The sequence below is a fragment of the Liolophura sinensis genome, chromosome 1, assembly GCF_032854445.1.
Source record: "Liolophura sinensis isolate JHLJ2023 chromosome 1, CUHK_Ljap_v2, whole genome shotgun sequence".
In the NCBI taxonomy this organism is placed as follows: domain Eukaryota; kingdom Metazoa; phylum Mollusca; class Polyplacophora; order Chitonida; family Chitonidae; genus Liolophura; species Liolophura sinensis.
This window is the reverse complement of record NC_088295.1, coordinates 74,583,052-74,643,999: the sequence shown is the minus strand read 5'-3', so window position 1 is coordinate 74,643,999 and position 60,948 is coordinate 74,583,052. Positions and strand designations below refer to the sequence as shown.

At 38.9% G+C, this 60,948-nt stretch overlaps 1 protein-coding gene across 1 annotated transcript; it reads left to right on the top strand.

The window, feature by feature from the left end:
- Positions 1-6,028: 6,028 nt before the first annotated feature.
- LOC135473842 (uncharacterized) lies at positions 6,029-10,671 on the top strand. The gene has a single exon (XM_064753759.1). The coding sequence runs from the start codon at positions 6,672-6,674 to the stop codon at positions 7,776-7,778; it is 1,107 nt and encodes a 368-aa protein (XP_064609829.1). The 5' UTR covers positions 6,029-6,671; the 3' UTR covers positions 7,779-10,671.
- Positions 10,672-60,948: the final 50,277 nt, after the last annotated feature.

The window sequence follows — 60,948 nt, the reverse complement described above, 5'->3', positions numbered from 1 at the left end:
TCTTTTTGTGCTTTATATGTATTTTTACCTTGAGAAGTTACTCTTTTTGTGAAACACTCTGCTATGTAGCCTTACCCCAAATTTAGACAGCGTGCTTGTTTTACCGGCCCGAAAACAACCAACTAAACAGCTGTTCGCACACAATGGGTTTAACACAGCGAATTAATTCGGCGGTTTGTTTTTTAAAAAAAGTCGCAGTGAACCTGGGATTTACAGAAGTTACACATGTCAGCCGAGTTCCCTACAAACTGTGAGTGGTCACAGCGCATGTCAACACACCCTGTCATGAAATTCCCAGTGATTAATGCAACATGTCAACGAATTAATGAATCGTGCCTTGTTTTACCCGAGCGGAATTATTTATGAAAAGAAAACAGAAATACAGAGCGAGAGTAAACCCATAGTGTTGTGAGCTATTTTATTTGTGGTCGGGGCAAACCAAACTGTAATTGTCCCTCATAAATATAGATCCAGTATAACATGCCTAACTGTTTGGTTTTCCCCCTCTTTTACACTATACCAGAATTGTTACGGCAACTTTTTCCACAGTTTCCTATTCACATGCATATGTGCATACTCATTCTTTCTTAAAACTTAAATGTTATATATACTTTTAATAATATCAAATGCAACATTTTGGCGGTGACGGACGAGAGAAAGCATTTATGTCAGGTTAGCACTTTTTAAAGTGTTAGAAACTTAAAAAATGCCCCGAAATGTAATTGAACACTGGTTTAGGTCAAACGAAAGTTTTTAGCTGTTGTGTTCCGTATTAGATATTATGAAAATCTGTTATAATGTTATACACCATTATTCATTGCATTTTAAAATGTTGCCCCCACATTTTATATATAGCATTTAACACATTAAATGTTGACTATTTAACAATTGCGTATTAAGAGAGTAATTTTGGCAACTAGGGAACATGCGTTTAGTCGACATCAGTTTTCTTAGCTTTCCATCAGCTCGTACAACACATGAAAGATCTCTGAAAACGGACTGTATACCTTCTTCTTCCTTTTTTTAAATCCTGGTTTTCACTGTGTCTTTTAGGGCACACATACACTTACAACGTACACACGTTCTGTGGAACGTCAATCATATTAGAGGACACCATCTTGGACGCATTAATCCCTCAGATGAATTTTTTCTGAGTAGAATCGCACGTTGTTTCGGAGTAGGCGTAATATGTAATGGCAAATATAATATACAATAGCCTAATGGTGGTGTTTGTTCACAATTTTGTTTTTTGCACTCATACATTTATTTACAGAAAGTATCTTCATAAGCCACAGATCCCTTAGTTATAAAGACTTCATCTTGGGATCATTTCACAAACAGCATCTAAAAGAAAGGTTGTTTGTCTTGATGCATTGCTGAAAATTTAGCAGGCATGTGCTCAGTGTACCGGAAATAACCTTGAGCACATATGTTACGGCCTATTACCTAAACGTTATGAGCGTTAGATTCACTTCGCTGTCCTGCCCTGTTGGCTACGCATAATTCAATTGTGGAAGCTAAGATGAAATGTTGTATTCGCTTGACTGCGCTGACGTTGTGCACTTTTCGAGTAACACGGGTCATTTTCTCAACACTGATTAGCCTTGAGCAGTGAGCAAATCTTAACAACGACGCTAGGCTTTCGGGGACAAACCGCTGCATAGTAGGCGTAACAATCGAAATCAGATACGAATCTACCCCATCATGTGCTGACAGCCTTCTGAATTCCAGCTGACAGATGAGCGTTTAAATGCACGATGGGTGCAGTGGATGTCTAGTCATGTCGTTCTTTCTACAGTCTGCTTTTGTTACGCCATTAAGATTTGAGAAATCTCTGAATGTTCACTTGCCTCAGTCACCTAATTTGTCTACCTTACGCGCAGAGTGAACATGCAGTTAGCATCATGTGAGCAAATTTGCAATGATGTGTGAATAAATAAAAGGCGTATAGATTTGTTTTTAGCTGAGACAAACAGCTGTATATATCGCTTTGTCGGGTAGATCAATGTCGGTCAGATTTCTGAAATCCTAACTTTTAACATGGAGTCATTTACATAACGATGGTTCTGGGTTCAAGACAACACTAACTTATTGTGGGATTTCTCGGCTGTATTGTGAATTATTTATTTCTCAGTTTTGGCCACTGGACAGAGGTGCGCTCTCTTAAGTGGCTGGTTTCTACAGCACTGTCCATGATACCTGAAAGCGGCTGTGCGCTTAGATATAGCTAATGCTAGTCGATGCTTGATAGCATACAATTAAGTTGATTTCAGCCGAAACTACTTTGCGGTTGTAGTTTTTCTTTTGATTCATAACTACCCTCTTTTAATTTTGTCAAACAGTGGCAGATGTGCGATTTACCTTACATAGGGCCTACATGCCCGCAGCTCATCGCTAGTAACTTAAACTGAAGCGCATTGGTTCGAGTCCACTTCATCTATGAGTCGTGCACCTTGTATAGGTGGTTGTTTCATTACTTGGGTTAATTGTGCATGTCGAGGCCTAGACCTATACTTGACAGTCTGCTATTCTTTCTCGGAGACCCCTCACGTTTTTGTCTTTATAAAGTCGAAATGTAAACAAAATTGTAATGTCATTATTAAGGAACAATCACAAAGTTGTTACCTCCGTCAACGAAAAGGTAGTGGAACATAACTCACAAGGTTCAGGCCTACACCTAAACAGTCTGGTGTACAAGTACAACACATATTATTATTCGCTTCATAAGTCGTTTTTATTTTTTGTCACAGATTCATATATATATATATATATATATATATATATATATATATATATTCCTGAATAAAATGCAAATGTGACATTACTACGAATGTTGCCAGGTTTTCATGACAAAACTATGTGCAGCAAAACACATTAGTCATACAAGGGTTGATAAATGTACACGCCTGCATAGTAAAGTACATACCCATATATGCATAATGAGCTTCAGCAGCATTTTAAGTAAGTTACCCACGAGCTGTTTTCGAGTATCTCACCACCTGTACTTCCTTATAGCAATATCATAAAGTATACATTGTCATCACGGCCGTCTCACTGACATTCTGACTCATACTATATTGATTTATTCGAAGGGGCCTGCGCTAGCGCGGCGTAATGACCCAGGGGCCTCTCACCAATGCGGTCGCTGTGAGTTCAAGTCCTTCTCATGCTGGTTTCCTTTCCGGCTATACGTGGGAAGGTCTGCCACAAACCTGCGGATGGTTGTGGGTTTACCCCGGGCTGTGCCCGATTTCCTCCAACCATAATGCTGGCCGCCGTCGTATAAGTGAAATATTCTTGAGTACGGCGTAAAACACCAATCAAATAAATAAACATTTATTCGGTTGGTGTTTGACGCCGTATTCGAGAATTTGTCATTTATACGGCGGTGGTCCACACACAATAAACAGCATCCTCTATTTAGAGTTGTGCACTATAGCAGTCTACAGAACATAGTTATAGGGGTATTTGGCTTTTTCTATTTTGACTAGAGTATGTAGTATAAATTAGGCAGGGTTTCTAACCTGCTCTTCTAGTAGGATGATAGTCATTGTCTATGTCGAAGCATTCCCATTCCGTAGTCAGCCGATGGGATATGCTCTGAAACCTGTTTGCTGGACTTCTAGAAACTTATAACTATAGCCTTTTCTCACCTGATTTCGTGCACTGATTTCGGTGCTGTAGTATGTCTAGTGAAGCAAGAAAGTTTCACCTGCATTTTAAACTTCGCTTGCTAAGCACTGGTTGACGGATTGACATTTGTTAGTAACAGGCGAAGGTAACTTGTTTACCCGGACTACTCCGGTTTCCAAACACTTTTAAACCTTTTCACGGTAATGTTAGTGGAAAATTCTTGTGTACGTAATTAAACGCCAAACAAATCAATCTTTGAATTCATTTTAAACGCAAGCGATATTTATATGTACTTAGGTCTGCTATAGGTATATAATAATTTATTTTGCTGATGGTTTCGCCGTGCTCAAGGACTTCACCTGTACGACAACAGCCACATTTATGAGTGGATAAAACCGGGCTGCCATGTAAACGGCCACCTTTTCACCAGATATGCCTGCAAATTCCCTGGCAATAACGAGAGCTGGATTCGAGTCTACGAGCCCATGCCATAGGTTGCGGTAGGAAGAAAACTGTCAGAGACCTGACATACACTATATTGTGTGTAGATATAGTATGTTTATTTGACACCGTTTTACATAATCGCAGGCAAAGTTCTTATGGTGGATTAGATACATAAAAAATGATACTGTCTGTCACACTAATCCATGGTAGTTGTGAGCTGATCTACACACCGGTACCACGTTGACGCACACGCTCTGAACAGATGTTCCGATTTGAGATACGACCTGGACTGGAGGCAATACTATCTCGACTTGGCTCAGTTCAAGATGACATTAGTAGATATACAATTTTTGTACTGATTCTAAATATTGTGACCTAGTTTTGTTGAATTTAGCGATAGACGATATTGTTTCGGTTTTTTTCATGATCTTGCAGGCTGTAGTATATATGCCCTCACCAAATGACTCAACTGGTGAATTATACAATAGGTAAATCATAGCAAAGGTTGATCTTACTCTCGTTTCATGGGTGAGGAATAAAATTTTATGCACCGTTATGCCTGTTTAAATGATTAATCGTTGCGGATTACATCGCTATTATTACAACTTTTTGAATTTAACATTTGTGAAATTTTTGAAAGAAAAAAAAATGAAGCCCAGGCGGTGTGGGCTCAGAAGCAGGCGACAGAATTTTTCGAGTCTATCGCCTCAAAAGCTAGTTCTGTATAAAGTTTGGTTTGTGTTCAATGATGAACATTTTAAATATCGTATACTTGAAGACAGTTTTATAGGCTGCATTTTACATATTAAATCAGAAATTAATATATGTAAATGTTATTGATTGACACTTATTACCTTGTTATTGGTCATGACGGCATTGTGACTGGTAAAAACACGATTCTCCGTGACCAACTGTATATCCGTTTAAATTCAGCGTGATATATATATATATATATATATATATATATATATATATATATATATATATATATATATGTATATATGATGTGCATATGTTGATGTGCTACAGAGCTTGATAAAGCCTGAGTAACGGCTCTACATATTTGCCATGCATTGCCCAGTGCTAGTATTAATTTCAACGCACCCTTGACTCAGGAATAAATTCACATGAAAGCAAATCCTAAATAGAGATCGGTTCGACATTTGTTTGAAATTTTGTAATATTTCTTTCACAAATGGAAGAAAAGCGTGGGCAGATGATATAAGACACGACACGCAACACTGAACACATTGCAATACCACGTCAATCCCAGGTTTTTGTGGGCTAGAGATTTGGTTCAGTGACACGTGTTACTAGAGAAAATGTTTACCAAGGTAATAAAGACATTCCGGTGTGGATGTGTCAACCATTGGTCGGTCAGACATCGGCCTCTTCTTCTTCAGTCGTATAAATATATCTATTTGTGCATGCGCTAAAAGCTCTCTCTGTCAATGCGCCCATTCATACTGTGAGCCGGTGTATACATCCATGGTTGTGTCAAATCAGATAACATCACAGAGAATCGATTTTGGTGAAACGAGCATGGAATAATATAGTAAACGGTGAACTTCTGTATAAATAATTCAAAGGGAAAAACACCGGCGGGCAGCTGTTATAGTAACAGCGAGGGGGACAGGATGATTACAGTTATTATTATTATTATTTTTTTGCTCCCTCACTCTGTCCTTGTGGGTGACAGTGAGTGAAGGCGTAGACCTTCTTACTGCTGCATTCTGCAGATTGTGATTCCACTGGGTCTATTCATACCGTGCCACCCATCCCCTATTACACGGTATTATATACCCGGGGACGTTTACCTTCAGTTACCCCCTCGCTTTGAATAAGGTGTGGCTTTGTGTGACGTTGCAAGGCGATATCTGCCAAATATGGAAGTGACTGACATTATAACCGACATTCCTGGCGAGAGCCTCACAAAGTGGTTCGTCTGAAGGACAACTCGGAGGGTTTAGTTATCAGAGAAGACCGGAGAGTACGGTAGGACATCAGCAAATCTTCCATAGCCTTTTAGCTCAGTTCACTCCGGCGTGCGCACCGCACTTTTTTCCCCTTATTGTCTATTTATAGCGGTGCTCACGCAGTGACGACGATTTCCCTTATACCTGCTGGCTAGCCTCAGCCCGTTGGAGTTAGTTCTGTGTTACCTGTGTGACAGGTAAAGGTGTTTTAGGCAAACGGAGGTTAATAGACTTGTGGTGGAAGGGGAGGTACCAAGAGAACGGCGCGGAGACAGGCCTGCTTGGTAATACACACTGAGAAGCAGCTGGTGAGTGCTAACTGGACTCATGTTATATAGCCTACCTGGCTGTGTTACCTGTTTGGGTTAACCTATCATTACTACCGGACTACCAGAGAGCACATGGACTAGTTTACCTGAACAGGTACAGCACGACACTCAGGACAGGTAAAAGCACGGCTGAGCGGCTTACCGTATTAAGATCCACAGTCCAGCTCAAATCAAGTTCATGAGTGGTTGTTAAACAGAAGTGCCTTTGACTGAACAAGTTCGATGTGAGGACAAAAAAGCAGGGCAAATCAGTTGTTAGTCTGAACAGCAAATTGACTAGTGCTTCAAAATGGCAGCCGTGGAAAACGATCAGCCCACCAATGACAAATTGAACGATTCAAATTACAGCGCGGAAAATGCCTCGATTAACAGTGAAGGCGACGCGGAAGACATCATTGAGAGACTTCACGACGTGACTGCGTTGACCATTCCCGATCGGGATATACCCTCTTCAATAGAAGACTCGGATAGCACCCGGTCTACAGAGGCAGCCGAGACGGGATCCGTCGGGGCGGTGTCCAGTACTCCGTCGGATACGAAGAACGGTACCAGCGAAGACGGCGAATCTAGTCAGCACGAGGACGGTGTCAGCAATGGTGTCCCTGAGTCCAACTCGGACGCTACCAGCACGACTTCTTCAGATCATAAAGGTGAGAACAGAACAATGAACGATGACGAAAATCGAACAAGCACCAAAGAAAATACCAAGAAAAAAGGTACGAATCCAGTCAAAGGTTTATTGCGAAAGTTCACTAAGTCTACCAATAAATCCTCCAGTTCTCGGTCAAAGGGCTCGTCAGCCAAAGACAAGCTTAAGCCGGACCCAGATCTGTCCGAGGTGACAATAGATAAACTACCACAATGCTTTATTGTCAAATACCTGGGGAAAAGGGAATGTGACGGTCTGTGGGGGATTAAACATGTTCGGAAACCTGTGGATGAAATGGTGAAGAAAGTGACTAAACAGCTGGAGACCGGCGACAAACCTGTCGAACTACCTCTGATGTATTTAGTGGTGTCCCCCAAGGGTCTAGAGCTACGGGAACACAAGAACAATAGAGTCAAGGACGATTCAATGCCGCAAGCAGGTACGTTTCCAATCGACTTTATTTCCTACGGTGTCCAAGATTTGAAATTCTGGAGAGTGTTTACCTTCATCGTTGTTCAAGAACTGTCGGCGAGATCCAAGAAAATGGATTGTCATGCTTTTATCTGTGATTCCTCGTTATCGGCTCGGAAAGTTGCCGTTTCTCTGGCGTTTGCGTTCAGGGTCAATATGCGGAAACTACAGCAGGAAGGTAAAGAGCATCGGTTCCAGGTGGATTTACGACCACCCGATGAGCTGGCGAATAAGTACGCGGCCCAGGAGGGTGAACCCGAGGCTGCAGAATGCTGAGGGGATTACTTAACTCCACAGGAAGTCTCTTGTATCTTCCAAAGACCTGGTGGCAAGCTGATAGACTTTACAGCCCACGTCTAAAATAATAACACCATCTGTGGTTCTCAGCCGTCTGCAGATACCTTGCCACCTCGAAGCTTTAGTGGCCCATCGGAAGGCCTGTCGTGTCCTTCCGAGTCGTGCGATTTTCTCTAAGCACGAGGATCGATACCCCTGACTTGACGACAATCAGCTTAATCTTTCCAGATATTGAAATTCTCCATTATCCTTCAAGACTTCCTGAAAGTTTCTTTGAACTGATTTCAAGCGGCTTCTATATTATGACAGATTTAATGTTTGGATACGTCTTCATGAATAAACTTTTGACTGGAACTTCTAAAGATTAACAAGACACTATCTTTAGGCAGGTGTTGTGCCCAAAGTGTTTTCACGTCAAAAGATAGACTCTTCCAATTTATGCTATTCCTAGTGGATTTTTGGTGCAACCCGGGTAACACCGATGATAAACGTTAAACTTGGATATGCACTTTGCCCCTGTAAGGATTTGTGATGATTTAAAATGTGAGACACGTGTAACTGTGACGAGAACTGGACAATCTGTAACAACTGTGTATATATGGCTGTTGTTCAGATGCCTTCCATTTCCTAATAACGTCCATTTGTATATTCTACTAAATTGCTGTGGATCTCTGTTTCACACCTGATTGGATGATTCATTTAAGCGTTTATTTAACTTTGTATATGATCTCGCGCAGTTAAGGTGTCGGATATGGATATGCATTGCATTCTACTGATATATAAATTATTTACAACTGGGAAATATTCTGTGGCTGAGTCCATCTTTATCTCTATCCTGCTTTGTGATATCCCGCCTGAGACGGTGATTGGTTATGCGCTCAGTGTGGTGGCAAATTGATCAGCTCACCGAGCTAAAAGATACAAACGTTGAGAAGTAGTAAAGAGAAGTAGTGCAGAGAAGTACTTGCGTATTATACGCGTATGCGAATTGTCTCAGTGCAGACACATGATATATTTCAATGTGTAATAGAGATGGTTAATGCAATGAGAATTTGAGCACGTGAAATGTGAATAACATTACTGCATGGAAATGCTAATCAATATTACTGGTGTTGAAGATCTATTGTCACTGTACCGATACTCTACTTATCATGATATTTGTTTAACCAATCAGTGTTCGTGTTTTGTAAACAGTACACCTCACCTAAGCAAATACCTGCTACGAAATCATTCCAAAAACACTCCTTTTCCATTTCTACTGGGCTGAGATGTGCTAACGAATGTAACAACACCCCTGGGAGAATACGGATGTAATGCGCATTTTAACCCGGTTCAGTAAATCAATACTGTTATTAACTTGAATGTAAACGCAAACGATTACTCCCAGTTTCGGTATGAACAATACGGGATATGTATCAACAGAGTCTGTTATGTTTACATTCTACAGCTTGCTAGCTTCCGGCAACTGGCCACGGACAAGATGTCATTATAATACAGGACGTACAAAGATGCCGATCTAGTCTTTCAAGTGAATTGATGCGTGTAGAACTTATTTTTTGACACTATATTTAGTTCTGCGACAGTTTTGTGTCGTCGCTCGGGGTTAAATGGAGATGGTTGCAAAAAGGAACACTATAAGCTTCTGTTCTGTAGTTACAGTGAACCCGAGAATGTAAACATTTGTACGCCTACGTATTTATGTGTTTTTGGCTCCATAATCAACAGTGGAATACGTGCCAACATGCTTAATACTATTAATATACCGCTTATTTATATCGTATTTGAAATGACGTAAGTTATTACACCTATCCCGCTGAGAGTGTTAACAGCATGTTAATATCGTGTTAAAGGCGTATATAAATCAAAAGATTTGGCGTCCAGGGCTTAACGGTGGCTTATCCTGAGGTACATGTACCTAGGCATATTTCAACATTTATGGTACAGTAAATCTGGTACAATAAACCTCAAGGACACATTTTTATTTACGGGAAATATATTTATGAGCACATGTGAGGATGATTGAAATAAAGACGATTGATCATCTTTCTGAGAGTGCACGTATACTGATTTAGTTAATTAGTGATATTTTACGGATGTGGTTTACAGTTATGTAAACAGCAGTTGTAGCAACTCGCTGTTTTCGTTGATGGTGGTACCTTTAGCATATATAGTACTTTTGTGTCTGAAGGGATTTCATGCATCGTCATTCAAACGTAGAGCGGGAAATTCCAAACCGTAACGGCGTGAAAATCTTTGGATCTTGTTGTCACCTTAATTTGTAATCAACAGAATAGCCTGTGTTGAATAAATTGCTTTCATGCGGAGATTGATTGATTGGTGTTTAACGTGGTATACTCAGGTATTTTTCATTTTATACCACGGCAATCAGGTTTATGGGTGGAGGAAACGGGAGTGCCAGGAGAAAACCCCTGTCTTCACAAGGCACATGGTAAATTGCCTGACTTAAAACCGTAGCCGAAACAGCGAGAGCTGGATTGGAACATTTGGCCTCATTGTCCAAGGGACTGACAGTCACAGCAAAACAGTATTGTAACCATCTGAGCCTGGGGGCAGGTTTTATGTCGAGAATGAATGCTTTTGACTTCATGCAACAACTGTCATATTGTATACATATACTGGGGAGTTCATGAAGAAAACAGCCACGCATAACAATAATTCTTAACTCATTTGAATAAATCAAATTCATGTCTTGAACTGAAATCGAGAGACAGAGAGTACTATTATAGTGGGATTGTGTTAAGACATGAATACATGGGTGTGTCACCACTGACATAAACTGCTGGCATATATATAGTTCTACATGCAGATGTCTACATTTTGTTTCTTACACGTGTCCCAATTATAGATTGTATCGGAGATTTCACATTATTATTATTATTATTATTATTATTATCTGCTATCTGATGCAGACGTGTGCAGAGGGAATGTTTCCTCACCTGAACTCCATGTATCACCGTCTGATCAGACATTGTACTGACTAAGGCGTGATTTAAACCGTAGGCATCTTTATTCTTCTCTAACACTTTGTTAATAATTGTAATATGAACACAAACGAAAATGGATTCTTTTACTGACAGGAAATTATATACAAAAGTTTAAAGAAATCTACCAGAAACATACGCAAAAAAGCAAAAAGAAACCATATGTAACTTCATCGATTCTGTAAAACTGTTTCTAAAATATCATAGTCTATTCCGCGGATCTCATGTCCACAGAAGATATCTGTTGTGTAAAATTTCTTTCCGCACTAACCTGATGTTTACAGAGGATATCCATGGTGATGTGGGAGGCACTTCATGTACACTTTTACCATGTACATTCTTCATGTACACCTTAACCACTGGCAAATATTTTTTATGCCAAGGCTTTTAGAAAACTACGAACGAGCATAAGTATAGATTGTTGGAGATACGATTTTTGTACAAGAAGTGTGTAATCTGTAATTGGATACCGATCTGATATTAGGGTGTGTATGTGAAAGAAAAGACATCACGAATCTGGCCATTATATTGTCTGGTGTATATTTTCACCCTGAAAGAAGATTGGTACCTGATCGACGGACATGATATATTTATTGCACTATTGTTCAGCGCCAAGTATATCTGCAGACATGTATCTGTACAGGTCTCTGATTTTGTATGCTATACTATAATAGGCCTGTCTTGTGACATAACATGACCTTGCATACCTCACATGCAACAATCATGGGCCTAGCCTAATATATATGCGCGCCGAGTGAGCAGCAAGCCATTTGAATCAAACAACGGCTTACTTCAGCGCTATGTTTCACAATTACAGTTCAAGTGCCCCAATAATATTGTGTCAGAAGAACCGGCCAAATTGATTAATTTGACTTGTGTTTTACCTGTGTTCAGAGTTTTTCATTTGTAAGGCGGTTAGAGAAAAACAGGCAGGATCCCCTCCTGCGTTTTCATGTGAATGCCAAACACGCTGACTAACAGCGGCAGCACGCAACAGGGTTAAAGGCTAAGCGTACACCGAGAGAACCCATTAAACTACTCGGCCAGCCATGACACTCATAAAATAGAAAGTCAACGATATGAATAAAACAAAATGGAATTCTTTGACAGCGAAGACTATAACGTACCGGTAGCAAATAAACGGTATGAAGAAGACAAATGGGGAGACACTGAAGGTCCAAATGTCAGATAGCAGAGTTTAAGCTGCTAACTTAACCTAGAGTTTGTCATACCTGTGAACGCCCTGTGGCTTTCAGTAGGTTAGTAACCTGCATACGTAACATGGTTTGTCAGGGTTGATTGTATGAGTTTGACATTTACCTGTCTGTTCTGACGTGGTTCTTTGTATATGTCAGCCCGATAACTCAGATGTGACTGAATCCAAAAAAGGACGACTTTCTTGTGTTATTTATCTTCACCCAATATTCAGCGACGAATCAATTTATAGCTGTGACAAGCAGATTTGTAAGTCAGCCTGTCTGTTTGTTTTACTGTCGGATGTATGATTTATGACATCCTATTATTTAACATGATCGATCCACTGCTCGAGCAGGACGCGTATTAAACGACATGGTCGAATCTGTACTTGTGTAATTAACGATGTCTCAAATTGCAAGATATGTTTTTTGTTCCAAGAGCTGTTTGAGCTGAAAGCTGAATTCTGTCATTGTGTAAAGCAGTGAGCGGTGAAGTAGCATTCACATTTGTGGTAACCTATATATACTACCTGTATCCGAATGTCTATATAACTGACAAATAAGATTAGAGGTTTTCAGGTAACTCGGACAAACAAAAAGACAAAACCAGAGTAAAGACCTGTAATAGAATGTCGTACCACAAGCTTTTAACTATTCTTTACATGACTCCTCAAAATAGAATTATTGTTAAAAAAATCCTCTCTGATGCATACCCGCTTTTTCTGCTAATCTCCGGTGTCATAAACGTTTGACACCCGCACAGTTCATTTTATATAGCACATAAAACACTTAAATCAACCCGATTTTTGTTATCGTCATATATGAGTGGACTGGAATGCCGCGTTGCTGTCAAGGATAACGGTTTATGGGATTGTCCAAAGATAACGGTTAACAAGAGACATGTCCAACTAGGACGATCTTATTCTGTGTGTTGACTTAGACTTGTTGAAGACTAACGGCGTATAGTTTAGAGGTATGTAGGTTACCGTCTCTCGTGCCACTGTTGACGGAAATAAAAAAGGATTTGTGAAGGTGCATTTAGCTTTACTTAACACGTTTTTTTCGCCCTGAGGGTGTTTTGGATTATAAATTTAACTTTCGAAACAACATAATGTACCGGTAGGCTTCCAAGTTATTAGACATCCAGGGGCTAAGATAAATAGTTATATAAATATACAAGTTTTCCAGTCAACTAGTCTTACAATTTCTAGGTAATAAAGTTGGCTATTTGATCGACTTGTAACATTGTTTAAATAAAAGAGATGTATACTCTCTCCATAGTTATCACCAGTATTCTAAATCGGCTTCCTAATACTGTACTATACTGTACTATACTACATCCGCCCAGTAATTTGAAAATCTGAGTGACAGCATGATAGGCCAAATACTAGTCCGGCGGGTATATTGTGACTGGGTGGGGCTTCATTTTCTAGTGACTTTGACCCAAAGCTGAGAAGTAAAAATCTATTCATGCAATTCCTGATATCGCTAAGATTTTCTGTAAACGAAACTTTAGATAAAGTATAGGAACTACACAAATGACATTACGTTTATTGCGTGCCAGACTCGTAGTCGTACTTAATGTTCTTTCAATAGACTTCGTTATCGCTAAAATATGGAACTGCAGAAATCAAAGTATGTTTACGTAATCGCACATAGCCCTGGGACATTGACGGTGTGCAGGGTCATTGGCAGTGTGCGGCGTCATTGGCAGTGTGCGGGGGGCATTGGCAGTGTGCGGCGTCATTGGCAGTGTGCGGGAGTCATTGGCATTGTGTTGAATTATTACTGTTGTTCCTCTCGAATCACTGGCATTGTCCCGGGCCACTAGCATTTTCCTGAATGATTGTCATTGCCTATTTCGGATCATTGGCATTGTTCCGGTTAAGAGAGGCATAATACAGTTCCTTGGATTCGTGTGCAAACTTGGCTTGGTGTTCATATGGAAGGATGACAAGCATATTCATGTAAATTCATGTAAATGTACGAGTGAACACTACATTCAGAGCACCTTGTCTGGTGGACACTTTAGCCACAGTCTCCGATCTGATACGCTTAACCGTTGGGTTGAACGCCATGTTCATGCATATATACATATTGTTGCACAAATCTCTTCTACCATAAACCGGCCCCGATGGGTTGGTAGAGCGACCGCTTCGGGAGCGGTAGATCCAGTGTCAATCCTTGGTCGTGTCACACCTAAGACTTTAAAAGAGGAAGTTGTAACTTGACGTTCAGCATGAAGGAGACAATGCAACGTCTGGCTGACCCGTATCAGTACAATGGCTCGGGAGGGGCGCCTTACTTGCCTTCTGTAAGGCGTCTCAGTGAAGCAGCACCAGATAAAAGAGCGGTGGAAATCAGTCCTGCAACAAGGAGGCCCATTACATGCGCTCTAAGGATTCCTTCGTTGCCATATGACTAAAAATTTGTTAAATAGGACGTTAAACTCCAAACACTCACTCACTCACTCTTTTACCATATCCGCCACCAGTCACAACATCTGATAAACAGCAAGCTAAATGTTCATTTAGTTGTAAATGACAATTGCGAAGGTGATGACCTTCAAACACCGAGGTTGTGTGTTAGGTGTCAGCCTGGTGTATAAAAGCCACAACAAATGGCGATTAATTAGTGTTTAATCATGGCTAGTCATGCTGATTAACACAGGTAATGATCCATTCAACCCAGGCTGTCTTGACAAATCGGTTGTTATCTAAACAGTTTTGTGATATTTGACTACACAATCGGTGAATTGTTAGTGTTATATTTGGGCCTTGTTTGTGGGCGTGCTAATGAAGTCTATCAGTATACGTGATCAACAAGATTCACTCAGTTTGTGAGGTGAAATTGATGGGACGAGATGGTTTTATCCAGACCCAATCAAGGACCAAAAACATGTACCTAAGATCGATTACCAAAGAAAACCTCATATACCTCTTTTACATTTTAATTGGCGTGTAAATCTCGATATGCAATGCTTTATACATCTCTAATATTAACCCTCGAGTAATTGAGTGCATGATCTTGCATGTACATTGGACAGTGGCCTTTTTGCGCAGTTTACCGGTCGTTGAAGGCCACTTTGTCTTGCAACAACATGGTGTGCATATATATATGTCACATGTTTGTCCGTAACTTGGCAAAGGTCTGGAATTTTCCACCACTCACATGGGAATTTTTTAAGTATTTCATCAGGTGACTGCTCCGCTATACAGCAGGGAATGCAACGGTCTTTAATACATAGAAACTGCCATAAAACTGTGATAAAAAACAAAAAAGCTGAAAGTTGTTTAAAAGGCATAGGGAAGTTTACAGAATAACATGACAAGGTATCTATATGGATAAAAACATCTGATTTATTTTTATCCACATTTCGATGTACGATGTATGAAATAAACGGAATAAACCCAGGCACCAACTAAATACATTTTAGAGACAAATACAAACAATTAATACAAAGTATTAATTGTGGTTCTGAATCTTTGCCCAAAAGACATCAGTCAATACCTTCAATGGAAACCCCCAAACACCCTCATAAGATCAATGGAACTCCCAGAATGAGACACAATGAGTAACTTTAGCATCAAAGACGAAATTTTGAGCCGTATACAGTAATTTGCAATTCGAATTTTTAACAAGACGCCGACCATTAAATTTACAGAAACATGTCTATGATAAATTTTCTTGTTTTATCTCTCCTGCACGTTTTGCACTGAAAGGAAAATAAAACAGAAGGTGGAATGTCTTCATTTGGGTTATCCTTGGGCAAATGAATAAAGCATGCTATAACAGTTTAATATTCGTCATAAAACAGCGGTATAATGTCCACAAACCGGTAAACGAGTTACCACGCTTAACAGAGAAAACATCTGTTCAAACGACAGATGGATGTCTGGGAGGTATTTAAAATGAATAAAAAATAAGGATAAGAATAATGCTCTCTATTATTCTCAATGCTTTTTCATGTTAAGTGAATCTTTGTATCCATTATTCATACTGTGGGAAGCAATCGAATGACGAAGATCTCATTTGCATATATAATAGTCATGGTTAGCCTATTGTGAATGATTTCCAATGTCTTAATTGTATAGGCCTATTAAGATAGCATAAATCAGACAGCTTTATGAACTACGATTAGTGTCGACGGACAACCTCATTTCTTAATAAGATGCGTGGAGATTATTCTTACAAGTATTGTACTATGGCGGATGAATGAATTACTTCGTATGTCTCTACAAACTGATGGCAAGTCTATAGCCCGCTTATGGAATGTGGTCCAGAATCGCTTTAAAGCAAGTTTTTTTTCCGAAGTGGAAAACAAACACATTGTCGGCACAAAAGCACTTTGTAATTCTATCTGTTGTGTAATGCTTTATCTTAGATTTATGAGTCAATTTAAGTTACGTTTTGTCACTTTTAGACAGTGATGGGGAAGATATATAAAAAAAACTTGTTTTGAGACCTGTTCCGACGCTTTTGTATATATATATATATATATATATATTTATACATGTAGATGTAGTTGCAATTCAAAAGGCAAAATATCCACATTGTAATTAGAGCAAGATTTAATCATTTCTTTTTTCATTATTGAGGACATTGTATATACACTCAAAACCATAACCATGAGTTTATTGTAGGTACACATGTTTTAGGAACCATTCATTTAGGTATAATATACTTTATACTTCATCTAAACGTCAGCGATGACGAAGGATACTGCGTGTGTTATCAAGAGCAAACATAGGCCATGGTCAAATACATGCATATTCACCTTACAATGCCAAGATTGTTGGAATATAATTATGAGGTGGGAAGGAGGTTGGGACGGGGGGGGGGGGGGGTCAAAATTCGCTAGCACGTTGCCTATTATTTATAACACGTATAGTTGATTTCAAGACGACTACATGTCAGTGAGGTTTGTCAGTACATAAACTTGTGTATATATATCTTTCTACCATAGGCTTGGGTGTACAAATCATGAAGTGCATGAACTTTCATCAGCGCGAAATGATATTGAAAGTAAAAATCTATACATAGATCGACTGGAACCGGTTTGGTATACAGAAAAAGTAAACTACTTTACTGTGCGAATAACACAAATATAGAAGTAATTGCAAAAATACCCCTAGGTGACATTATTTAGGTGGCTTTACCTGTACGTGTAGAGTGTTGCTGACAAAAAGAGGGCATAACGCTAACACTAATGGTGCGAGTCTTATGAATTGATCGCTCTTTCGATATCACAGTAGCTTTTCAAAACTGGCCATCAGTTTTACTGTGAAGGGCTTAGGGGAGATCAGTTAATTTCTCTGACGTAGAAAGAGCTACATAATAATCAATACTTGAGGTACGAATATTCATATTTGGTAACCCTCCAGTGTAGGTCATGACCTGTAGCCTACCGATTGGTGTTAATAGTCTGGGAATGTGAAAACGCACCCAGTCTGACTCCAGTGGGGCAATGTTTTAATTTTTCTGACTATAACGGCTAAGAAGGAGGTTTGAGTTCTTTGAGAGTTTGAAACAGGTACTGGGTGAATATTAACATAGTATTAGCAATAATACCAGGGCACGCGGTCAAAAAGCGTAATGAAGTATATACCCTGTATTAAACAGTGCAATTAGTCAAGTGTCAGACCGTTGAAGCGAAGAACTAGACTCCATGCGTTATCCGGGTCTATGCCGATCTCAAGAGCTTGGTCTGCAGGAGAGATCCTCTGAGGGGACAACGACTGCACGGAACCACGGAATTTGTTTACCTTGATTGGTGATAAAAGCCGTGCTCAGTAATATTTCAATTATCTGTTTTTTTTTGTCAGGTTTATTGGTGGGAAGAAACTGGGGAGCCCGAAGTGAAAAACTCTCATCATGTGCCTGACAAACCTCAGGTTTTAAAACGGCAGCCGAATAGGCCACAACCGGGTTCGAGCCTTCAGCTCCACTGACCATGCAGAAGCCAGTGCATTGGATGAGCTGATAAGAAAACGTTCATTCCATGACTCAAAGAGGGCTACCGACTCAGAGAAAGTATTTTTCTTCCTGTAGGGTGGTGCAGTATTTTATTATTTGATAGTTGTTATTGTTATTTGATACTGAAAACATTTTATTAATACACAGTGGTGATCATTTGTACTGGTAGGGGAAGGTGGGGCAACCATTCACCTGTGGAAGTTTACTGCAAACTTTCCCACATGTGACGAACTCATTGATACGTCATATTCCTGGAAGACTATTGCTCTTTACTGAACATAAGATTTATTCAGTTATTTGATTAATGTATTACGTCTAACTCAAGAATATTTAACTTTTACGACGGCGGACAGCAATATGGTGGGAGGACAGAGCCCGCGGAAAATACGCAGGTTGTCGGTAGACCTTCCCATGAAGAAACCAGCAAGAGCTGGACTTGAACTCACAGCGACCGCATTGGCTCCCGCGTCACTGCGCCGCGCTAGCTTGCTAACCATCTGGGCCACGGAGGTCCCCCGAATAAAGGACCAAGGACCTACGAGCAGTGCATGGGAGTATGCAGGGGAAACTACACTGGGACACCTATACTGCTCCCCTTTTTGCACTCATCAGAATTGTGTAATTGGTTTTAATGTCTAATTCTGAATACGGCTTTCATATGCTTGTATTTTCTGAATACAAATGCCCAAGGACAACCTATCAACATTGGAATGTTGATTTTAATGACATGCAAAATTATTTGAAATGTTAAAAATTCACAGACTTGTCTTAGGGCTAAGAACATAGTAGTATTCCGTCTATTTAGTATGTCCATCAGTCATTACACTTAGGTCGTTAAAACATGCTCACAAACACATCTAATTACATGGCCAGTACATAAAGTCACTCTACTGCTTCTAATCATCACAAGAAAGCCAATTACTGTGTACATATGCAGACATGCTTATTATGAGGATGTGATGTAGATGGTAAACCGTGTGATGGCTGCAGAAAATTCAACTCTCTACATGTGTCAGTATACAGTACATGATAGACAGATTCCTATCTGCATGATGCTGTGGGTATTGCAGCAAGTTCGTGTTGACATTTCTCGAAAATTGGGATTGTGTAAATGTGAATGGATACTAAATACTTATAGGATGTCCACAACGTGTCGTGATTGTCGTGAAAACTCACAAATATCGTGCAGTTCATTTTACATGGCATGTATATAAATCTGGTTGGCTTGCATTTCGAAATTTTCATTAGAATTTGTTAGTCAGTTTTCCAAACATTTGGCTGATTAAATTACAACCAAATTTTGTTCGTAAAATTATTAAATTTTAAAAGGTGTATACATAGAGAGTTTAGTTACAGGGATGTGCATAAGAACATTTTGCGTCATGTTTGCACATATAGGACATACAACGGTTTCAGGATTGTTGTTCTGCTTTAAATCATGAACCCACTTTTCATGAAACTTGATATGCTCAGGACATTGCATAATTCAGTAGTGTTTGGCTCCTGTCCTCAGAAAATTTCGTGGAACCAAGCTGTCATATTTGGACGATGATAAGAACTAATATAAAGGATCTTTTTTGTGTGTAATGCATGTTGACATTTTTCAGTCGTTTTCCAGGTGTAGCTGAGCAAAGTAAGTGAACACCAACTGTAGGGTTTAAAATGCGGTGTGCTCTGCATGCATGCAGAGAGGTTACAAAGCCGTCTTCATATCCTGTCAAACTAATGGAATTAGCTGTGCAGTTAGGCTCATTGATATCAGGGACATTCCAGCAAGCCAATGTTCCGATGTAGGTTAATGATATTACGTGACGTAATCACAATCACACCTACGGCACTGTTGAATATGAAAACAAAATATTCAGGATATATGTAATAAGTTTGTGAATGGAGTGACAGCTGCATATGTATACGATATATTATTTATATACCACAGAATACCGATACACGCATCTTCAGAGAGCTTCTGTATACTTGTGAATCTAGAAATAAAAAGAGGCTTCGATTCAGAAGTGCGTTTTGATTAATGTTAGACATTACATTTCTGATGTAGAGGAACTGACTGAGTAATAAAGGCAGTAGTAATAAAAAGTGGAAATATGAATAAAATAAAGTCCGCTACAAAATTGCAGAAACACTCGATTTGCACAAAAAAATATGCTTGGCCCGGTGCATAGGAAAAAAGTTCCAATCTAGAGTTAGCAGCTACATCATATGGGCGGGAGTGCAATTTAATAAAAAGGTTTGCTATTTAACAAGACGGCTATTCTGTGTATCCTATCCTCCAAATTGGCTGGATTAGGTCTTGTGAAAAAAAAGGCGGGTAAATCTCGATAGCCATCTGTACTCTGCAGGATTTTTAGCCATTCAGACATTATCATTCGCTTTGCTGCAATGCGTCGTTAGTGTAATCCGGAAGTGACGAACCGACAAACAATCCTTTAATGATAAACAGGTCACAGAAAATTTAAAAAGATTCATACACTAAAATATTTATACCGTATTTTATCCAGAACTTGGCATATTACTAGCCTCCTCATTTTGCTTGGGTATTATACCTTTGAGGTGTGTCTGGATGATATCATACAGGAAAAGTTTTAGCACCACCAGCAGTATGGTACATGCATACCATTTATTTACCACTAAAATGCCGGGTTTTCTCCAATGTTTTAAGAGCAAAATAGTTAAGGCTTTTTGATCCTGCCGATATAGAGTCGGTTGACAGACCCCTAAGAACAAGATTGATTTCTGCGTTATAATCAATATTACTCCTTCCTGTCTGTATCGATCTCTTGAATATGCCGTAACTGTATAGTAATGGACAAAAGGCGGGGAGTTAAAAACAGAGGACGAACCATGCATGTTACATAACAGAAGGGCAAGGGCGGAATGGGAATGCAGTAGAGTGGTTATTGTCCCGGGAGGGTGAAGGCACACAGACTCAGTTGAGAGCCGATAGCCTGGGTTTGTTTGTCCTCTTATTTGCTGAACGTGATAAGGGTAAGAGTGGCTAATTACACGACTTGTCAAATGTTCTTGTGGGGGTAGTGAAGGCAGTAGTATCCCAGAAACAATCTACAGGAAAACAAACGGTTGAAGTCTCCGAGCTCGTGGTCTTAGTGTTAAAAATGTATTTTCGATGGTGTGTCAGTATATCAAAAAGAAAAAACAAAATAAACAAAAAAAAAACAAAAAAAAAAACAAAACAAAAAAAAAAAAAACAACAACAAAAAAACCCCAAAAAACCCCCAAAAAACAAAGAATACTGATTATATCTAGGCACGGAATGGAAATAACGTTTTGGGTTGAAAAGTAAATTTAAGATAAAATAAAGACGAAAATAAAGTAAGTGTCAATGAAAAGACCACTATTACGTATATCTGAAGCAACATTTATGTAAAAGACGTTTTACAGTGAATTATTATGCATACAAACGATTCCATTCTATGACGCATGCGCTTTATGGCCCATATTCATAATGGTGGATAACAGTGATGACGCACCAATTTTTTAGAACCTTTAGAAGAAATGATTTTGAAGTTTATGCTCGTGCTAAATGTACTCATGCACACAAGTCATTGAAGCAATGGCAAAAGTGGTCCGTAAATACCACATTTGATTTGCATTAATTGCATTTGATTGCATTAAACCAGATAAAAAAATATTCTACAATGACAGATGTAAAGATATATTTTTTATTCTTAATTTTGTTAAGGCCTCAGCCCGTTTGATTTTTTGTTTTCTTCCACTTTAAGTATTTACATGCACATGTAGAGTATTCATCTGTTTTCTTCCTTTCTGTGAGTAGGGCAAATCTTTCCGCTTCAAGGTGACTTTGTTTATCATCTACATGTACTATGATTACCAACATCTGAAATGTTCTGATCAGTTTTTACTTCCCTTTACCGATAATATTTACCTTGACGATAGCCTAAACCTAACACGTTAGTACTTTCTTGTTGACATTTCGATACGTATCTTTCTTTAATCTCCTCAAAACACCATACACAACTTAATAAAGTAATTTACATATTGCATAAAGATCAGGAAATGATGAAGCGTAACAGTTTTATAGCACTGCTACTATGGTTATAGGAATAGAGATATGTAACAGGCTTCACAAAATAAATCACGGTTTACAGACATGCAAATAGAATTATTCTCCGCTTTTAAGACAGAAAGATCAAATGGCTAGGATTGAGATTCTTGGTCAAACAAATTATTCTGTCAGCATTTTACTAGGAGGTTGATGTCTTCAGTCTGGCAGTAGTCAAATCAGCCTTTCAGTGGATTGGTGACCACGAGCTGTTTAATGTACGTACGTGTATATAAACAATCGTGACCGATTCCAACACATTTGTGAAGCTTTCTTTGCGTAACATTTGAAACTTCGTTGCTGAGAACTCACAACTATAATCATAGGTCAGCTTGGGTTTTGGAGACAGGTATACATAGACTTGGGAAATATTGTGAGTTACTTCTGCGTGAAAAGCCAGGGACCTTTCTATAAACAACACTGTGAAGGAATATGACACCGTAACACATTCTCCTTCTGATCTCACGGATTATAGGCCTTCATGTATATACCTGACTGTTGTCTGAGTAAACAATGTGGAAGCTCTGCCTTGGCTGTTCAGGCACGTATACATAAGGCTACTCCCTTACCATAACAGAACAGTACATTTTTGTTGTTTGAGAAATTCCTGACTGGATAACGCGAATTTGATATTCTGGCACACAGACAACTTACTTTCTTGACAAGGCAGGAAAGATCTGTTCTAAACAATACAGGTACTAGGACAGTTTGCAGTTTTAATTATTTTTTTGTTGTATAGCATATTAATCTATTAAACTCAAATGCTGAATCACCTGTTAACCTCCTTCAGCACCACACTAGTTTTTTTGGTAAATCTTTATCGGCGAGTAGTTAAGAAACTATGCCATTGGTTTATTAGACAGTTTTTTGTTTATCTGTATCTGAATGAATGAATACATCGGCAATATCACAGATATGCTTCTTGTGGCGATTAAAGATTTCATGAGGGGTTCAAGTTGCACCTCACTGGTTTATTGGTTTAATTTATTACTGATTAAAATAATCTTAAATCGTTATGTACCTGACAAAGTCTCTAGATCAAATTCGCAATCAAACAAATGGGAGCTGCACTGGTTAAGTTTTTGATGAAATGGGAGCTGCACTACTCCTTTTGACGAAAAACTCTGTAGACGACCCACAGAGCGATTGTTGTTCGTGATGTCAACATTCACACTAGGAACGACAACTCTGGATGTTCACACTTTCTTCTTCCCGATTTACCTCCCATACATTACTGCGAGGTATTACCATGTGTAGATTTGAAACATTCTCAATATTTGTTCTCTGAAAATCAGTGGTGTTTATGGTTGCTGTAATTTGATTTCCTGGGAACGACTGAAACTGTCCTGGATCACTATATAATGCCCAAGAGAAAGTAACAAAAAATTATAAATTAAACACAAGATATTTCTTTCATAAAAATAACATTTATTTTCCATTACACCAACAAGTAAAGAGCTCAAACATTTTTGTGGTATAATTCACTGGAGTAAATTGAAGTAGATTCGTGTCCGTAACAAGAATAACTTTGAGTGGTTTCCCCCTTAAGACAGATAAGAAAAATAAGTACTATTAGAGCTCTGCTGATATTTAATATAACTTGAAAACATTTTAACCAGCTATCCATCCAAGGCACAGATTCTTTCACACACACACACACACACACACACACACACACACACACACACACACACACACTCTCAGTGACTCTGAAATCGTTAAACTTAAGCGTTTGTCAAACACACACCCAGCCATCCAATACATTTGCACGAACGCCCCTCTTCCCTCCCCAACCACACACATCTTCATCACTCAACCCATTCAGCAAGTTTACAGAAACACACACTCATTCATCAAACACATTCACACAAGCACGCACACGCGCACACACACAACTTTGCAGCACATTCACATAAGCGCGCTCACACGCGCACACAAATCCAAATTCTGCGAGAGATGGGAGCATTTGGTGATACTCTGGTTGCTGTTCGCCAGTAAAACTGACTTTTTCATTACTTTCTAGGACACGGACACAAACCACTACACTATCCACACATTCACATGCCCCTAACATTAAGGGCTCTTATTCATTCATATATCCACACACCCTTAACCCGCCCACATATTCACACAAGTATCCTCCCGTCCACTTCACTTCCACAAACACATCAAATAAATCACACAAACACATCAATCACACACGCCGACAAATAAATCGCACACATCAACTGCAAACACACAGACTTATCAGTTACATGCATACATTTTTCGCACACACATATATAAATTATTCATACACATAAATGACACATGCACATATCAATCATATATATAGATACATATCATTTGAACACATTACTCACATACATGTCAATCGCATACACACGCGCACACACACAAAGGTAACTGTCATTATCTAATCTTTCAGGACGCAGCAGAACAGCTTCCTGGAAACACTGGCCAGCCTTTTCTTCATGGAGAGCTTCAGTTTTGTGTCTGTCAACAGTAAGTGGTGACTTATATGGTTAATACTAACAGAGAGAAGACACCAAAGCTAATTTCTTAAGGGCACAATGCGTTCTTCAGAGAACATATACAGTTTTGCGAGCTTCTATACAACAGAAAGGCAAACTGAATGTATTTACCAGTGGCTGCCTGTTTGTCACGGGAATCCCGTCTGTGATCCGATTCGTTCTCTGTTATGCTGTTCTGAAATACAAAAAAAACCCCAATATTTATTTAACAAGTGTAAATTTAGCACGTTTAAAGAATGTTAAGGACGTTTGTTGACCTAGAACGTTCCGTAGTCTTAAACGAAGGAGGTCATTGGTTGAAATCTAACTGCTAATGATTCTGTTACGACTTCAGTGTAAGAGATTCATCAGGTAAATTTGAAGCGGCAGTGTTAATATCACATTTTTTTTTACCAGTTCGTGCTAGAAATCAAGGCAGTTTTAATTTCATTACGCCAGGTTATTTTCTAAACTACCTCACATTAAATTAGTTTTGTCGTAGATATCTAGGCAGCTCCTAAAATCTTCATCTGTCAGAAATTGTATTTCTGTGATAAATTCAACCTCAGCTATTCATGGTGCCTGTATACATGAACACAACCTCTCAACAACTATCTGTATACATATATGTATGTGTACCTCAAGGGGTCGAAGCCCGTTTACTGCAAAATCTTGTTCGAGGCTGTAGCTAGAGTCCTTGATGTATGATTTACCGAATTTATTCACGGTCTTTATGGTGAAGGTCTTCGTCGCATTATCAATGAAGTCGACTGAAATAAAAGACAGTAGAGTCACATGAATGGTTGCGAGGTAGAAATTCTTATATATAGTTCGTAAAGCTCGGTTGTGAAATATTGCATACTGTGATGGAATCTAGAGTAAGATGATATCTAAACAGGAACCACAGCAGTGTGCAGAGTGCTTTTTTTGGAATGTAAACCCACGAGTCTAACTGTTGGAAGAACACCGTAATCATGCAAGAGGGCAGTTCTCTGTACTTGTTGATGCTAACACAACGACGTTTATGGTGGATACACGATTGACAGTGGAGAGTTTAAGCCAAGAGAAACTACATTAAGCACTTTACAAAAGTTGCTGGACATTCTATTAACATTTTGCCAACATGCAGCGTGCCTACTTTTCAGTGTGTCGTGAGCCAGCAAGGGTGTGGGTATGGCGTACATCTGCCAGAAAAATTGTTTCCACTTTTCGACATTGACGGTCATTCTCTCTCTGTGTGTCTAAAATTTGAAATGATAACAATTTCATATTCTCTGGAAATATTGAAAGGAAACGTTGTAATCATAGTTATATGGAATTATATGAAAACAAAGCTGAAGTATACAGTTTTAACTTGATTCTTATTGAGTGCTTTGAATATGTCACATCTTTAACTCATCACAAGTAGACTGGCATGAGTGAAAGAATTATTCAAGTGATTTTATTTACAGATGCTTCTGTGTTTCTATTTTCAGTTCCAGTACTGTTCTTGAACATCAAAGTGCCAAGTAATATGCTTACGGAATGTGTACAAAGACGAGCATTTACGAAGAGGAAAATAATACTTTCTATTATAATAACAATATGGGCTCATAGACCTTTCGCCTCAAAGAAACGAAGAATATCTTACCTGAAAACTCTTGAGTCCCATTTTCACCCTGGGTACGACATCCCAGTCGTGCGAAGTAAGGACAGGGTTTTCTGAAATATATAAATACTTACAATACATTCACTGTATCTACAACATATAAATAGGCAATAAAATAAAATAGATTGATGGCATATAGTTTTTAAAACAATTCGCAGTGTTAGAATTGACATAAGTTGTAATCTCTATGGAAAGCAACTACATTTTACCCAAACCAGTGCAAATGGCTAGGCTAGGTAAGGTTGAAATGCCTGACGACGTTCAAGCAGTGGCACACAAAGACTAAATGTTTATCTCCATTGTCTCAGTTATTCGTGCATCGATATGACAATGCATGATCATTACGACTTACGTTGCAGATGGCATGGAAGGCAGTTAGCTGACCAGTCACCGTTGCCCGATGCATTGCTCTGCATTACACCCTGTAGAGAATATTATATTAATAGTGCAATATTATAGTGCATTACAAACATTAGTGATTATAATAAGTACCGACTCTTAAAATCCTCTGGCTTTTACTGAGAGTGCTGCCAGTTGGTAGTCTCGGTACTGCTACAGGTTATACCACTGCCACGACCACTACTTCTACTACTTTAGATACTAATGCTAATGCTACTAGTCTACTACTACACCTGCCATTAAAACTGCCATCACTACCACTACTTTTATAACTACTATCTCCACTTCTATAACTACTACCGTTGGCTTCCTCTTCGGCCGTATGTGGGAAGGTCTGTCAGCAACCTTCGGATGGTAGTGGGTTTCCCCCCGAGCTCTGCCCGGTTTCCACCCACCATAATACTGGCTGCCGTCATATAAGTGAAACATTCTTGAGTACGGCGTAAAACACCAATCAAATAAAATAAATAAATGTAAATACTACCACTACTACTTTCACGACTACCACTACTTCTATAATTACAAACCACTACTTCTACAACTACTCCCACTGCTTCTATAACTACTACCTCCACTTCTATAACTACTACCACTACTACTTTCACTACCACCTCCGTTCTACTACAACAGTTCTTACTAGTACCACTAGTATCACGATTACAACCACTGCTGCAACGAATACTGAAATTACTACCACGACACATACATTTACCTCTCCTATTTTTATCATAAGCACCGTCTCCGATACAACTACTACCGAACTACCGAACTACCAAACATGCATATAAAACAGATTTATTAGTAAATGTGTTCATGAAAATTTGATATTACCTGCATGGGCAAGATAGGAAAGTAGCCGGCCTTCTGTGGGCAAAATGGGGTCAAGAGATCTAAAAATCGTAACAAAGAAAAAGCATTTAGAAAACTTGTTTGTGGATTATAAATTCCTCAGCTCTCATATGGCTTGGTTTATGTTTCTGTCACTTTCATTAACAAAGCTGTCACTTACGAGTTTTCACCAGTTACAAAAATAATGGTGTACTATTATATTCAGCACAAATCTAATTAAAATATGCTTAGCTGGTTCTTCGGCTAGCTTAAAGTAGTTTTTAGATAAAACAAATAATTTGTACCTGCATGGTCTTTATTAACAGGATGAAGACAATGAAATATCTTTCTTGGCCAAAACTCCTGCTGATAGGCCTGTAAACAGGTCAAACATAAGAGATTATCTGACATGAGCTGAGTAAATCATGAACATCGACCCAACTTAAACAAATACGCTTCATAAATTATTGCGTCACAGCTTTAAGGTTGTGCAAATCTATATCTATCGTTCGAGTCTAGTGATAATGTTGAAAGCTTTACCTTCAGTCACATGTATATCTATTTGGAATATGTAATATACACATTCTGTTAATTATGATATATTTTGTTGATTTTCAGTTACTGACATCAGTGAAAGGTCGAATATTTTAACAAAAACTGTGGAACATAGTTCGAATAAAGGCAAATAATTTATAACTTACAGGCACAATGTTGCTGTTGATGTCCGCACGATAAAGGCTTGTGGGCAACAAACCGATGTGGTTGTACAACCGGCCCATAAACTGAAAGGGCGGCATGGGCCTTTCCGCCATGACTCCAGATAGATGAGTCACCTCAGTACTACTGTACCGTCTGTACGCATTGACAGGCTGATGGGAGAAATGGCATTACAAATAAATTTAGTAGTAATTAATGGTAACTCGGTTAATAGCGGGATACAGAATTATTTGAATGCGATATATATATATATATATATATATATTTTTTTTATATATTTATATATATATATATATATATATATATATACAACCTACCTTGGCAGTGATATCCCTGTCTCCCTTTACTAGCCTGTCATATCGGACATCATATGTCCCCTTGTACACTGGGTAAGACAAAAATTATAAAATACACATGCAAGAAGTAGCTTCATTTGAATGGGAAGACATAAAATTATAAAATGAATTTTTAAATCTTTTGGCTAATGAAAACAGTAGGCCTATACAAATTCTATGTACGTATGTGCAACGCAGGCTAATATTAATTCATGCAATTGCTTTGCTTTTTGACTGGATTGGTCATTTTTAGTTTAGCGCCATAGTCAAGAACTATTCACTTTTACAACGACTGTCAAGCTTCTGGATGGTGAAAATCGGACAGATCCAAGAGGAAACTCTTGGAAACTCTTGCTGATGCCAGCGAAAAATGAATTCAAGACTGCAGCCTCAGTGGTTAGAGGCCCGATAGGTTGAGGTGAAATCAATACCTCAATCGACGGCAAAATAGATGAATTATGAAATCACAAACAACTAAATCGAGTAAAGCGGTTAAAAGATATAAATATTGTAGGCGACAGACTTACGATCAACTCTGTCTTTTCCATCGTCACTTTGACCTGCTGAATCTGTCAACATTTTGTCTGAAATCAAAACATTACATGCAAGGGGCTAAATATATACATGTACTCTATAAGATTCTAAGCTTCTTCTAACCTTAGTGGATCTGGTAAATGATGTAACTTCAAGGTCAATCTCAGTTAGTATTGTGTGGCAATACAATATTCATATATGTATTTTTCGACGCAGGTCCAAACTGCAATATATATGTATCGTTGCGTGTGAAAAGAATGTATTGACACGCATAATTATAAACAGAACTGTGCAGTTGACAAATATTGGCACGCGTTTGGAAATGCGCGGTCACTGCTTAATCTGCCCCATAGTCTCTTAAAAAGCTTAACCCAAAGACTTTTCACCAAAGTATCAATGTAATTTATACAAGCTGCGATTTTAAAGTCGCCATAGGCTTATATCACTGAAATTTCAAATAACGACTCACCCTCTGTACCGATGTCTTCGCTCAAAGGCTTGTCTTCAGTCTGACGTTACCAATGGCGACATAATAAATCTGACGTCATCGATTATGTTGCCTTATGAAATGTGCGACGTCACAATAACCTGCACCCTTGGAACAACGTACCACGTCGGTTCTCTTCGGTAAAGTTCGAGAAATGCTGAAGAGCTACGAGTGAGTCTTGCAAAGAGATTCATGTGCAAAGCATGTGGTTTTAGATTTTTGTAAAAAGAATTGTAAACATGCAGTGTATTTAAAACCTTGAAAAAAGTATATATTTAAAGGGCAGAAATAGTCTTGATTGGATATTTATTCGAAAACATTTCAGTAACTATGCATATATTTGCGGCAAACATGAGCCCTCATTCTTTTACCTTATCCCCATGTGCAAAATTAAACTTTTAACGAAGAAATTATTCTCCAGGCTATGGAAGAGTAGAGATTAACTCTAATACTATGCTATGTACTAATTTAATTTTTGACCTGGGTAGCAAATCCCATAATCACTGTTACAAGGGTCTGACCGTCCAAATTTAGCTAAACTTTGGACAGGCCCTTATGTTTCCATGTAAAGTTTTCAGCATGGATCTTTTACAATGAAGCATTTAAATTTTGGAGGTACATGTTTGCTAAGCATCTGATTACACAAAATCTGAGATCTGTTTTATATTCTTCCCAGTTAATCTTCAGAAATAAAGATATTCTTCTTTTCACTTGCTTAATTGGCTCTATCCATTCTAATTCATGACAACACTTATTTAATGCAAGACGGCCTCTATCTTTACTCACACATACACAAAAGAAAAGGACACAAAAGATTCGAACTCTTTCTCTAGATGCAACCTGTTCTTCACGCTGACTTGTGTAGTCCTGACGTCGTGTACTATGAAGAATACCTATACCAGTCTGTTGCACGAATTTTAAACTTGCCAAAATAAGACAAAACAGATCACATTATAAAGTTTATGTTTTACATATGAAGACAATCTTTAACCAAAACGAAACTTTGACAGTACGTAAATTACACACATGAAAGTTTCAGATATTTTTCCGGTTAACGTTGACCTTCATATTGTAAAGTAAAAAGTGCCTCGTTTGGCGTAATACATGTATTATTAAGCAACCATCTATTTTATGGTTATATAACTTTCAGGAGTCTTTCGACCATGTTTTATATTTCTAATTTGGAAATTTACACACTTGTACTTTTTTTATCGTACCTCTCTGGAGCCGATTTTCCGTCTTACCGCGCCAGGCCCTTTATTCAACTCGTGATGCAATTTTCATTTGTTCATCGCCAAAAATCGCAACAAATGAAAATTACAAAATGCACCCGTTTCATATATTTGATATAATGGGTCACTCATTGTATATCATCTAATTATAAGATGGTTTAGATATCTGAGACTTGAGTTACGGAGCCTTGGCAGCCAATCACATAATATGTGTAGGCTATCATGCGCATGCATTTCACGTTCTTACTAAATGTCAGCTATTAATATAGCGAGATCAATATAACTGCTGGTAGTATAATTTCCACACATGTAGATCCTAGCTATATGTCAATACATATCACATACACTTTCATGAAGGCTTACTCGGTTTTGGTATTCCATTGTCAGTTAGATTTATAGCATTAAATCTCCTCCCGTCTTCGGATCGACTTACATCCGAAGATGTCTTTTTCTCAAAGGCTGTGTTATCAGTTCATCCGACGTTTCTAATCAAGGGCCAAGCTGAGGGTGCATTCCATTCGTCGATCTGACCGCCACTGGTGGCAGATTCAGTGGCCAATGGAGGATACAGTGTGACGTCCCAGTATTGCGGAAGTCGAATGAAGTTCCGTCAGTTATGACGTTACAATACACCGACTCCACCCAAGTCAGCACCATGGCCGCAAGGGAGCCATTGGTCTCCTCCAGTGGTCAATGGAACGACGCACCAGTGATCACTGCCCCCTCCAGTGGCCACATGGGAACGAATGGAACGCACCCCAGGTGTGTGGGTAGAACTTTTCGTGACGTCATAAATAAAGTGACGTAAAACAGACGATTAGTAGCAAGTTTGTGACGAACTTTTACAAACGTTTCCCAAATGCATACCATTTTCATGGAAGAGAAATCTCCAGTGAACGCTAGGCCAAGTCAAGGTCTGAACACACACCTAGCTCGTGCGTGTGTCGATCCTAGGGCCACTAAACACTAGATCACGGTTTGTTTGACGCAACAGATATTGAATTCTGAATAACTGACTAATAAGAAAAAATCTATTAATGACAAGTTTTATCTGTGCGTATAATCTGATAGATGGTTTTGATACAATTTTCGCATGTGTAAATCATGGAGGATGTTGTTATGCCTGGTTGCCATGTTAAGGGGAGATAGTCTGCAGTTCAACGTTTATGTTCACAGTTATCTCCCATAGTGTTACCTGTGCTTGCACACACGCACGATACATAGATGCATAGGTTGTCTGCAGCTCAGTCTATTCATCGACGAACATGCGGGCATTATCCTAAGCTGACAAAGCAAACTGAAACGCTGTGGAAAATTTTTATCATTTTGTTTTTACATGAGATACGTGTAGACATTAGCTCTATTTGTCAGTGAATACAATGTCCTCGCATCTTTGGATGTCTCCATATATGCTATAGTAAGCACAATTGTCAGCTTTGCATAGCTCTTCACCAGAAGAGCCCCAATTTATATTTTACCCTGTTCGAAAAAGGCCGATAAGCCTACTTGGTGTTATAATAAATGGGTGTTATAATTAAACATCAAGTACAGTTAATACCAAATACAGCAATATAACAATTTAGGGCCTTTTGGTTAAAATTTATTTCACTGGAATTTTACGCTGTACGATACTCAAGAATATTTCACTTATATGACGGCGGCCATGGTGGGAGAAAAGATTTATATACCCCAAAAATCGTGCCTCGGTGCCTTTTACAAATATTTCACAAAGCTTACATACGTGTAGCCAGAATGATTTATTCATTTATTTGATTGTTGTTTTTACACCGTACTCAAGAATATTTCAATTATACCACGGCGGCCAGCATTATGGTGGGTGGAAACCGGGCACAGCCTTGGGGAAACCCACGACCATCCGCAGGTTGCTGGAGGACCTTCCCACGGCCAGAGAGGTAGCCAGCATGAGCTGGACTTGAACTCACAGCGACCGCATTGGCGAGAGACTCCTGAGTCATTACGCTACGCTAGCGCGCTAACCAACTGAGCCATGGAGGCCCCTAGCTAGAATGAAGTTGCCTCTACAATGAAAGCTTCTTCTAAACCCCTTTTTTAAATGCTTGCTTAAAATCTGAACTGAATGAAAAAAATCGGTCACTAGGGACCACGCCTGAAGATTACCATAAACCGGATTAATTTCATCGTATTAATGTATCATAGCTTAGGTATGACTTATCAGTTTATGGACTTCACCTCTATAACACATATTTATCTACATTTATAGCCTACGCTGTGTATATATATTTGGGTTAGCTTGCCAGCGAAGCGTATTGACTCAGGTGCCTCTCACCAATGAGGTCGCTGTGAGTTCATATCCAGCTCATGATGGTTTCCTCTCGGTTCTTACGTGAGAAGGTCTATCAGCAACCTTCGGATGGTCGTGGGTCCCCCCCCTGCTTCTCCCCTTTTCCTCCCTCCATGACGTTGACCGCTGTCGTATAAGTGAAACATTCTTGAGGGCGTTGTAAACACCAATCAAATAAATAAATAAATAAATAAATAAATAAATAAATAAATAACTTCCCGGGGTTTCTGTTTACGCCAATACTCCTATAAAAAACTAGTGTTAACGAAATACAACATTGGTGAAATAAATGAAATGAAATCAAATAGACATGTTTTGTAATTAAAAAATGGTCTGCCTTGAACTCGCAACATTATCCTCATGATATCTTATTATGCGGGCACAAAGTCCATTGGGAATGTAAGGAGAAAAGGAGAAAACCCCGCTAAAACGGCCTTGAGCTATCATCAGTTATGGCAATAGGCAAATATCGACGGCTTATTAGTCATTGTTGGGATTCTCACAGTTGCCTGTGGGCCCCCTCGGCTGCTATACAGCTGAGTATCCCCTATGGACTATTCGCATCTGTCTGTGTAGGTGTACTTCGGTCTTCAGCAAATTCTATTCTCTTGACGCTTTTGGAAACCTAAACGTATTATGCGTGATACTTTGTGATCAGCCAATCAGGCCTCACTGACTTAGAGTCTGACCAATCAAACAGGGAGGACGATTCTCGAAACCATGGTGAGTCATCTTGCAAGATGAATGACTCCTTGTGACACGTGACAAATCTAGTATTAAGTCTATTGAAGATTAACCCAAATTTTTCACATATAAACTATATGAATCCTCTAGAGAAATTTATGTCTCAGGGTATTTATATTAAATAGATTTCAGGCCGTGGGTCAACTGTACTTTATAATCCAAATCATCCTTTATCTGCCTTAGGGGTATAGGCCAATACTGAAAAAAACATAGGCTTTTTCTCTGATTACATTTCTCTGATTACATTTTTTTCATTCTGGAGGATATTTTGGGTTCTATTCATCTTCTAATCCCAAATGTTCAACTGGGAGAACTTTGGTTTCTGCTCACTGTATAGATGGGTACGCTAATGCATGTTCACGGCGTACTTATTTATTTATTTGATTAATTGGTGTTTTCTTAGTGGTTTTTTTTTAGTGGTAGGAAACCGGGCAGAGCCAGAGGGAAACCCACGACCATCTGTATTTATATATTCTCAGTTAGGTAGGCCTAGAATACCTACAGTGTTTGTGGAGAGCCTGTTTACCGAATGGTCTACATGGTTGACGTATTGCTGGTGGTTATAGGTGCCCAACTTAGAGGTTCGATTCTCCGAATGTGTCTCATCAGCCTGTCATCCACAGAAACTGTGCTTAAAAGTTTTAAAACTTTTCAGTAAAACAACGGAATTCTTCAAACGGATGACCTGATGCCCTGCCTTTGAAACCGATGCCCTGATGCCCTGCCCTTCAAACCATAAGCAAACTCAGTTGTCGTAATCACACCAAGTTCCATGAGGTCATTCTAAGAGCAGCTGTTTTAACGAAGCGTGTCTTAGCTTAACGCTTAGTGGCGATGAGCTTGCAGTCCCTATGACACAGGGGATGCGGGTTCAAATTCAATCTTGGATAGGCAGTTTATGGGTTTCCTCGTTCTCACATGCAGCTTTTGTGACCTTGGTGACAGTAAGGCATCGGTGACGTTCGTTTTACCGTTTGCACAGTCCAACGGCAAAACACCAAGTTCGTCAATAACTTGCCAAAGGTCGATGGTTTACCCGTGCACTCCAGTTACCTCCATTTATAAAATTGACCGCCAACGTATAAGTGAAAATTCTTGAGTATGGCGGTAAACAGCAATCAAATATATCATCATGAAGACTGACCACTAGTACGCTGTAGACATTATGAAATTCTGATAAACCCTATTTCATGAAAATCTACTTTCAGGCCATTGTACTCGCGACCCCAGTAGTCCATCGCCTCTTGTAGCATTTCTGTTCAAAGCATTCGTTAAAGGACAGCCTGAGACTCCATGGTGGCAAAAGGATCTCAGCATGACCGTACGCTATGAATTCATTGGCAGTCACATGTTTTAAGGCACACATATATAGACTGGTTTTATATGTGTTTATCTTCAAGCCCATTATCACAGTCAGATATCTGGAGTTAGTTGTGATTTCTTAAATAGGTCGGGTTAATCAGTTTTTTTAATTAAGCTGACGGAATTTTCCCGTTGTACGCTGTAGTTACACTGTTTTACGCCTTGTGGGTGTATACATTCTTATGCCAACAGTGGGCCTACATGGTATTCTACAAACCTGGATTAGGTAATCATACAGCGAATTCTTTTATAGGATGGTGCAGATTGCGCATGTCCGTGGACAGGTACATACCAAAATCTCTTGACTGAACTCATGATGGAATCATGAAACTAAGCTAGCCCGTTCGCCTTTAAGGTGAAAATGATGACAGTTTTGCTATAGATAACTCATTGCACTATATATTGCAGGTTTCCTTTCACCATAATGCTGGCCGCTGTCGTATAAGTGAAATATTCTTGAGTACGGCGTAAAACACCCTTCAAATAAATGAATGAATGAATGAATATATATATATATATATATATATATATATATATATATATATATATATATATATATATATATATATATATATATATATAAAGCACCCTGAATGTGTCTTAGGGTACCGGTTTTATCGAAGGTCTTTATTATGCTTGATACTTTTTGTATGCAATGTAGATTCCAACTGAAAAGCACTGAAAAGTAAATTGTCAGACTCCCAAGATGAGAAAGGTCTCCATTAGTTTTCCATTGCCACAGAAGACAGAAGACAAAGCCTTAGGGTGGGGTCAATCACGTGGTAGGAAAGCGGGCTTAGCAGGATTATCGCAAACAGTGTCTGTACACAGAAAGCCTATCAGTGTCTGTACAGAGTAAATGCGTACAGAAAGCCTATCAGCCACTGTGCAGAGTAAATGGGATATAATTACCAACTGATAGCGGGATCCACAGCTGTACTAGAGTTCATGTATATACGTATACAGGACCAGACTAAAAATGGATGCCGCCCAAATAGGGCTCCCATCCCTTGGAAGCTTCCAACAAGTATCGGCCAAGCGAACATTGCTTGGCATCCTGCAGGGGTCTGATAAAACGGCGTTAATGTGGTGCTTTTTGAACTGTAGTAATAAATTGTAGGATTCATCAAAGCCGTAACATGTAAGCCGACATGGATGCACTGTGAGATAAGTGCTATTGATCGCACCCTTTGTATGGTACGCTGAGAGATGCTCAATCTGATTGTATGTGGGTTTACAGAGTAAAACGTTATACCTGTCTTTAATAAAGGAAAACCACGAGGTTGAAGCTAAATGATTATATAATTTCCATACCTATCTGGGAATAACATATAAACAATATCGCGCAAAGGCCGTAAACATTATTGCGAAGTGGTGATGCAGTTACCAAAGTATAGCATACTTAATGTAAGCAAAACTATGTGACCATAAATCTCTGAATCAAGGGCCCTCTAGAAAGCGTTGCAAAACGTTAAAAACTGTCTTCTACCATTTAAAAAACAACGTATGTTTTAAAGTTGATCTATTATGTCGAATTGTCTCCCAGGCTCATTATTTTTGTTCTTTTACTCTAAATCGTCGGTTTCTAATCTTTTTTGTTAAAAGGCAGATGCAGCTTTTTAGCGCGTTAAATGCACACGAGATAACAACTGTACCTGTGCGTATCATGAATAATGAATGGTTTGTTTTCTTCTTTATAGCTGTAAATACTCAGATTGTTCGTGAACAACAAACGTAACAAGGTCTACGTTTTGTGACATGACATGACGGGGTAAGGAACTGAGGCCAAGAGTGTAATTTGTGTAATTACGTAGACATTCAATGACATGCGATTCTCAATATATTGTCTGGCAGCAGCATCGCTGAGAAGTTAAAAAGACAACTGCAAAGCAACCTATAGTACACCTCTAGGCAACATTGTGTTGATACAGAAAATATACCAGCCTGTATTCTTACATCATCTTTAAATACTACTATAGTCTATTTCTTTTAGAGAGTGGCCTATATTTAATTCTCTCTAAAATCACTCATACTCGCTACCAAAATTAGCTTTGGTCAGTGGCAGGCTCTACACACGAATACGTTGGAAGTCTATATCATTGCAAGGGAAATGAAGTTAGAACGTTTTCTAATTCATAATGTTAAAGTCCATAAGCTCGGTTTCGACTGCAAGAAGGCATTGCCTCTGGTGACCTCATAATTATTCGAATACCAGTGGCATGCTGGATACTGGGCGAAGTTCAAGGTCTTTTGACTGAGGGCGACACCAGTTACCTAATCTGCTATCGACAACTGTAAACCCTGTTACTGACACTGATATATTTGAAATTGTTTACACGTTTTAGTATGATATAACCTTAATAAATGAATTTTATTTTGTCTCTTGTAGTATATGATCTCAGGGCGGTGTGCATTTAGAGATAGATGTTAGGAAATTAAAAGCGTGGTAATCTATTTACAGACACAGTAGTGTATGCCGTGTTATTGCGTGGAGTTTGTTCTAACCGTTTGTTGGTGCAGCCATTGTAAAACAAATTAATGTCCACGCCCATTGTTCAGCATGCAACTTGCTATTGAATATTGATGACGTCACCCGAGACAATTTGTTCTTGGTGTCGAAACTGAGCTTATGGAGTTTAACATCATGAATTAGAAAACGTATTCTAACTCCATTTTCCTGGGACGTTCGACATGTAAGTGTAGAGATTGGGTTGTTACACTGGCTGAAGGCAATTTTGGTAGCGAATATGACTGATTTTACAGACAACTGAATATAGGCGACTCTCTAAAAGAAATAGACAATACAATATACTTGAAAACATTCAACATTCACGCTAAAGCCATATATACAGTAAGATGACTTTAAAGTGTAGTTGCACGAACAATATTTAAATATATGCATTAATGCAGGCCGGCTACAAAAAATGTTGAGAGTTGGAACCGCTCGGATTAGGTGTAAACTTAATACTGAATTTCCTGTTTTAGGAACTATCAACCAATAATGCATACACAGTCCACTCTAGGGCAGTTCCAAACGGCGCCCGAGACGGTCTCCATGGCGACAATCCTCCGTGGGTATTGCTATCAATACAGGCATCTCGGTCTTCCACGAACGAAAAACAATGGGGTAAAACAGAAAGCTCGCCAAGGAAGTTTTGCCCGAGCTTCATGATAAAGCTATAAAGAACACCCGACAGAACATCTCACAGAAAAAAAAAAAACAGTTCACGAACTGCGTCCAGCTACATATCTTTCAAAGTTGAGAGGCACACAGTCGGCTTTATCTAAAACCCGAAAGTCAGCTTTCGAATTTGGCTTCTTTCGGGTAACTGGAATGTGTGCTTCGCCCTCAGCAGAAAACAGAATTCCGGTGATGATAAAAGAAGTGAGATGTGTTTGTAGGTTGTAGGGTTATGAAATAATTCTGCAAAGGAGCACCAAAGACATCAGCAATTAAATGGAAACCAATCATGCATAGACAGAATCATTGGGCGTGATTGTCTGCGAAAATCTTTGAATGTCAAGATATTTTGAACAAATTGTAACTGATTGCCTAACTGATCAATAGGCTATCGACAAAATACACTGAAATTAGGCTTACCGCCCACTTCAGGTCAGGACTCCAACCCACGGATATGAAGTGCTTAATTTCGATGGTGTTCGCCAAGGATCAAATGTTTAAAACAATCTTTCTACAGAGTTATCTTCACAGGTATGTGTATTTCATCTCTCATCAAACTGAACGTTAACGCTCACCACCGAAACGGATAAGTGACTAACACAGAGGCAAAATATGTTTAGGACCTCGACTGTATCTATCTAGTTATCTATGTTATAAAGTGTGACAGTATGACGCAATACATTCATCCACTCTTCTATTGATTTTCAGCTGCGTGTCGAAATATGCAGGGACGTCATATTAGAAAGGTGAGAAAACCGACTGGAGCCTGGGGCACTCAACCACATCTGTACGACTATGGCATTACAACAGGATGGCCTCTGCCTCTGCCTTCCTTTTACAGAGAGTGCTATATATGGTTATAACTATTTACTCTTTGCTTTAGGCACGGGATAAATAAATGTGGCCTCTAAGTTGTTTCCATTGATACAAAAAGCAGTAGACTATGGCTATTGAAGCATGAACATTTCTATGCTATTCTGTGTTTTTAATTCAGTACTGAAATTGTAAATTTGCTTTTTTTCTCATCTTAGAACAACAATCTAGAAAACTGCAAAGCTTTTCCCTTCTTGTATGTGACTTATATATAAACTTTATTAAAGCTGAAGTTGAATAATATATAATATATAATATAAGTTGACACATTTCAGCAATTTGTATTTTATTAAATAAAATAAAAAATAAATGATATTATTGCCAGAGATTAACAGATTTAGTAATTTCTTCTATCCAGATAAAACAATTTCAGCATTTTCACATTTAAACTTTGACAATTGCAATGTTTTATAATTTGAATGTGAAGATTTCTCGAACTCTTTTCAAATTTTGCCCCGATGGCTCAGTTGGTCTTCGAGTCCCAAAGAATAAAACGAATAAAGCACCAATTGTACGACAGCAGGAGTTGGTAGAGAACTAAAACGTGTATTTTTTTATATGGAGCGATTTTTTTTTTCTGATGAAAACCAATCCACTTGGGATACAGGGGACTTTTGGTCAGTGTGGCAAGCTTAGTATGTAGTCAAACTCACATTTTACAGGAATATCTTTGTGTAAGTACACTGCTGTGTTTTAATTTAGGTAAATGTTTTTTGCAGGTGCCAGGCTGGAGCTACTTAGTACTTGATCCACTGGTAAAGATTATTGTACTTTTATTTCTGCCTGGTGTCAGGACATTTAGACACGCAATTTGTGGACAGGCAATATTTGGAGACAAGGCTCATTTTTAAGGCCAAGACACCTTTATGCTAACCTGTACAGGATGTATTTTATTTACTCATTAAAGCGCCTTTATTAGTCGTTTTTGTGACAGTGTGGTGGGCGGTTCGAATCTCGCTCTCGCCGAATCAAAGTCAGATGGTTTGTGAGCTCAATTCAATGAAGAATCGTGAAATAAATTTGTGGGCTGGATATCAACATTCCAACCTTCACCAGAATTTAATAGATTTGTGCTTGGACTAAGACCAAGGTGAAAGACAGTCAGACATACAGACAGGCAAACATACATTGGCAACACAAAACCTCGGTCAAAGTAGCGATCGGTCAATAGCTTTATCGTGGCCATCGGAATATGGAATTTGATCGGATTTCAGTAACGCCTCACGATACACTGACTTCGAATATTCCCTTTTATATTTAAATTCAATGGAGAAGAGGGGGCTAAAATCGGCTTATATAAGATTATCTCTAAATTCTATCTATTTTTTGCTAGCTACCTGTTTCCAGAACAAGGACTTTGATGTTTGATGCGTAGAAGCCCTGTATATCTAAACAATGCACATAATTGTTTCCTTGACTTTGACATTGAACTGGTTGAAGACATCCTGATATACTAGCCTATGAGGGTCTGGGATTTCTTGATTAACCCTGAATAACCCTAAATAACCCTGAACCCTGAATCGGTGTTGTTCTCTAAGCATTCTTATGATACAACTCTGCCTTGATTCATTTCCGAAATAACACCATATAAGATGTTATACTGTATAAAAAAGTAATTTCTTTGCGGATTTAGCTTTTTACTTTGTTTCACAAAACTATAAATGGACGAAATGAAAAGCCAATAACTGTTTAATGTACAGCATCTAGAAATTTCATTCAATATGGTGATATGATTTGATATGGTGTGGAAATGGTGTTTTTATCCTTCGTTTTAGGAGCAGGGTTTGTCTATGCTTTCAAGAAGACGACGGATATTGTGTGACGTCTCTCTAGTCCACCAATGCCATTGGATGAGCTGTGGGCACGTTGCGCAAAGATCAGGAAGAACCGTTCTTCCTGGTTATTAACTAGCATTTCTAGTTGTGAGATGTGTCTGTTGTTTGTCGGTCATCCAGTGGATCCTGACTTTTAACATATTTCATTCACCTAACGAAGGGCCTGGGGACGAAATAGGATTAATTGCCTCATCTGGTGTTAACTGGGACTTACTTTTTCACGGAAAACTCACAATTAATTACATGCTTTTTGTCGCTTTTGTCTTTGTATCGTAGGCTGGACGCAGGAAGGGGTAGCAGTATGTCCAAGCAGACCATGATACACAGTATTATCACGTGGTCAGTGCCGAGGCTATAGTTCATTCTTGGACGACAATAACAAGTATTAAATTAACACCTGAAAACCGTTGAAGGAAAGGATTCTGTGAAAGTCAACAGCGCATTAAAAGCATGGCGACTGGATCCTTGTAATTTTTATTCTATTTCTTTTAGGTGTAAAAATCAGTCATACTCGTTACCAAAATTGCCTTTAGTCAGTGACACGTTACAACATAAGCTCTACACATGGGTATGTTTCAACTTCATATTATTGCATGAAAAATTAGAACATTTTTTCTAATTCATAATGTTAAAGTCCATAAGCTCGGTTTAGACTGCAAGAAGGCATTGCCTCCGGTGACCTCATTATTATTCGAATACCAGTGGCATGCTGGATACTGGGCAAAGTTCAAGGTCTATTGACGGAGGGCGACACCAGTTACCTAATCTGCTATCGACTTAACTGTAAACCCTGTTACTGACACTGATATATTTGAAATTGTTTACACGTTTTAGTATGATATAACCTTAATAAATGAATTTTATTTTGTCTCTTGTAGTATATGATCTCAGGGCGGTGTGGATTTAGAGATAGATGTTAGGAAATTAAAACCGTGGTAGTCTATTTACAGACACAGTAGTGTATGCCGTGTTACTGCGTGGAGTTTGTTCTAACCGCTTGTTGGTGCAGCCATTGTAAAACAAATTAATGTCCACGCCAATTGTTCAGCATGCAACTTGCTATTGAATATTGATGACGTCACCCGAGACAATTTGTTCTTGGTGTCGAAACTGAGCTTATGGAGTTTAACATCATGAATTAGAAAACGTATTCTAACTCCATTTTCCTGGGACGTTCGACATGTCAGTGTGTAGGGCTTGGGTTTTTACATGTGACTGGCTGAAGGCAATTTTGGTAGCGAGTATGACTGATTTACAGAGAGCTGAATATAGGCAACTCTCTAAACGAAACAGACTTTAGTATGGTTATATTCTTGTACAACTGAAAGCTTAAAAGAGTGCAGGATGCCGCTGGGGTGTACTGGGACTTAAGTCATAGCTATACAGTAACTTTAGCTGACAAGTAATATCTGTGTCAGTAATACGATCTTCATTATTAACCCTCAATAATGTCACAGATGAATGTCGTGGGTTGAGATTCAGTCACGTAAATAGCAAACAGTTGCCATCTTTAGCTCTTTATTTATTCCTGGTGCCAGTTAATCTTGATTTACACTTTCCAATTTTCAGGTAGTAATCAACCAATGGACATAAGACCCTCATACCAGTGTGATCTCTGTTACATGTAACGCTCTGGGATAATTCGCATTGATTTGCCTATACTTTTACTTTGGTAAGTGGTGTCAGGGACAATAAAGTACGATTACCTGGAGATCACAGACATATATTTCAGTCTTATAAAGACAAACAAGCCTAAGATATCGCTTGTTGCTATAGACTCTTATAAAGTTAACACAGATGTAATATATACGTCCGATATGGTAATGCCCGATACACATGTGTAGAGAGACGTGTTTGCTACAAAGACAGTAGTTAATGTACTACTTTTGTTCCAAAGGGGACTGTTTCTATTTAGCTTTCCTAAATAGAAACAGTACCCTGTAAGTACATAGTTGCAAAAGAGAAGTCACCTACGCTGTGTTTTGTGCGTATTCTTGTTACAGCTTGGTAGCCTTTGACGTACTCCATTTACCTGGTGGCGACATCAACGTCTTATAGACATGTCCCCTAGTCGTCTGTTTGAAAGCAAACACCGAATAACTGGTGTTGTTTTCCATAACCAGATCAATCTTAATGTACATGTAAACACAACTAGTTGAAATTTGCAGCAAAAGATTTTTTCGAGTTCGAGTTCGACGGAAATTCAAGGGGAAACTTGGACAGCGTACCGAAAAGAGCGTTTTAACTACCTCTGTGCATTTTTGTTGTCTGGACAGAGATCTAAATGATGTCGGTGCTATACATCTGAATGATATCGTGTCAAGACAGCTTTCCACTACTGGGTGTCAAAATGTTCAAGGATGTCTCAAGAATGAAAACATCAAACCACAAAACACATGCTTTATTAAATAATAATTTAAAGAAGTACTGAAGACGCATGCGTTCTACGTCAAGAACCACTCGTAACACGCCAAGGACCACACGAAACAGGCCCTGGGTTTCTCATCCACCAAACTCCCCTGAAGGGATTACAGGTCATCATGAACCACTTTATACCGTCACCCTTAAATTGACCGAAGGGGCCTCCGTGGATCAGTCGGTTAAAGCGCTAGCGCAGCGTAATGACCCAGGAGTCTCTCACCAATGCGGTCGCTGTGAGTTCAAGTCCAGCTCATGCTGGCTTCCTCTCCGGCCGTACGTGAGAAGGTCTGGCAGCACCTGCGGATGGTCGTGGGTTTCCCCCGGGCTCTGCCCGGTTTCCACCCACCATAATGCTGGCCGCCGTTGTATAAGTGAAATATTCTTGAGTACGGCGTAAAACACCAATTAAAAAAAAAAAAAAAATTGACCGCACGATTGGCTGAAAAATTCTGATAATAACCTAAAAAAACTAAATTATTTTCTAGGTTTAATAAAAATGTAACGAGTAACTGTCACAGACGCAGTTCTAAGCTCAGTAGTTTTGCCTAACCCATTCGAGGGTAGTTGACGACCGTCCGAAAGTGTTCCGAAGTTACGAGTGGATTGAGAACAAGAAGGACATCATGTTCATGAAAAATTGAGAAAGAACAACGCCGTCCTCCCACAGAGATGCTCAAAAACATGTCAAAAACCAAACTGAGAAACATGGCTGATTTCAACGTTCGGTCGAAAACATGTTATATATGTACATGGAGACGAAATATGCTATGTTATGTATGTACACGGAATTGGCTTACTCTTCCAAGAACACCCATATTGGTCTGCATCGTACTTGAACTTCATTCCGAGCTGTGCCAAAGGCTGAATGCACTTAAAATATCTGACATAGAACAGCTTATTTATAAATGACACGGCACAAATGTAACTGTAACTACATCAGGTATATATATGTACTGGTGTGAACTAGAGGTCAGTGTGACCTTCGCCGCCTGTTCACTATCATAATTCACAGTTCACTTCAGTAAGGCGTGTGGAGAAGACAAAAATAGTGATCGATATTTTTGTGGAAATATTTTAAAACACAGTAATATGTACGTCACGTTTTGTAGCAAACTTGAAGTACGCAATTTGCAATATAGTTGTTGCTGGTTACTGATGCTTGAAATCAGGCAAACTGATTGTCTGGGACAACTTACATGCATTACTCTTCACGTGCAGAAATGTTTTGCACGTGAAGGGTGTCTGGGTTATTATGCCCCCACTATTCTACTGTTTGAAAACTTTGGCAGCATGAAAGTATACGAAAGCAGATGATTATCACCTTCAGCATTTAATTTATATAGCTTAATAATACAGTAATATAGTACAGTTTTCGGTCTCATATCGGAAAAGCTACTTTTGGTGTAAATATATAAAGCTGACGTTCGCGTGACAAACTCGTGTCCAACGGCTATTGCCTGCACAGTGCCGATCTGTCTAGGTCACTGACACAGACTTGGGTGTGATTGTACTTTCACAAGACCTGCAATGCTTTTCTGTTTCAGTTTTGTAAAGATTCAGAATCGTGTCCAAATATTTGCAGCCAAACAATGGCACTCTTGTAATAGGTCTATGAACCAATGTAACTCTAATTCTGGAGGCCGCCGTATCGAAAGGCGTTATATCGTGTTGGCTCTATAGTACGGTGGTCATGGAATCCTGTTTAGAACAAAACACACTTTCAACTTATTCTAATAAAACCAAATTTTAAAAGTCCGTGTGTTTCAGATGATAGACGAACCCGTCCTTGTGTGTTTATCCCATTAGAAACAAATTGATCTGGGAGCGTATCGTGGGATAATTTAATTTTTGCTCTCAGATATTCAGTAGTTTTATCTTGATGCAGGAGGTGGGAAAATTTCTTTATTCCGAATTCTGTTGTTAGCGTTTGTGGTAAAGCTTGCCGCTTGGATTAATAACAGTGCTGAGGTTAGAGAGTACCAGTCCACTGGGAGCTTTGGATACAGCTGAAGAACTGATGGGGACACCAAACGATGCGGAGGTGTAACTTTTAGAAATGGTATATCAAATTACTCGGTCAGTTAACAAAGAATCAACTTGGTGTCTCATTTCGTCTGTACTCAGGTTATGAGTGACACGTAAGGAGATTGACTGATTCGTTCCCTCCATCTTGAAGCTTTCCTCACACCATGATTTAACTGTATCTAGCAGTCAAAGAAGGTGTTGGCATAAAGATCAGAGAATGGCTGCTGATGCTCAATGGAATGCGTGTCCCATTCATCTATCATATAAAATGTTTTAACAATATTTTGCGTCTGTGTTAGTCGCTTATCCGTTTTAGTAGTAGGCTTAGACGTTCGGTTTGATAATAAATGAATTACACATAACTGTAAAGATAACTTTATGGCAAAATTGTTTTCTTCGGATAACTAACAATTTATATTGTGCAAGTGGCTATCTCTTGTAAAATGGACAGTTTATCCTGGGCGAACATCATTGAAACTAACTGTTCCACAGCCGCGGGCTGGGCTCTCCTGACCTGACGTAGGCGGTAAAATTAATTTCAGTGTAGTTGGTCATTTCCTAGCTGGGTAATTATGTGATCAGTTGCAATTTGTTCAAAATATCCTGATATTCAAAGATTTTGCCAGAAAATCATGCCCATTGATTGATGTATAAATGTTTGCGTCAGTCGTGTACGTCTTTGGTTTGGCCCAGACTCCTCCGTGGAATTATTTCATAACCTTACAACGCACAAACACGTCAGTTCTTTTCTCATCCCCGGAATTTTGTTTTCTGCTGAGGACGAAGCACACATTCCAGTTACCCGAAAGAAGCCAAATTTGAAAGTTGCCTTGTTTCAGGTTTTAGATAAACCCGGCTGTGTGTGTGTGTGTGTGTCCAATTAGGAGGATATTTAGCTGGAAGCAGCTCGTGGTGTGTTTTTTCTGTGAGATGTTCAGTCGACTTTCTTTGGCTTTATCATGAAGCCGGACACGGGAAAGCTTCCTTGGCAGGCAGTCTGCTTTACTCTATTATAAATTTATTCTTTTGTGGAAGACCCGGCTGCCTGGATTCACAGAAAATACCGCTGGCGGATTGTATTATATTTATTTTATTTATTTATTTGATTGGTATTTTAGGCCGCACTCAAGAATATTTCACTTAAACGACGGCGGTCAGCATTATGGTGGGAGGAAACCGGGCACAGCCCGGGGGAATCCCACGACCATCCGCAGGTTGCTGGGAGATCTTCCCACATATTATTTCGTACATATTTTTAGTGCAAATGCATTTTATAGACATCTTAATGCATATATTAGTTTGCAAAAGTTAAAAGTCAATTATCGCTATAGTCTTTCTTTCGGAGTCGCCTATATTATGCTGTCTGTAAAATTAGTCATACTCACTACCAAAATTGCTTTTAGTGACACGTATGGATATATTGGAAGTCCATATTCTTGGAAAGGAAATCAAATTAGAACATTTTTTAAATTCATAATGTTAAACTCCATAAGCGGATGACGTCATAATTATTAAAAAACCAGTGGCATGCTGGATACTGGGCGGAGTTCGACATGTTTTGATGGAGAGTGAAACAAGTTACCTAAATTGCTATCGATGCCACCATAAACTCTTTTCCTGATTCTGCCATATTTGAAAAGGTTTACACGTTTTAGTATAATATAGTCTTAATGAATGAATTTAATTTTATCTGCTATAGTATATGATCTCACGGCAGTATGATTTTAGAGCTCGAAGTTAGGAAATTCTGTTATAAACAACAATGTAGTCTATTCGCTGAGGCAGTAGTGTAGGCTGTGTTACCGCGTGGAGTTTATTCGTATCGCATGTTGGCGCTACCTACTGTAAAACAAATTACTCTCCACACCCAGTCCCTAGCATACCATTTGTTTTTTAATAATGATGGAGTTGAACATTATGAATTAAAAAAGTGTTCTAATATGATTATCTATCCAAGAATATGCACTTCAAACATATCCATGTGTAGAACTTGTGTTTTAAAGGCAATTTTGGTAACGAGTAAAGCTAATTTTGCAGACAGCTGAATATTGGCGACTCTCTAAACGAAAATACACTATAGTATGGTTATGCTCTGTGTGTATTTATTTATTTATTTGATTGGCGTTTTACGCCGTACTCAAGAATATTTCACTTATACGACGGCGGCCAGCATTCCGGTGGGAGGAAAGCTCTGTGTGTAAATACAGTTAATTATGTGATATCGACCGTTGGTACAGCGTGATACAATCTGTATGAACAGATGCGTTTGAAGAATAAAATTTTGGTACAAATTTACTCTGGTTACGATCTGTATGCACAGCTGTGTTTGAGGAATGGACTTTTGGAACAAAGTTACACTGGTTACGATCTGTGTGCACAACTGTGTTTGAGGAGTGGAAATTTGGTAGAACGTTACGCTGGTTACGATCTGTATGCACTCCTGTGTTTGGAGAATGAACTGACGATGTGTATGAGGAACGAGCGGACTTTTGGCACAACGCCTCGCTGGGAATGAGCTGTATGTACTGCAGTGTTTGAGGAGTGGACGTGTGGTACAACGTCACGCTGGGAATGAGCTGTATGTACAGCAGTGTTTGAGGAGTGGACGTTTGGTACAACGTCACGCTGGGAATGAGCTGTATGTACTGCAGTGTTTGAGGACGCTTATTTTAAAGCGACGTCAAACTCTAACCAAACAAACAATGTAATTCTCATTAACTCTTCTGGCCTTTTTTGTCACATTTCCCTTGTATTACCTTTCAGTGTGTAAACTTTCAAGATTAAGCAAATCAAAAAAGAGAGTCTATAGTTGTGGTTGGCTTCCAACCGAAAGAGATTACTGTAAACATCAGCTAAAGCTAACATCAGGCCCTAGTTTTAAATAGTTTTTTAATTTTAATATTTCACCCAGTATTATGCAGCACGACAAATGGGTCTTAAATTCATAAAAAAATGCTGTAAGGGATTTAACAGCATGTTATATGTTACTGGAGTTGACGTGTGCTTTCACCAGTTATAAATGTATGGCACAAACTTGTCATTTTATATTGTACAAAAAAAAACAACAAAAAAAAAACAAAAAAAACAAAACAATGAAAAACAGCTGACTAAAATCGGCTTATCTAAGATTAGCTTTCTATTTTGTCTATTATTTGTCAGCCACGTGTTTCCAGAATAAGCGCCTTGATGATTGTTTAGACACGCTGTACATAGAAATCATACGATCCATTGTTTCCCTGACCTTGACATTAAACTGGTTTGAGACCTTCTGATACACTAGATTATGTGGGTCTATAACTATATGTATCCAATACAGTATTATCACGTGATCAAACCATAGACAATACTTTCTGCGCGACTGACAGTAATAATTGTTAAGATTAACTGACGAAGAATAGGATTTTGTGGTACACTGCCACACCCTGTATGTCTTGTCCCCAAGCGAGAGAGGGGGAAAGGATGAAGATAGTGATTAAGACTGTGGTGGATGACACATTGTGACGCCATTATTGATGGATTGCCATAAAGGAATGGTTAAACCTGATACCTCATAATGCACTAAGGGCCAGTGACTGACTTTCCGTTCTGAGGATTAATAAAACGTCATCTGTACATCTACTTTAGGGGAATTTGTTCATACGGTAGTCAACAGCGCATTAAGCGCATGGCGACTGGATCCTTGTAATTTAGTGGTTATATTCTTGTATAACTCAAAGCTTAAAAGAAGTGCAGGATGACGCTGGAGTGTATGGGGAATTACATCATACATGTACAGTTTGCTATTTGAAAGCAAACACCGATTGTCTTGTGCCGTTCTCCTTAGCTAGACCATACCAAATGTGCATGAAAATACAAATATTTGAAAATTCGAAAATTTTAATTTATGTTTCTTTACGTTTCAGCACGAAAAGTGGGTCTTAAATTCATAAAACAATGGAACGGATAAAATTGTTTTTCTATAACTAATGAGATTAATCCAAAGTTATTTGAATATAAAAGTGTATGTTTTAATTTAAATATTTCACATAATATGATGCCGCACTGATTGTTTTTTATGGCAGAGGGAGTTTGTGGAGAGCTAAAGGGTGAATGTTGTTTTGGAGCGTTTATGTTTTCTGATAAATACCAAACCGGGATTTTGCAAAGTGGTTTTAATATTGTGTACAGAGGAATTTTTCTCAGAGTGACAAACTTGGTATGTATAGAGCAGATTCACATTTTACAAGAGCCTCTTTTAATTTGAATCAGTCTTTGTCGAAGAGCTACTTGTCACTATTAAGTTAAGAAGTATATTATTGTGTCAGAAGATTAAAGACACGCACGCTACTTTAGGACACGCAACATTTCGGCGGGCGATATTTTGACACATTTTCAAAACAAGATACATTTCTGCTACCCTATACAGGATGTATTTTTCCTCTCATTAATTCCCTTTTATTAGCCTGTGTTGTGCAAGTGCGGTCGCCGGTTCGTATCTCGTCGCCGCTAGTTCAAAGTTAATTTATTTAACAAAATAAGAATTGCAGAAAAATATATACTTCTATTTGATAAGTATATAGATATTCGCTAAATTCCATACAACACAACAGTGAAGTTAACTACCGAAACTTTACCCTTAAGTTTGTATTTGTAAGTCACATGGAAATTTCTATATTGTTGTTCTATGATGATAAAACAAACAAACAAAAAACAAAAGAAAAAACAAAACAAAACAAAAAAAAAACAAAAAAACCCCAAAACAAACCAACAAAAAAACCCCCAAACAAACAAAAAAATTTACAATTTTTGTACAATTTCAGTACTGAATTAAAAAATTACAAAAACACAAAAAAACATAGAAATATAACTCCACAGCCTACTGTTTTTTTTTGTACTAATTGAAATAATTTTCAGGCTCCATTTATTCATCCCGTGTCCACAGCAACCAATAGATTGTCATGACAATATATAGCAGTGTCTGTATAAGGAAGGCAGATTCAGAGCTCACCGTGTTGTAATACCATAGTCGTACAGATGTAGATGAGTGCCCCAGGCTCCAGTTGGTTTTCTCACTTTTCTAATATGGCGTCTCCGCATTTTTCTTCAGTGCGTAACAGGAAATCAACAGTCGAGTGGATGAATGTTTTCTGCCATACTGTCACACTTTATAACATAGATAGCTACATAAATACGGTCTAATTCCTAACAATATTTTATTTCTATGTTAGTTGCTTATCTGTTTAAGTGGTACCCTTAAACATTCGGTTTGATGAGAGATGCATTACCTGTAAAGATAACTTTGTGGCAAGATTGTTTTCGTCGGATTTATAACAGTTATATTGTGCAAACATCAACTATAAATATACGCGACGAAATGGTAACTGATGGCCGTCCATTGTAAAGTGGACAGTTTATTCCTGGGCGAACATCGTCGAAACTAACCGCTCCATATCCGCTGGCTAGAATCCCTGGCCTGAGGTGCGCGGTAAAGTTTTATTTCAGTGTATTTTGTCAATAGCCAGTTGTAAATTTATGCAATCATGCGCAGCTTGCTCCAAAATGGCTAGATATTCAAAGATTATGCCAGTAAATTCGGTTGAATTATTCCGTGTATATATGATTGGATTACATAAGTTTGCTGATGAACTGACGTTACGCCTTGGCTCAAACTCCTAGGTGGAATTATTTCATATTCTTACAACCTGCAAACACATCTCACATCATTTATCCTCCTCGCAATTCTGTTTTCTGCTGAGGACGAAGCACACATTCCAGTTACCCGAAAGAAGCCTGATTCGAAAGTTGACATTTTTAGAATTTAGATAAAGCCGGCTGTGTGTGTCTCTCCAATTAGAAAGATATTTAGCTGGAAGGAGCTCGTGTTATGTTTTTCTGTGAGATGTTCTGCCGGCTTTCTTTGGCTTTATCATGAAGCCGGAGATGGAAAATCTTCCTTGACGGGCTTTCTGTTTTACTCCATTGTTTTCGTTTGCGGAAGACTCGGCTGCCTGGATTGATAGCAATACCGCTGGCGGATTGTCGCCATGGCGGGAGCTTGCGCGCCATTGGGAACTGCCCCAGAGGGGACTTAAAAAGGTGTATACATTATTGGTTTATAGTTTCTAGAGCAAGAAATGCAATATCAAGTTTAAGCCGCCTGTTAACGACTGGTGCCACTTTTCCACATTTCTTATCTAGCTCACTTGCGTTAATTCGTACATATCATTGTCACTTTGGAGAAGTTAAAAATCAGTTATCGCCAATATGGTCATGTTCAGTACCTAAATACAGCTGATTTTGTGAGGTCGACTGTCGGTACAGCGTTATGTTGGTTACGATCTGTGTGCACAACGTTATGCTTGTTGCGATCTGTGTGCAGTGCACATCTGTGTGTTACGATCTGTGTGCACAGCTGTGTGTTGGGAATGGACATTTGGTACAGTGTTATGCTGGTTACGATCTGTGTGCACACCTGTGTGTTGGGAATGGACATTTGGTACAGTGTTATGATGGTTACGATCTGTGTGCACAGCTGTGTGTTGGGAATGGACATTTGGTACAGTGTTATGCTGGTTACGATCTGTGTGCACAGCTGTGTGTTGGGAATGGACATTTGGTACAGCGTTATGCTGGTTACCATCTGTGTGCACAGCTGTGTGTTGGGAATGGACATTTGGTAGGGCGTTATGTTGGTTACGATCTGTGTGCACAGCTGTGTGTTGGGAATGGACATTTACTACAGCGTTATGCTGGTTACGATCTGTGTGTACAGCTGTGTGTTGAGAATGGGCATTTGGTACAGCGTTATGCTGGTTACGATCTGTGTGTACAGCTGTGTTTTGAGAATGGACATTTGGTAGGGCGTTATGCTGGTGACGATCTGTGGGTGCAGCTCTGTTTGTGGATTGGACAACTGGTACGATGTTAGCCTGGTTACGATTACGGTTAACGCGAAACAAAACTCTTAGCAGACAAACAATATCATTCTCATCAACACTAGCCTAATACGGCTGGCCTTTTTTCGGCATATTTTCCTTCTATTACCGGTTAGTATGTAAACCTTCAAGGCCAAACTCAGCAAAGAAGAGGGAAGGTTGTTAACAGATGTTAACGTTGTGGTTGACTTCCAACAGAAACGCGCTGGAGATTACCGTAAAGCTATTTGAACATTAAGCTGTAGCTTAAAAAATGTTTTTATTTTAATATTTCACTTAATATGATGCAGCACGACAAATGGGTCTTAAATTCATAAAAAATGTAAGGGATAAAACATTTTTTCCATGACAACGGGAGATTGTAGAGAACTAAAACGTGGATGTTGTTTTAATATGGAGCGATTTGTTTTCTGATAAATACCAAATCGTGGGAAGCGGCTTGAATATGGGATACAGAGGACTTTTCATTAGGGTGACAAAGTTAGTGTGTAGGGTAGAATCAGATTTTACAGGAATCTCTTTGTCTGAGGCCAGTGCTGCTTTTGAGTCTGGTGTGTGGAGGTGGCGGGGGGGGGGGGGGGATCTTCGTGTAGATGATTTTTCTGTCATATCTGTGTGGTGTCAGGGCATACAAACATGCCACATTTGGACACGCCACATTTTGGCACTCAATATTTTTGACACAAGGCTCATACTCAAAGTAAAGACACATGTCCTGTACACTGTGCGGGGTATATTACTGACAGATAGAAAGACACACAGATATATGCCTAGAAATATATCACATCTTTAGCTGTAACAAACAAAGATTCATTGCACCTTTTCAGTCACCCTTAGAATACATGTATTATTGCTGTGGACCAAGTTGTACATGGCAAGAAGTCAAAGAACTCTTTGAACCCTATTTTAAGATGTGTTACGTAAGCTTAGCACTTTCAGGATGTGCATAATAGCCCCTTGCATTTGTGTTTCGATGAATGGTTCCTGCATATAGGCGAAGGTCATTAGCTGTTGGTTTTCATGTGTCTTCATCATTGACGATTTACCTCTCTTTCCCTGTCAAGGAAATCTGTGATGTACAATCAGTAGTATCATGACATGAAAGTCAAAAGCATAGAAAATGAAGCTACCAGATCGGAATTCTTATCTTTTAGGTCCAGCGATCCTTAAACAGCCGTCAGCAGATTGATGTCTTGGAGTGAGTGAATGAGCGCTTGGGGTTTAACGTCGTACTTAACGATTTTTCAGTCATATGACGACGAAGGAATCCTTAGGGTGCATGTACGTGTAATGTGCCTCCTTGTTGCAGGACGGATTTCCACCGCTCTTTTATTTCCACTGCTTCACTGAGACGACTTACCGAAGGCAAGTAAGGCGTCCCGCTTGAGCCATTATACTGATACGGGTCAACCAGTCGTTGCACTATCCCCTTCATGCTGAACGCCAAGTTACAACTTCCTCTTTCAAAGTCTTAGGTGTGACTCGATCAAGGATTGAGAGGAAGCGGACGCTCTACCAACTGTGCTATCCGGGCCGGTTTAATGTCTTGGAAGTGATCGGTCAGTAGTCTATCGTGGCCGTCAGTCGGCCACTTTCGCTAAACAATATGGAATTTGATCGGATTTCAGCAACGCTTCATGACACATTGGCTTCAAAGAGGTGTCTAGATATCATTGAACATTACGTGCGTTTTCACAAGCTGTAAATGTACTGCACAAACTTGCTACTTTATTCTGTTAAAAGAGGAGAAGAGTAGACTTAAATCGGCTTATTAGCTCTCTATTCTGTCTATTTTTTGTAAAGCACATGCTTCCAGAATAAGCTCTTTGATGTTTGTTTTCATAACTGATTTTTCAACGTGCTTCAATGACTCACGTTGGAGATTTTATTTTTGACAAGCTGAGGTGGAGGCACTACAAGTTAAGGTCGGAAATCAGGACTGTGATTTACCAACATTTTTAATTATGACAAGTAGTTTTATAAGGCGATCTGTCTGTCGATCTTTTGGTCGATCTGTCGGTCACCTGGTCAGTTGGTCTATTGGTTGGCATATGGGGTAAGCTTTTGAGATCCTATCCTTTAACATACATGTGGTCCGTTCGATTAACGGTAAGATGGCATCGACTTGTGTGTCTCAGGCATTGGGAATTGGTGCAAGAGAAACTCATGTTTAATTATATGCATTGTGTCTACCAGACAATGTCTTTGTCTCGTAGGCTGCTGTCTTTATCTTCTGTCAAAGGAAGAGGTACCTGTATTTATCCAAGTAGACGATGATATAGAATATTACCACGTGATCAGTCAAAAGACAATAGCTCCTGTGCAATTGTGGTGGATGAGACACTGTAACGCCATTATCGATTGATTTACCATAAAGGAATGGTTAAACATGATCCCCCATAATGCGAGTCATTGATGGACTTATCAAACTTATTACGACATACATATACAGTAAGTTTTAGCTGGCAACTAATATCTATGTGCCACGATCTTCATTATTAACTCTCATAAATATCACTGATGAATGTCGTCGTTTAGATTATATGCAAGGTCCACTCACATAAACATAACAGTGCATAGAACGATCTGAAATAAGTCGCATTGATTTGTCTGTACTTGCAAATATCACTGACAATACATTGCCAGGGAATTACAGACATATATCACATTCTTACAAAGACAAACAAGCCTAAGACATCGCTGGTGTCTGTTGTAGAGAGACGTTCTTGCCTATAAAGACAATAATTACTCTATTTCTTTTGTTTCACAGGAGACTATTTGTACTTCAGGAAAGGTAAGGTCATGGCTACAGAAGGGAGGCAACTCACGCTATGTCCTGTACGGAGTCTGGTCAAAGCTTGGCGGTATTTGCCGTAGTCCAATTACCTAGGGGCGACATAACTGTCTTATAGTAGCCTGTTTAAAAGCAAACACTGCATGTCTGGCGTTCTTCTCCATAGACGGGCCAAAGTTAATGTCAACACAACCATTTTGAAATTCGTGAAACAGAAAAACACAGTCATGACTGTATGCCAGACGGCAAGTCTATAATTTAACTATTTCTTAGCATTTTTCGTTGTCAGGAGAGAAATCGAACTGTTGTCGGATTGTCTGCATCGTAATGGTGCCATGTAAAAAGAGCGTCCCAGTGCACTGTATGATCGACACCTCAGGCACCATCACTTCCATCTGATATGACATCTCAGAATAATTCTTAACAGTGATCCGATGTTGAAATGTTAAAGGATATCTTGAGAATGAAAACATGAATCAACCACACACATACACGCACTACATTGCACAAAAACCAATTTGCTACACGTCACGAATTGCGACGCATGCGCATTTGAAACTTTCACCCACTGTCAAGAACAACACGGAACGCGCCTAGAATAGTGTTAGTGTTATGTGTATATCACGCTTAAATAACCTGGTATATTACAAACATGGAAACATGTAAACACATGTTTAGATCGAGACACACTTTCAGCTTAAAATATAAAAGCCAGATTTCAAAGTTAGCATGTTTCAAATTTTAGACAACCCCCAGTGTGTATTTATCCGATCATAAACGCATTCAGCCGGAATCATACCGTGGGATAATTTAATTTTTGCCCTCAGATATTCACTGGCTTAATATTCATTCAGGAGATGGAAAAGCGTCTTTGTTCCGAATTCGGCTTGAGGTGGTTGTTGGCGTTGGTTTTAAAGCTTGCCACATGGACTAATAACACTACTGACTGCCTTAGCTCCGGGAGATTGGCACACAACAGATGAACTGATGGGAACACAGAAAGACACGGAGGTGTAATTGATTACTATTATTTTTTGAAACAGAATACCAAATTACTCTGTCAGTTAACAGTTGATTTAACTTCATGTCTCTTTTCGGAGGTTGTGAGTGACACGTAAGGACATTGACTGATCCGTTCCCTTCATCTTGAAGCCTTCAAGACTCCTTGATTTAACTGTATAACTGCCAAAGAGGGATCAATTTAGTCAGCACAAAGATCAGAAAATAGTTGCTGATACTGGACGAAATGTGTGACCCATTCATCTATTCTATACTATCGTATTCTGTACTTTCTTTCATGTTTTGCAACTGACGCCGAAACATAACGCTCAGTTGAACTGTAATATCAGAATAGTCAACGGCAAATTATTTTATTCGTTTATTTGATTTGATGTTTTATCTCGCACTCAAGAATATTTCACTTACAGAACGGTGACAAGCATTTTGGTGAGAGGCTCATGGTCATTCTGCTGAGCTAGCACTCTAACCACTGTGCCATAGTGGCCACTAAGGAAAATTAAGCTGACAAATTACAGAACGTATGCCAACTCAATGCATGGTTCCATAATGCTGTGCGAACATGAAGTTGTGGCTTTAAAACTGTTTTATTTTTTCATTTCAGATCTATATTTCGCTGTGATAGGCTGCAGCACGTCAAATTGGTCTTAACTGTGATAAAAAATCCCGGACAACACCTTATCTTTTCCACACGAATTAAGGATTTTCTGGAGAACTAAAATGGGATTACTGTTTTTGAATTAGGGAAGCCTGTCTCTTTGTTTAATGTGATTAACAATTTACCGGAGTTAAAGGTTAAAACGTTATATTTATTTATTTATTTGATTGGTGTTTTACGTCGTACTCAAGAATATTTCACTCTTACGACGTCAGCCAGCATTATGGTCGGAGGAAACCAGGCAGAGTCCGGGGGAAACTCACGACCATCCTCAGGTTGCTGGTAGACCTTCCCACGTACGGCCAGAGAGTAATCCAGCATGAGCTGGACTTGAACACACAGAGACCGCATTGGTGAAAGGTAACGCGCTAAATCCATGGTGTTGAATAAAACCGTCTCTTTGGATATATAAACAACTGCATTCAGAGTGCAAGTGAATTAATATTTTGATGAACAACAAATACTATTCTATCAGTATACACGATCTGGATACCAGTTAAATTTATGCGTCTAGAATATTGCTTGTGTCTTTGGCGGTTGAAAGATTTTCTTCACATGAGTCCGTCTTAATTTCTTACTGTATATAAGTTCTGTAATGTTGGCTTCTGTTGAACGTTGTTGTGGAAATTTGTTTTGCGGTCTTTGACCTGGAACGTTCATTATTATATACGATTGATACACAATATAATCTGTTCCGACGACTATAAGACTTGCCTGGAAAGAGTAATCTTCCAAACTACTGAACTCTTTTGTGGCCTTTAAAAATATTAGAATCTTAAAAATGTAGCCTATTTCTGAGAAAATCTCCGTGTTCTGCACAGCTTAAAAAGGTGTTGGCCGTAAAAAAGACACACTAGTGACCTTAGCTTTGAACTACGGACAGAGAGCACTAAGCTACTTATTTTTTTACTTTGCCCTTATCTCGCATATGATGAATAGTTTTAACGCTCATTTTTTTCATAGATATGATATTCTTTCAAGTTCAGGAAACAGAAGCTCAGAATTTTTTTCCCTTCATAAACATCACTGAAAAGCAGCGTATCTCCAATGGGAAGATTGAATTGGCATTGGCTCGGAATCAGGTGGCTTCTGTCAGAGTTTTTATGAAAGCTAGATGATAAAGTAAATCATTGTGTGGGTGGGTGGGGGTTGGGGGGGGGGTGTTGAACTATCCGCTTACATCATTAATGTCCAGTTCTACTGGACGCCCAACAATCGTATCTGTGAAATCTACATATCACATGAAACACTGACAATACTACATTCCTTCAGAAGAAGATACCATGCCAGAGATATCTTTTAATGCTTAGAAAGTAAGCGTTAGAAGACTGGAGAGGGTCATCCGGTTATTTAAATAAATATTATCTTTACGTGAATATAAAACTGAAATAAGAGGAGTCTCTCGTTGTATGGGCTGCGGCTTTTGTCCACACATAAACCTGATCAGCGTCGTATAAGTGAAAACATCTTGAGCTGGCGTGTCACATCAATCAAATAAATAAATAAATAAATAAATAAATAGAAATTCAAAGTTAATGAGATGCTGAAAAGTCTTAAGTTTCATTTCTAACCCAAAATAGTTTGATTTAATTGTGTAAAGTTGTATTTCCGGAATTCAACTGTTTAATGTAGGCTTACGGATGAAAGTGATTGAATTCTAAGTGTCTGAAGAGTAAGACGTAAATATAAAGGCTGTTGAGAAGTTTCTAAATTATGCTGATTGTTTGTTTGTTGGCCAATAACCGCCCGATGGATTTTTGTCCCTACATTCTTGTCTTACACCTGGTACTGCTCAAATTCATTTCCCACGATACACAATGTCATAAACGTGCCTTTAATACTGTTTCAAAGCATTTACACCAAAAAAGGCATGTACATGAATTTGCTCTTCTAGCGATAATCCAACTGGATTATGTAAAAGATCATTAAGTTTTGGCATTTTCATTTACTTCACTGTTTCATGAGAACAAAGAGGAGAAGAAAATTACAGGAAATCTGTGATTTATTTTGCAAAGTAAGTGACCCTTGCTTGGGTCATAGATGCAATACAAGATGTAAATTATTCTACGGAATTGTGGAACAAGAAGCAGGTGTAGTCAACGCCATCAAATTGAATACGATACATTACTAAGCTAAAGTCCAAATGTCACCAGGCACCTGAGCAGCTGGGTAACTTTCTCTCTTATTTTTCCTAATAAGCAATCCCGATACAGATGACTCAGATATTATATAGTCAGATGAACGCGTGGGCAGGTGAGGAAGTTTCCTCATCTCACAGGTGACCATAAATGTGACAGTAATTTTACACTGTTACAGAATATGACTGTTGAAAATCGACGCTCCATCTCTTAGAAGAATCCACATTGCGATGCTGTGTGTAGCAAAACATTACGATGGTTTATCACTTCATTAAATCGCAGATTTAAAGATCGACATTTCCCCATTCGTAAGTAGCTAGAAAACACGCTAAAGAAACTTTCCCTCGCCTGAAAATGATGATCAAGAAACAGAAATGCTTTGCGCTGAAGCATCGTTCTAGACTACTTCCACGACATGCAAACTCCGTTTTAGGAATAAAATGTTTTAACCGATTTTAGTTTTGTAGACCAATTTTGAAATTTCACAGTACGCCCATGTTATACGTTATATTTTTTTATGGTATCGCTCATGATAGTCTTACTGTAGTACATAATGGTCCTGGTGTAATGCACGATTGTCCTGGTGTAATGCATGATTGTCCTGGTGTAATGCATGGTTGTCGTGGTGTAATGCAGGGTTGTTCTGGTGCAATGCATGATTGTCCTGGTGTGGTGCTTGATAGTCTTTATAGTCTTGTGTGATTTTCATAGTCCTGGTGTAGTGCATGATTGTCCTGGTGTTGTGCTCGATTGTCTGGTCTAGTGCACGTTGGACACCCAGCACCCTGATGTTGTCAACGTTTAGTCGGTGTACGGCAGACCTGGTGTAGTAATGTATAGATTTGTGGTATATATGAATGCAAAATCATTTATTCATTAAAGCAGCTAAGAGAAAATTCCGTTCAGACGTCTAAACCACAGGTATTGATAGCAATTCTCAGCATGAATATTTTGTCTTCATTTGAACAGTGTTTTGGTGAAGATTAAAACCATTATACGGGACTCTGCTGGTCCAATTGTTTTTCTTTAAGAAGACGGCGTTAACGTTGGTTTGTGACTGTCCTTTATCTTACCCGTTTGCATTAAATATGTCCTTTTATAGTTGGAATGTGTCGAGTGAGAGAAGTCACTCATCCATATACATACATGAAGTCTGGACAGGCCGATAACTGTCATTTGAAGAACACGGGTAACACTCTATGCAAACCACTTTTTTTGTTATATAGCTGTTTTTCATTAATTCTGCATAGATCTGTTGTTGTTGTTTCTTGCATTTTCTTGTCACGTTTGAATCGACTGAGTAAGACAAATATACTGTTCCGTGTAAAACATACTAACCCTGACAAGTTACAATGCTCTTATTCATAAGGCGGTGTGCACAGTTTGTAATGATGGGTGATTAAACACAGGTTGCTATAGGTAGTAATATCCCTGTGTCTTTTGGGACCGCTGGTTCAAAATATGGACCGCTTGTTCAAAAATCAGTTTTAGCCTGGGATAAAGTCCTATTAATTTTGTATTACGCCTGGACTGATTTGAAGATTTAAGCCCAGCTTAACATTTAATACACGTTTGGACACCCGACAGCCTGTATAAATATCATCTTCGACTCTTCTGTCAAGGGAAATGATTTATAACCACCATCACTATGACCTATCATTATTTCTCCATTAAAAGGTGAGACGATCGCGTTGTAGTGTTTTATCATTTAGATTTCTCCAGGAAATCTATCTTGATAGATTTATGGTTGCAATCCGACTATCATCTTGGCAATGCTCTGTAGGAAATGTCTTCGCGCTAGAACAAAAGCTTGTCGATAGCCGTTGCATTCTGATTATTATATTAATATCAGTGAGCTTTTCAACACGTGCGTGAACTTGTTCTACTTGCAGGACATATCG

Coding starts and splice junctions, on each gene's coding strand:
- LOC135473842 (XM_064753759.1), top strand. CDS start 6,672: ATGGCAGCCGTGGAAAACGATCAGCCCACCAATGACAAATTGAACGAT.